Source organism: Zingiber officinale, chromosome 11A (genome assembly GCF_018446385.1).
Source record: "Zingiber officinale cultivar Zhangliang chromosome 11A, Zo_v1.1, whole genome shotgun sequence".
Classification (NCBI taxonomy): Eukaryota; Viridiplantae; Streptophyta; class Magnoliopsida; order Zingiberales; family Zingiberaceae; genus Zingiber; species Zingiber officinale.
The window spans coordinates 20274404-20346492 of NC_056006.1; the positions used below are offsets into that span (position 1 = coordinate 20274404).

At 38.0% G+C, this 72089-nt stretch overlaps 2 protein-coding genes and 1 long non-coding RNA gene across 3 annotated transcripts; 2 read left to right on the top strand and 1 right to left on the bottom strand.

Annotated features, from left to right (window-relative positions):
- Nucleotides 1-4052: 4052 nt before the first annotated feature.
- Nucleotides 4053-4521, bottom strand: LOC122031107 (transcription repressor KAN1-like). The gene is made up of 3 exons (XM_042590191.1): nucleotides 4466-4521; nucleotides 4350-4392; nucleotides 4053-4264 (listed from the first exon to the last, which is right to left on the bottom strand). The coding sequence occupies exons 1-3, from the start codon at nucleotides 4511-4513 to the stop codon at nucleotides 4068-4070; spliced, it is 288 nt and encodes a 95-aa protein (XP_042446125.1). The 5' UTR covers nucleotides 4514-4521; the 3' UTR covers nucleotides 4053-4067.
- A 513-nt stretch (nucleotides 4522-5034) lies between these two features.
- On the top strand, nucleotides 5035-5469 carry LOC122031116. The gene is made up of 3 exons (XR_006125749.1): nucleotides 5035-5106; nucleotides 5299-5355; nucleotides 5430-5469. It is a non-coding gene; the product is annotated as an uncharacterized LOC122031116 (long non-coding RNA).
- A 40807-nt stretch (nucleotides 5470-46276) lies between these two features.
- On the top strand, nucleotides 46277-46861 carry LOC122031284. The gene is made up of 2 exons (XM_042590416.1): nucleotides 46277-46424; nucleotides 46629-46861. Exons 1-2 carry the CDS (start codon nucleotides 46277-46279, stop codon nucleotides 46859-46861), a joined length of 381 nt encoding a protein of 126 aa, XP_042446350.1.
- The last annotated feature ends 25228 nt before the right edge of the window (nucleotides 46862-72089 follow it).

Genomic DNA, 72089 nt, shown 5'->3' on the forward strand with positions numbered 1-72089 from the left:
TTTACCTTCCCCAATGGTCAAGGGACTCAACTAAGGGTTTCTAGCTAATATCAGGCCTCCCAATCGATCCACGAATCGATTGGAATGGTCGGATCGATCCAGCGATCGATCCAGCCGGCTACTGTATGCGGAACATAAGTTGGATCGATCCAGTGATCGATCCAGCACGCTACTATGCTCGGCCAATATTCTGGATCGATCGGCTGATCGATCCAAACTGACCAATCGATCCAGTGATCGATCCCAGAGCCTACTGTTCGCGACTGAATTGGCTCGGTCGATCGACCGATCGATCTAGAGGCCTACTGTTCGCGAAACCAGATGCCCAGTCGATCCTTCGATCGATTGGAAACTCTCGAATCGATCAGCTGATCGATTCGAGTTTCTGATTTCGTGCCAAAAGTCTGATTTCAGCACTTGTTCGTGCCAAAAATTCCCATATCAATTCTAAACTAAATGTAAAACATTCTAACATCATACAAATAGTGTTCTAAGCTTAATAGAGTGCATAGTTACTAATTCATAGCAATTAACACACTAAGGTGCAAAACAATAAAAATGCTAAAAGGTTCTAATGCTTAAACCAAGCTTGCTAAAATTCCCTAAGATCTCTATTCCAAGTTCCATCCACACACATCTCCACCGCATTGTCCTCCAGCCTCCACTAGTCCATTTTTCCTTTACCTTTATCTGCAGTATAAGGAAAAAGTATCTGTAAGCTTGAGAGCTTAGTAAGAAACCATCTACCTCACTAAAACATGCAATCGATGCAAATCATGCTTTGAAAACATGCTACTTGAAAAGAACATACTGAATATGCTAAACATGGTATGACATACAACACATAGAAATGAAACTGATCATAGCAATAGAACTAATCATAACTATCATGTTGTATCAACAGAAAACTAAACTGATATAAAACTGAACTAAGCTAATACTAATCTGATGCTAACGCTGACTGAACTCACATGACTAATTTGTGATGTTTGAAAACTATATTCATAAGTAGATTAAAATACATAATCATGTTGCTGTTTGGGCCCGGCAACTGTACTTGTTGTGCGTGCATCCCTAACTAAACCCGGGGTTGCAAATTCCGAATCTAGTAGGGTTACTAGGTTAGCTGAACCTAGGGACGACTATGGGAGTCCAACCCAATGGATATCTAATCCTGTACAGTGCCATTGAAAAGTAAAATACTGAACATAGCTAATTATTGATTGTCTTGCTCTTTCTAGGTTATCTGAACCTAGAGCTAGGTTGTCTGAACCTAGAGGTGACTGTGGGAGCCCACCCATTAGACATCTAGTTCCATAAAAGCTATAGCAAGACCATATGAACTGTAAAAATGCTTCTATTGCATTTATCTAAGCTATTAAAATGCCTAGGATGACATTTAGCTAAGCTAAGCATTTAATCAAACGCTTGGTGTGCGCTAATTCACACCCTATTGCTAAAGACCTGCATATAATTAAACTAATGCCTAAAAATCATACGGAAGCTACTTATACTGCAGGTGAAGGGTTTCTTACCTCCTGTTCAGATTTTCTTATGATTCTAATCGCTAGATTTCCAGTGGAGAAGATCCCTTCGACGATCTCCTTACGTCTATGCGTTCCTCTCGCGGAGAGGAGCGTCCTCGTGCCTTTGACGTTGCCGGAAACCACTCCTATGGCCCTAGGGATTGAACCCTAGGCCTTCCTTGTGGTTGGCGCTGAAGGAAAAAGAAAAGGAGGAGGGGGCGGCGTGACTAGGGTGAGGGAAAGGTTTTTCTCCTTTTCGAAAAATAACAATTCCTCACTTAAATCTTTATTTATATTAAGTGGGTAATTCGGCCCAACTCAAATATAAATATAATTGATTCCCTTTCCTTTTAGCACGGCCCTGCTGGGTTCAACTGGTTACTAGAATTATCCGTAAACCATAGGTCTCGGGTTCAGTTCCCGCTTAGGCCGTTTTCGTTTTCTATTTGTTTTTACTACTTCCGCTACTCTAAAAATTTCATAAAAATATTCTAAAATTCCAGAAAAATTGTAGAATATTTCTAAAAATAGTTTTGAGAATTTTTGGGCGTTACAATCCCCCATACCTTATAAAAAGTTCGTCCTCGAACTTAGAATAATTCTGGGTACTTCTGTCTCATGCTGGCTTCTGTCTCCAAGTTGCCTCTTTTGCTGTGTGACTGTGCCAAATAACCTTGACTAATGGTACTTCCTTGTTCTCCAATTTCTTAACTGCTCGGTCTATTATCTGAATAGGCTGACTATCATAGCTGAGGTCTTCGCGGATCTGTACCGACTGGGGCTCAATCACCTGGGTGGCATCTGGGGTATGCTTCTTCAGCATAGAGACATAAAATACACACTACAACAAAAATGTTAAAAGACAACACCCCTACGACAACGGTTTTAAGAGAAAGCGTTGCGTATTTGCTTAAAAACAACGGTTTTTGCCAAAACCGTTGTCTTTGAACTCCCCATTAAATATAAAAGACAACGGTTTTGGGAAAACTGTTGTCATTGAGTGATTTCTTTTTGAATCGACAACACTTTTTACAACGGTTTTATGAATCCGTTGTCTTTAAGCGCTTTTTTAGCGTCTACGACAACGGTTTTAATAAAACCGTTGTCTTTGACTTTACTCGTTTCGTCATTTCCCCCTCGCAGTTTTGCTTTCCCTCTCTCCGCAAATCTTTTCGGCGCCTTCTTTTCCCCTTCGCGCTCTCAAACCTAAGTCATTTTTCTTTCCTCTCCTCATACAATCTCTTCACGCCATCCTGTCGATCGCTGGATCTTCCTCCACGACGAAGCGAGCACCTCCCTTGGCTCGCTTTCTTCTTCCTGTCAGAATCGAATAGTTGCATCCGACCAAACAAACCACATCCATCATAAGGTCAAGGTACAGGGTGAATCGGAAGTGATGAGGCGGAAGAAGATGGTGGTGTTGCTCCTTTCGTTCCTATTTTTCTCGGTGTTTTGTTGCGTATCTGCTGCATCCCTAGCTAGTGAGCGTGGATTTTGATGTTTGTGTGTGTGTGCGCGAGTGTGAGGGAGGGGAGAGGTTGTGGGTTTCATGGGTTCCCTGTTGAGCTTTGATCATTCTGTTTTACTTTTTTTTTAGGGCTGGTAAGCGTGTTGTTCTTCAACCTCTTTTCTGCCCTTCTGCGGCGGCTTTGGTCGGCGACGTTAGATTCGAGGATTGGTAAGACTCGAAGATTGATTTCTCTCTCTCTCTCTCTTCTTTTTGTTTAGTTGATTTGGTGTTTTGGATTAATCAGCGATCTTGAGCCCCTCGATTGTGAGGATTGAGAGTGGATCTGGCATCGAGACTATTTCCGATGGGAGTAAGGATGGAATCGAGCCGTTCTCGGTCGAAGTCACGCCGGGAGGGGAGCTTCTAGTACTGGATTCCAAGAACAGTAACATCTACAAGGTTTCTTTGCCCTTGTCTAAATGTGAGTGTGTTTATCCTCTCATAAAGATCGAAGTGTCCATTTGCATGAGATTGATACTCAAGACTCAAAAATAATCTCCAGACAAATTTTGTCAAAGACCAAATTTTACATGTTCAAATTACACTCTTCAATTCTTCTCCACATTCCTTGTTGATTAGTTTAATTATCACACAAACTTTTCTTCCAACTAAAACTTCATAAACTGGGACACTGAAAAGCTGCATTTGCCAATTTTATCTGCCTAATGTTATCTCAAGGTTAGGAGGTGCCCTCCCTCCATCAGCTGCAACAGGAAAAGGATTGATGTTTGGTTGATCTTCCATCTGCAAGGAATTGCTAAGATCAGTGAGTTTAATTTCTTCCTTAAAAATTCTTTCATTTTATTTATTTTGAGTAGAATGAAAAATTGAAATTTTTGACAGCAACAGGGACCTGGCTGTCACTGTGCAGCAAATGATCCCCTCTGAAGTAAGGATATGATAATGCATTATTTAGTCTGATTGATGGGTTCCAAGCAGTCCTCTCCAAAGATGGACGCAACCCACTGCTGACAATAAATAACAAGACAAAGTTTACTCATCATGATAATAATGCTATCTATCTATGGCACTCATTCGGTCATAATCAACCTTGAAGAGTTGGACAGTGGTGGTGGTGTTGTTGTTGGTAAGGCATAGCAATGGGTGCTGATCTGATCATATTGCCCCTGCAATAGTACTCCTCCCTCCACTTCTTCTGCTTCCACCTCTCTTCCACTCCACTGAGAAGCAGCATTATTCATCCCCATTTCAGCACCTCGACCATTCCCTGAACCAAACATTTTTCTTAAGATATCAGGCATATAGAGGAGTACTGAGGAAACAGCAGTGGTTAGATCCATCCAAATATATACCTCCTTGTCCTTCTCTGTCAGTGCTCTTCACTGTTCTATACATCTGCAGTGTAGAAACTTGATCAACTATTTTGTAGTTAGTTAATACTCCAATATATACCTGAACCATTTTGTACCTGGAGATGGCTCTTGACGTGTGCTAGGGTTAGATCCTTAACGTTCATGAGTTCAAGAACCGTTTAGTTGATACTTGTTTGATTTTGTCTGATATGAGATTGATATCTTGACAGTGGAATATTTGAGTGTTCTTAAAGTTACTGGATGTGAAGCCAAGTGATGGTCTAGAGGAGCAGCCTAAGTTGTTCTGAAAAATATCAGCAATAGTTGCTGGTTGGTGATGATGGTTTCACTGTTCTGATACCATGACGATCCAATTTTGTGATTGTCTTCCATTAGAAAGGGGCCAAAGAAGATAACTACTAATAAGTAACACGATGTGTTTGATTCCAGAATTTCTATGCTGATGTTGGCACTTTGAATATGACATTGTATTTTTAATCTTTTAATTTAGTTAATCTTTTAAGCATTTGTTCCAGATACATTCTTGAATATGATTGTTCTAAATGCGCTCTTATTGTGGTTTGTTGAATAACTAAATCTCTTTGATATTATCATTGACTTCCACTGTGAATTTTTTGGATAGACAACAGGCCTAAGCTTGTTGCTGGTTCAGCTAAAGGTTAGAGCGGTCATGTTGATGGCAAACCACGTGAAGCAAGGATGAACCATCCAACAGGGCTCACAGTCGATAGCAAGGGTAACATTTATGTTGTTGACACAAAGAACAAAGCAATTAGGAAAATCGTTGATGACCTAAGCATGTCATTTTGTAACTACAAATCTTGTAACTTTGTGAGCTCAAGTTCATCAAATTTGTTATTGTTCTATTCTGTGCAATCAAAACGGTCCTTATTTATCAATCATGTTTTAATCACTTTCTACATGCCAGGTAGCGTGTATTCTAATGTTCAAGCTTCAGCAAGATGATTTCCCAGTGGATACTCATGTGTGCTCTTTTAACTAATCTCAAATTCTAGCAAAGTATCAACTAATATATGAAGAACCATGGTACTTTTGCAGGTTTTTAGGATAATGAGGGACATTGGTTGGATCCCCATTAAAGAAAACAAAGAGCAAGCATATATCCACCTCAATAATAGAATACCTAATCATTTGAAGGTTGACCTGAATTATCTTCTTGTAACTCATGGAAGATTTTTGTCACAGGTGTTCTGTTAGAAGAGGTAATTAGAACACGGGAGATGGTCCATAGGTTTCCTGCCCTCTCACTCAGTACTGTAAGAATACAACGAAATAAGCTAATCATTTCCAGCTTGCATCTCTATAAATCTACATCACCTGCTATCTTTCCCATAATTATTATGAGTGAAGCACTGAAGCTACTGTAGTTTATCCTTATGTTGGTTGCAACTTCTGCCTTCTTTAATTGCCTGAGCTGTAACACATTGAACTCTACCTAGTCTGTACATCTGCTTGTTATAGTTGGGCCTCATTGGTCATCTCTTAGGGTGCTTGAATAGTCTTTGACCTAAATGAAAGTTACTGAAGATGAACTCATGAAACTGTACTATGATAATTAGCTATCTTGAAATATTGCTTTAAATATAGCGCTCCATGAATACATTTAACATACTGAAGTTGGTTGTCCCTTTGTGAGTTTAATATCCATGAATACATTTAACATACATTTAACAATCGAGTTTAATATTCTTGAAAATTTTCTGTTCAACTCTTATTCATTGGCTTGTCTTTGTCTATCATAGAGCTTAGCAACTAACTCATAGGCAATCCTTTGCTTTTGGTTCTAAAGAAGATATTTTCTGATATTATCAACATTGTTAATACTTGCTTACATCACTACCCACTCATTATATTCTCTTTTTTTTTCGACCAAAATTAGGTTGTGTACCTTTAAGTCACTCTCTTATCATCTGCATTTATAATATTCATACTTCTTTTCCTCTTTGATTCACACTCATGTGTGTGATTATGCAAATAGCTACATAAGTACTATTATTTCTCTAACTTTACTAGGTACGAGGCCAATCAACCTGTCGTAGTAGACCAGTACTTCAAGATGTTAAGCATGGTAAGCAAAAAACAAGTTTCTTTCCCATTTTTGTTTTATATTGAATTGGTAGGACAAAGTTGTGGAGCTACACAAATGCATCTCTAGCTTTCCACCTTTTAAGATTTCAAGTGATATGCTCTCTTATTCTCACGTTTATTTGCAAACAAAGTTGAATTTTCTGTTAAGTGGTACTAATCTTGTCCTCCTTTTGTTATTAGTATTTTTCCACTTTGTTTATTGAAACACTGAAACTTCCAAAGCATGCTATCATGTAGAAGAAAAATATAAAACAAAAGTTGCATCCACTTGGTGATGCTCTTTGTATTTTGATTTTTTTTTTCCTTTGGTTGACTCTAGCAATGCATTTGCTGTGGAGAAACATTAATTTATTGATGAGAAAAGTCATGTCAGCTTAGTATAAGGATGAGTTTTTTCCAACATTGACTCTTCATCCAATATCCCTACTGAAGAAATGGAAACTGGTGTGGCAGCACAAGGTTCTGGTTCTAGGGAGTTGAAAGCCAACTCTCTCTATCTAGACAAAGGAGAAGAGAAAAAGATTCGCTTGTGTGGCTTTGAGTTCGATCCAAATTGGGATGGGGAGAGTGGAAACAAGGAGGATGGTAATTTTTGAGTTCCAAGAATAGTTTAACAATTTTGTTACTGATTATACGTCTATTAAATGCTACTACATTTTGATATTTTCTTTCTTAAGTACTTAGAAAATGATACTATACTAATTTTGGATGAGAAGAGAAGAAACCTTCTTGTTTTCTCTGGTTACAGTTCATGCAGTTATTACAATTCTCTTTTCTGTTATATTTTAAGAGAGACTTAGATGACATCTTGATAGGTTCCTCAGGCATCAGAACTTCCCTAGCAAAAGTCTGAGTTCTCTATTTTTACTTATTAGCATTGTTCATTTTTCTCTTGCAGGTCTGCCAATTCGTGAGGCGGCTTGAGTTTTTTTTATGCAAGAAGTGAGCTTTGTTAGATGTAGCTTGCCTTGCTATTTTGTAAATTAAAATCCATATGGAGAACAGCAAAGGGAAAACATGTGATTTAGTGTATATGGAGAGTAATGGAAAACATATGTATTTTGATGAGTAACAACTCATTTTGTATATTTTTGTATATGTGGCTACAAGACGAATTATATATGGATGTTTATTTTAGATTTAATGTAGTAAATATTTAGTTTTGTATTGGTGGTTTGCTTATAGTAAAATAAGATTGGTTGTTTGGTATTAATGAACATTAAAGACAACATGTAAAAATGTTGTAAAAACTAGGTAAACCACAACGAAATTTTTTTGTAAAAAGTGATAAAAGACAACGGTTTTATCCGTTGTAAAATATATTAAAACTATTGTTAAAAAAACAAAACATGCCAAATATTATCTACCACAACAGTTTATATCTGTTGTAAAACGTATCTACCACAACGATTTATTTCTGTTGTTGAAATTATCTACCACAACGGTTTTAAAACGTTGTCGTATCCTTCGTAGCCAAATTTTGGACATATAAACAACAACGGATAAAAACCGTTGTCAAATGTCTACAAAGACAACGGATTCAAAACCGTTGTCGTAGGGCAATACATTCTACAACACCCTCAGTTACAACGGTTTTTTTACCCTACGACAACGGATAATATCCGTTGTCGTTTGCAGTTTTTGTTGTAGTGACATTGTGGACAGCTGACATTTCCTGGGGTAGCTCTGACTCATATGCTACCTTGCCCACTCTTCTGATGAGGTATGGTCCCACATATCTAGGACTTAGCTTGCCCTTCTTCCCAAAACGCATTACTCCCTTCATGGGGGCTACTCTGAGGAATACTGAATTCCCAACTGAAAACTCTAAAGGTCTGCACCGTGTATCAGCATAGCTTTTCTGGCGGCTCTGAGCTGTCTCTATCCTCTGGCGGATCTGCTGTATAGCTGTTGTGGTATCTGCCACTAGATCTGTCTGAAGTTCTAGTTCTTTCTGTTCACCACTCTCGTACCAGTAGATTGGAGATCTACACCTCCGCCCATAGAGAGCCTCATAAGGTGCCATACCAATAGTGGCCTGATAGCTGTTGTTGTATGCAAATTCTGCTAAACTCAGATATTTGCACCAACTTCCCTTGAAATTTAGGGCACATGCTCGGAGCATATCTTCGAGTACCTGATTTACTCGCTCCGTCTGTCCATCTGTCTGAGGATGGAAGGTTGTGCTAAACTTCAACTTCGTGCCCAAAGTTGACTGTACACATTCCCAGAAGTGTGATGTGAATCTGCTATCTCTGTCTGATATAATGGTTCGTGGGACTCCATGTAACCTAATTATCTCCTTGAGATACAACTGTGCTAGCTGTTCCATAGAGTAGGATATCCTGATAGCTAAGAAGTGGGCTGATTTGGTCAATCTGTCGACTATTACCCAGATGGTATCAAAACCATTCGTGGTTCTGGGTAATCCCACTATGAAATCCATGGAAATATCCTCCCACTTCCATTCTGGTATCTGTATGGGCTGCAAAACTCCCCCTGGTCTCTGATGTTCTGCCTTAACCCTCTGATAGGTTAGGCAGGTGCTGACGTATCGAGCGATGTCTCTCTTCATCCCAGGCCACCAAAAACGTTTCTTCAAGTCCTGATACATTTTGGTGGAGCCAGGATGCATCGCATAGGGAGTCTTGTGAGCCTCATCTAAAATCTTTCTTCGTAGTTCCTCCTGATCTGGAATGCATAATCTGTCACCAAAATATAATACCCCGCTGTCTGATATTCTGAACTCTCCACCTTCTGATTCTGCTAAACCTTGCTTGATTCTCTGAATTTCAGGATCCTGCTCCTGAGCTGTCTGGATGTCATCGAGCAAGGTAGACTCTAATGTCATAGTAGAGAGCTGTCCGACTATGAGATCGAGACCGAAATCTGAGATCTCCTTCTGTAGGGGCGGTGACATGGCTGCTAGAGATAATATGGTAGCGCTGGACTTTCTACTGAGGGCGTCTGCTACCCTATTCGCTTTTCCTGGGCGATAGAGGATATCTATGTCGTAGTCTTTGACCAGTTCTAGCCATCTGCGCTGTCGCATATTCAGATCCTTCTGAGTGAAGAAGTACTTCAGACTCTGATGATCTGTATACACTCTGTACTGAGCTCCATACAAGTAATGTCTCCAAATCTTGAGAGCAAACACCACTGCTGCAAGCTCAAGGTCATGAGTAGGATAGTTCTTCTCATAATCCTTAAGTTGTCTGGAGGCATAGGCGATCACCATGCCGTCTTGCATCAGCACTGCTCCTAGTCCCAACTTCGAGGCATCACTATATATGTCAAAGCTATCTGCGTTCTCTGGTAGAGTCAGAATAGGTGCACTGGTCAATCTCCTTTTCAGCTCGCTGAAACCGTTCTCACAGTCCTCTGTCCACTGAAATTTTCTGTTCTTTCTGGTAAGAGCTGTCAGTGGGGAGGCTATCCTGGAGAAGTCCTCTACGAATTTCCTGTAGTAACCTGCTAATCCCAGAAAGCTTCTGATCTCACTGGCATTCTTGGGTCTTTTCCAGTTGCTCACAGCTTCTATCTTACTGGGGTCTACCATGATACCATCCTTTGAGATGATGTGACCCAGGAAGGACACCTGATCTAGCCAAAATTCACATTTGGTGAACTTGGCGTACAGCTAATTCTGCTGAAGGGTCTGCAATACTGTTTTCAGGTGCTCTGCGTGTTCTTCCTGAGTTCTGGAATAGACAAGGATGTCATCGATAAACACAATAACAAATCTATCTAGGTAATCCCTGAATACCCTGTTCATGAGGTCCATGAAAGTAGCTGGAGAATTTGTCACGCTAAAGGGCATGATTACGAACTCGTAGTGTCCGTATCTAGTCCTGAATGCTGTCTTGGGTATGTCCCCTTCTTTAACCTTCACCTGATGATAACCTGATCTGAGGTCTATTTTAGAGAACACTGCTGCTCCCTTTAGCTGATCAAACAGGTCATCTATTCTGGGAAGAGGATACCTGTTCTTGATTGTGACTTGGTTCAGTGCCCGGTAGTCTATACACAGGCGCATGCTCCCGTCTTTCTTCTTCACGAACAATACAGGTGCTCCCCATGGTGAGTGACTAGGACGGATGAAGCCCTTGTCAAGCAGCTCCTGTAATTGCTCATGAAGTTCTTTCAGTTCTGCTGGGGCCATGCGATAAGGCGCTTTAGAGATAGGATTTGTACCGGGAATGAGCTCTATCTCGACTCAGACCTCTGCTAGCTGTCGGTCCTTGTCCTGACTGGTACTGACTACGTGTGCTAAAAATCTCGTACATCCTGAATCCATTAACTTCTGTGCCTTCAAAGCTGAGAGAAACTTCTTGGCCTTTCTCTTGGGTTCTCTGATAAACTCGAACTGTGCTTCTGCTTCAGGTTGGAATACGACTTTCTGCTTACGGCACTCGATGGAGGCACCGTATCTGATCAAGAAGTCCATTCCGAAGATGACATCGTAGTCCATCATATTTAGCAATATCAGATCACAAAAGAGTTCTCTGTCTGCTATAATGACTGGCACGGCTCTGAGCCAGTGCGTGGATGCCATAATTTCTCCTGACGGTAGCGTTGTCAGAAACTGACTACTGATTACCTCTGGGGGTATCGCTAATTTCTCAGCAAATGCCCTGGATATATATGAATGGGTTGCCCCAGTATCGAATAAGACAGTTGTACTTTGCTGTAAAATACTAATCTGACCTGTAACAACTGTCGAGGCATTTGCTGCGTCCTCTCTGGTGAGTGAGTAGATCCTCGCATTGGTCGTAGCTGGAGGGGCTTCTAATCTGCCCTGGCTGATATGTGGACCTTCTAAAGCGGCCTGCATCTGATGTAACTGAGCTGGCTGGCCTCCATACTGAATTGGCTGTGGCTGAGGAAGACTGGTCTTGTTTGGACACTGCTTGGCCATATGCCCTTCCTGTCCGCATTCAAAGCATCCTCGTGTGCCCTTACGACAAACTCCAGGATGGAATTTCCCACAAGTAGCACACTTTGGATAACTGGGCTGCTTGCTGGCTGGCCCTCCTTTTGGGTAACTCCCTGGCTTGCGCTTGTTGCTGGAGTTCCCTGCTGTTTCTGAGTGCCTGAGCCTCCTTGACCTTTAGCTTCTGAGAGGACTTGCTTCTGCTGCTTGATGTTATTCTGGTAATGCTCTGTGATTAGAGCACTGCTCACTAATTCTTCTGTGGTTTGTGGCTTATGAACGCCACCAGCCACATTCATTGCTATTTCCGGCCTCAGCATCTTGAGCATCAACCGGATTCATTCCCTTTTTGTGCTGACTAGTTCAGGGCATAGACGAGCCAACCTGTTGAATTTCTTCACGGCTTCCTCAACTGATAGGTTGCCCTGACGAAACTCAGTGAACTCGTCGTAGTGGCGGTTGGTGACCCGCATGTGAAAGAACTCCTCAAAGAATTCCTTCTCGAAGTCAGCCCATGTCATCTGGTTCACTAGGCGCTTCGCTCTGATTCTCTCCCACCACATGCGTGCATCTCCTGTCAGACAGAAGGAGGCGCACTTCACCTTCTCATGTTCTGGCCAGTCCAGAAGCTCCATCATACTTTCCAGTGTTTTGAACCATACCTGAGCATCCCATGGTTCACCGCTGCCTAAGAAATTCTCTGGCTTGACTCTCTGCCACTGGATCAGATAGGCTTCTCTCTGCGCTCCTGCTGCTGGGGCTACTGGTGCCGTAGGCTGGACTGGTGGAACCTCTAAGACCACTGGTGTCGCTAAGTTAGGCTCCGGGGTGACAGTGGGAGTGTTCTGCTGACTAGCCTTTAAGGTGGCTATTTCCTGTTGCTGTTCAGCTAGCTGCTGCTGTAACTGAGCCACTAGTGCTGTAAGATCTAGGGGAGGCACTGAACTGCCTGCCTCATTCTGGGGCTCAGTGGCTGCTGCCCTTCTAGCTGGGCGTCCTCGTGCCATTTCAAAAGACATGAAGGACATACATGACTAACTCAAGCATAATAGAGTAACTATTATTATCATGTTAACTACTATAATAAACAAGCATGCTTCAGTTATATCCAAACATGAAAACAAGAAACATAAGAAAGTGAGAGATGTTCTTACTTAGAAGCTGTAGGTACAATGCTGATGTGTGTGTAGGAAGTATGGAAACTGCTCTGATACCACTCTGTAATGACCCACCTTCTACTAACTAAGCTGTAAGGCCAATCGTTACATTATGCTGTGCTAAACTATTCCCTGACCATCACTAAAACAAGATGCGGAAGCTGTGCTAATTAAAATTTTATTCAACCACTAACATCTCTTGGTTCTATACATACTAAGTTAGGTAAACTAACTATTCATGACGTGTTTTACCTTCCCCAATGGTCAAGGGACTCAACTAAGGGTTTCTAGCTAATACCAGGCCTCCCAATCGATCCACGAATCGATTGGAATGGTCGGATCGATCTAGCCGGCTACTGTATGCGGAACATAAGTTGGATCGATCCAGTGATCAATCCAGCACGCTACTGTGCTCGGCCAATATTCTAGATCGATCGGCTGATTGATCCAGACTGACCAATCAATCCAGTGATCGATCCCAGAGCCTACTGTTCGCGACTGAATTGGCTCGGTCGATCGACCGATTGATCTAGAGGCCTACTGTTCGCGAAACCAGATGCCCATTCGATCCTTCGATCGATTGGAAACTCTCGAATCGATCAGCTGATCGATTCGAGTTTCTGATTTCGTGCCAAAAGTCTGATTTCAGCACTTGTTCGTGCCAAAACTTCCCATATCAATTCTAAACTAAATGTAAAACATTCTAACATCATACAAATAGTGTTCTAAGCTTAATAGAGTGCATGGTTACTAATTCATAGAAATTAACACACTAAGGTGCAAAACAATAAAAATGCTAAAAGGTTCTAATGCTTAAACCAAGCTTGCTGAAATTCCCTAAGATCTCTATTCCAAGTTCCATCCACACACATCTCCACCGCATTGTCCTCCAGCCTCCACTAGTCCATTTTTCCTTTACCTTTATCTGCAGTATAAGGAAAAAGTATCTGTAAGCTTGAGAGCTTAGTAAGAAACCATCTACCTCACTAAAACATGCAATCGATGCAAATCATGCTTTGAAAACATGCTACATGAAAAGAACATACTGAATATGCTAAACATGGCATGACATACAACACATAGAAATGAAAGTGATCATAGCAATAGAACTAATCATAACTATCATGTTGTATCAACAGAAAACTAAACTGATATAAAACTGAACTAAGCTAATACTAATCTGATGCTAATGCTGACTGAACTCACATGACTAATTTGTGATGTTTGAAAACTATATTCATAAGTAGATTAAAATACATAATCATGTTGTTGTTTAGGCCCGACAACTGTACTTGCTGTGCACGCATCCCTAACTAAACCCGGGGTTGCAAATTCCGAATCTAGTAGGGTTACTAGGTTAGCTGAACCTAGGGACGACTATGGGAGTCCAACCCAATGGATATCTAATCCTGTACAGTGCCACTGAAAAGTAAAATACTGAACATAGCTAATTATTGATTGTCTTGCTCTTTCTAGGTTATCTGAACCTAGAGCTAGGTTGTCTGAACCTAGAGGCGACTGTGGGAGCCCACCCATTGGACATCTAGTTCCATAAAAGCTGTAGCAAGACCATATGAACTGTAAAAATGCTTCTATTGCATTTATCTAAGCTATTAAAATGCCTAGGATGACATTTAGCTAAGCTAAGCATTTAATCAAACGCTTGGTGTGCGCTAATTCACACCCTATTGCTAAAGACCTGCATATAATTAAACTAATGCCTAAAAATCATACGGAAGCTACTTATACTGCAGGTGAGGGGTTTCTTACCTCCTGTTCGGATTTTCTTACGATTCTAATCGCTAGATTTCCGGTGGAGAAGATCCCTTCGACGATCTCCTTGCGTCTATGCGTTCCTCTCGCGGAGAGGAGCGTCCTCGTGCCTTTGACGTTGCTGGAAACCACTCCTATGGCCCTAGGGATGGAACCTTAGGCCTTCCTTGTGGTTGGCGCCGAAGGAAAAAGAAAAGGAGGAGGGGGCGGCGTGACTAGGGTGAGTGAAAGGTTTTTCTCCTTTTCGAAAAATAACAATTCCTCACTTAAATCTTTATTTATATTAAGTGGGTAATTCGGCCCAACTCAAATATAAATATAATTAATTCCCTTTCCTTTCATCACGGCCCTGCTGGGTTCAACTGGTTACTAGAATTATCCGTAAACCATAGGTCTCGGGTTCGGTTCCCGCTTAGGCCGTTTTCGTTTTCTATTTGTTTTTGCTACTTCCGCTACTCTAAAAATTCCATAAAAATATTCTAAAATTCCAAAAAAATCGTAGAATATTTCTAAAAATAGTTTTGAGAATTTTCGGGCGTTACAGCTTCAACTTTCTTGGATTACCAATCTCCTGTTGCAAACCAAGTAACCCTTTTATATCTCTTCTTTTTCAGTCTCTTATTTTTTTTATGCAAGTGTTAGACTAATAAAACTATAAAGTTCGAGAAGGGGTTTTTTATTTTCATTGTGTAGGCTATTCACCCCTCTTCTATCCAGTCACCAAGGGACCAACAAGTGGTATCAGAGTCCAACAACTTCAGGAGGACTAACCATCGAATGAAGCACAAGTGATGGCCAGACTGAGCATCAACCCACCAAAGTTCAAGGGGAAATTCGCGAGCTGGAATAAAAAGATGGAGGTATTCTTTAAGACAGATTTTGATTTACTTTTAATAATAAAATTTGATTTTGTAGCATCTGAGGGTAAAGAAGAATATCAATGGACGAAGAAGGAGCAAGCCGACTTCATGGCAAATGAAAAAAGCAAAGTTCCATCTACTAAGCATCTTACAGCCACAAGAAGTTAACCAGATCGGAGCCTACGAGTCTGCTAAGGAGTTCTGGGAGAAATTCCTGAAACTATATGAAGGAACCTCAGAGGCAAAACTCACGAGATGGGATCTGCTAAAGAACCAGATCAGCAACATCAAATTAGAAGAAGGAGAAACCGTTGTACACCTTCACTCAAGAATAAAGGAACTCATCACCGAACTCACGAATCTCGAAGAAAAGGTAAGCAACTAAGATTTGCTAAGATACTCACTTAACGTATTTCTAAATTTTCAAGAAAGATATACAACAGGGATAAAAGTTTATCCCCCTCCAGGCACGTAGAACCCTTTCAGGCACCCCAACAAGGGCTATAAATACAACCCTAGTCCCAAAAAGTCATAATAACACTTGTAATTGATTCCTCTTTAGTTTTGTTCTATAATTGAGTGCTTCAATTGCGTAAGCAGATTCTCCGCCTAAAGAAGATTGTTAAGTGAGCTTCAACTTTCTTGGATTAGCAATCCCCTGATTGCAAACCAAGTAACCCTTTTATGCCTCTCTTTTTCAGTCTCTTATTTTTTTATGCAAGTGTTAGACTAATAAAGCTATATAGTTCAAGAAGGGGTTTTTTTGTTTTTATTGTGCAGGCTATTCACCTCCCACTAGCCGATCACCAAGGGACCAACAAGTGATATCAAAGCCCAACAGCTTCAAGATGACTAACCGTTAAACGAACCATAAGAGAAGGCCGGACCAAGCATCAACACACCAAAGTTTGAGGGGGAATTCGTGAGCTAGAAGAAAAAGATGGAGGTATTCTTTAAGATAGATTTTGATTTACTTTTAATAATGAAATTTGGTTTTATAGCACCTGAGGGTAAAGAAGAATACTAATGGATAAAGAAGGAGCAAGTCGACTTCGTGGCAAACGGCAAAGCAAAGTTCCATCTACTAAGCATCTTACTATCATAAGAAGTCAACCGGATCAGATCCTACGAGTCTGCCAAGGAGCTCTCGGATGAATTCCTAGAACTTCATGAAGAAACCTCTAAAGCAAAACTTGCAATATAAGATATGCTCAAGCACCAAATCAGCAACATCAAATTAGAAGAAGGAGAAACTGTTGCACACCTTCACTCAAGAATAAAGAAACTCACCACTGAACTCACGAATCTCAGAGAAAAGGTAAGCAACTGAAATTCACTAAGGTACGCGCTTAACGCATTTCCTAGGACTATTGAATGTGCATCATTAGTAGATGCTTATTATATATCTAAGGATCTATAATTAAGTGCTTTAGAATAATTATTTTCAACATTTGAAGTCCATAAAACAAGAAGTGTAGATCTGAAGAAGGAGCCAAAGCACAACATTGCCTTAAAGGCAAAAACGGACGAACAAAATTCTGAATCTTCTCTCGATGACGACGAAACGACACTCATGGTAAGAAAATTTAAAAAGTTATTTAAAACTAAAAAATTTAATCAAGTGTAGGGTACAAGAAGAAAAAGAAAAGTAAGATGCTATCACTGCAATGAAGAAGGACACGTGAAAGATAGCTGCCCAAAATTGAAGAGCAAGGACAAGAACAAGGAAAAGAATAAGGAAAAGAACAAGAAGCTGTTAGGGATCGTATGGTCGGCTAGAAGGGGGTTGAATAGACGTTGACCCCAAGTTGATCATTTCCTATGTATTCATTAGTGCATAGTGAAAAACAAACAAATACGAATATGAAAGCTAAAGGCGAGAAAGAAATGCAAACTACTAACACGTTTCCTTTAACATGGTTCAGAGATTAGGGCTCCTACTCCATGGTTGTCCGTAAGGTGGATGATCGCTCAATCCTTAAGTGGACTAGCCCTTGGCAAACTTCGGATACTCAAGCAACTCCTTGTGGGTGGAGAAACCCCACCACAATACCAACCAAGAACACTTGGACACAAAGGAAACCTTGAGCAGCTAGTGACTACTAATTAGGCTTTAACCGAGTCTAATTTCATCACCTTGGCCAGCCATCCCAAGCTCCATTTTATAGAGCTTAGGAAGAAATATCAAGGCTATTTTACCATTACCAATCGACTGGTCCTTGCACCAGTCAACTGATGCCTGGCCAACGGCTCTCCAACAACTATTTACTAGTCGATCGATCCCTGTCGTTCAGGCACAAAACCTCTCTATGCTCACTCTTAGTCGACTGGTCCCAGTACCAGTCAACTGGCACAAGCCTAAACCTAGGGTTTCCCTTCCCGAGTACATTTCTCTCTCACTCGGAGCCTCATGACTGACTTGACTCTTCTTCACAGCTTTGACCTCTTGCCTTCAAGACTACTTCCTTTGGCTCTCATCCCTCGGATGCATTTAAGCCCGCAGATCATCCCCAATGTCATCCTTCGCGTATGCCTCAAAGTCACTTTTCTCGGCCCTTGTCCTTGCTACCTTATCCACGGTCCCTCGGATGCTCCATCCTTCACCGGACCGAAGCCATCAAGCTGAGTCATATGTGTATCCTGTAAACCTGCACACTCATATACATATATCAAATATAAGGGTAAACCTAACTTAAATCCTTTGCCCAAACATTAAAACACATGGTCACACGGACCATTGGGATTGCTCCAATAGAAGCTAGCTCAAACTGACAAATATAGAAATCTAAAGGCGACGTGGGATGAAATATCATCCAAATCAGAGATAGAAGTCCTTGTCGGACTTGCGCTAGTGGCAAGTCACCAAGAAGATGAAGACGAAGCAAGCTCATCCAAAATTAGCATCTAGAGCATTAATGAAGAGGGAGCAACATCGGTAGAGAGCACCACTTCAGGGGGAGCTTCAGATTACGAGATCGACAAGGTAAGTCAGGTACGGTCTCTTCCTCCTGACAAGTTATTTCAGCTCATAAAAATATTATTGAAAAATTGTTATAAGTTAGAAAAAGAAAATAAAGAGTTAAAATCAACCTTAGCTATATTTTGCGGATTAGAAAATCTCGACAAGATAAAAATGGAAAATAAAAAAATTAAAAATAGAAATAGAATATTTGAAAGACTGTGCATGCTCACATATTCAAAATATTAGAAGATATAATGGTTTAAATTGACATTTTAAATACCATAAGGGTCAAATTAGGAAAATATCATAGAAATATATTCCTAAGAAATTTTTTATTAATCCTGTAGGAAGGAATCTATTTTGGATTCCAAAATCATATTTAAATTAATTATTGTTTTGCTTTCAGAGATAAAATTCAATATATTACTTTCATTAAAAGACTTTGTCTAAAAGTAGTTGTTATTCTAGTAGCTAAGAAGGCCTAGTGCCTAGTCACAGCTTGGAAGCCAATTACTGAAATAAATATTTAATTACTAACTATGAAGCATTTAATTATTAACTAATGCTTTCAATTGTTTGTCAAAATTTCTGTTAGAAATTAATTAGAAGTTAATTTTTTCAAGAAAGATAACTTTATCACTTATCTGTAGGGGAAATTTTAAATTTTTCTGAATCTTAAATTTTTTTAATTATTCAGTAAAATTTATTTTTCTCTGAAAGTATATCATATTCTCTGTTACAGAATTTTTTTTTAAAAAAAATTGAACGCATTATTACTCTATGTTTTTTATACTTTTGAATTTAGAAATTGTCTCAAGAACCATTTCTCTCTATCCAATTTATTTTATACAAATTTTTTGAAGTTTTTTAAAACTTTATAGATCTTGTGTTTTTAAGCTTAAACTTTCATATTTTTCTGAAGTTTTCCCTTAGAATTTTTATTTTATACTTTCCAAGTAGCATTTTAAAGTTCCCCATTTTTAATGTGATCAAAGGGGGAGTAGTGAAGATTAAGTCTACGGGGAGGGTAGTATAATTTTTTTATAATTTTTCTACTTGCAAATATTTATAACTATTATTTATTTGTAATTCACCCTAACTTAACTTGGGGTTACTCACATTAAAAAGGGAGAGATGTAAGTACCCCGTGATAGTTTTGATATGATCAACCAAGTTAAGTTAGGTCCTATTGGTATTTACTCCTGTGTCTAAGTATGTAGGAACTTAGGAGGACAAGAAATCAAGTGAAAGATGCAGCTAGCGAGAAGGACTACACAAGAGAGAGTCAATGGGCTTGGTGCATCTGAGGGATGAGGTGTTGCAAAAGAGTACGTCGGCAGATGAGAAGGAGGAGCGCGACATTTTTGAGGGATGAGAAGCCAGAGCGGAAGACTGCTCGAAGGCCGAAAAATGGGTTCGGATGAGCCCTATTCTAGATGGCTAAAATTACCCAAGTAAACGGAGCTGGAGCGAAAAATTTGGATCCAAATGAGTGGAACCGGAGCGGATGTCCTGGACCAAAAAGTTAATAGGGTGTTGACTTTTTGTGTTCTAGCGCCTAGAATCCTTCTGGGCGCCGAAAATTGAAAATTTATCCAGAATAGACGTGGTACGTCTCATTGTGATGGGGATAAAAGTTTACCCCCTTCAGGTGATTAAAACCCTTCCAAGCACTCCGACCAGGGCTATAAATACAACTCTAGTCCCAGAAGGTCAGAATAATACTTGTAATTGATTCGTCTTTAGTTTTGTTCTGTAATTGTGTGCTTCAACTGCTGTAAGAGGCTTCTTCGTCTGAAGAAGATTGTTTAGTGAGCTTCAACTTCCATGGATTAGCAATCCCCTGATTGCAAACCAAGTAACTCTTTTGTGCATCTTCTTTTTTAGTTTCATATTTTTTTTTATACAAGTGTTAGACTAATAAAGTTGTAAAGTTTGAGAAGGGGTTTTGTTTGTTTTTATTGTATAGACTATTCACCCCCCTCTAGCAGGTCGCTAAGGGACCAACACCTTCCATGTGGTTGAAGGCACCTTCGATGAACAGTGTTAGAGGCAACTTACATCTGGTTGAAGAAGCCTTCGGATGGATGAGCTTCACAGATTATGGAAGTTATCGACTCTGATGATGTGGGGATAAGGTATATAGTTGGAGGCACCTTCCATGGGGTCGAAGTCCCCTTCATCAGTCTATAAAAGTCTTCTTCAAGAAAGAGCTTCAACACAACTCAATTTCATGATTCTTCTCTTATACGCTACTCTAAAGATGATCTAACGAAGCCATAACACTACTCCAACTACCGAAAGCAAGCCATTTAGAATTTCAAAGTCGTCGGTATAATTTTAATTATAGTAATTCAATTGTGTTGTTCTTGTACTTCATCTCTGTACTCTATTTGTAAAGATTTTCTAAAACTACAGTGATTGTCCAATGAAAGCAATCAACGATCACGAATCTTGGAGTAGGAGTCATCATAGGTTCTGAACCAAGTAGATCTTTGGTGTTTGTGTTCTTATTTCTATTTTCCACTAAGTACTCTCAAAACATTTTCCAAAAAGCGTGAAAACCACGAGCGCTATTCACTCCCTCTAGCCCAATTGAATAAACCAATATTTTATCACCTAAATATTTTTGCTTGTTACTCAAATGTAACAAATGCATTAGTCAATGATTAATGAAGAATTAATAACCTCCAGACGTTTAATATGGACGGATTAATGGGCAGTAAATGACTTAATTCGACCATTGAATACTACAAGGGTCTAAGCTACTATATAAAGAGGTTGACCAAGAGCAAAGAGAGAGCTAATAACAAAGATTTTCCTCCACCATCATTCCCCCAAATATTCTCTCCGCCATGCATTTTTTGCTTGGTGGTTTGTAAGTGTTAGCAATCAAGTACTTTCTTAGTTCGCTACAAACAACTAATGCTTGATTGTATACATGATTCTGCCATTGTATCCTAGGAAACAGACATCCATCATAACCTCAAAGCACATCCGGAGGAGGACGAATATGTTTTAAAGAAACTACTTGAAAGCAGGTCTCAACATCTTCTTTCCTACACATGGACTCAAGAGTATACACTCGAATTCAGAAGATGACACTCGACACTCAGGTTTGCACTCTAGAGTTGGGAGTCTGCACTCAGACTCGGGAGTTGGGAGTCTACACTCAAACTCGGCAGTAGGGAGTCTGCACTCAGGCATACAAAGCAGTCTAGTTTTTCAGCCAGTTCAGTTATCCTAAGTATCTCTTCCTTCGTTGCTTGGTAGTTTGAGATTTCAACTCAGGTCAATTAAACAGATAAGTCTGATTTGATCTATAATTTCAATTTGGACTATTTCCCCTCTATCTATGGCAAGATTGTCCAACACTATCAAGTATCACTTTGATATCCCATGACTCGATGATCTTTTCGACTAACTTCATAGGTTCAAGATTACTTCCAAAATTTATCTTCGAAGTGGCTATCACACAATTGCAAAAAATTAGTGATAATGCTTCTAAAGTTGAGTTACCTAGGGGTTATGGTGTTTCTACAATTTTTAATGTTACCAACCTTTCTCCTTATATTGAAACTAATTTTAATTCAATGGGGAATCTTTTTCAACCGAGGAAGAATGATAAAGAAAAGTTCTAGAAGCCATCATATTTTATGTCAACTTCAACTATTAATCTGCATTTATTGGGAACAAATTACAGGACAAGTCATATATCATTGGAAAGCCACGGATGTCTAGTTTTCAACAAAAAAAGTGCTCAAAAATAATATTTCTATAGGAAGTTTTGGTCATTTTTGACTAAGTTTGTTAGGCTATAAATCTACTCAGGAAGGATGAAGTCTTTTCAAGAAAAATTGGAAATCTACTCAAGAATTGGAAAGGATCAACCAATTTTTGGTTTTCTTGAAGATTTTCTTGGTACTTACAAGATAATAAGTCTTTAATGTCTTTGTATGTTTTGTTCATTATTAAACACACCTTTCATTTTCAATGCTCTAGGAAATATAAATCACATTTTAAAATAGTTTGACTTATCTTGAAGAGTTGTTCCAAGTCTAGCCTATAAAGGACCATCATTTGTATTATTGGAGAAGATTTGTTTTGAGATTAAATTATATTGTGAGCTTTTAAAATAATTAGAATATTTATCATGTTATTTCTTTAAACTCTTAGTGGATTTCCTAGAGTAGTGGGAATTGAGTGTGCCATGTAGAAAGCCTTAGTCCCCCTTAAAAAGCTTTAAACTTCGCTAAAATGTTTAGCTAAATATTTAGCTTTGAAAAGAATTTCTTACTTAGCTTTAAAAGAATTTTCTTGAAGAATACTTATCTAAAAAGAATCTCTTTGAAAAAATATTTAGCTAAATACTTAACTTTAAAAGCAACTCTTTGAAAAGATGCTTAGTTTTAACTCCTTTTACTCATAAGATTTTTTTAAAAGATACTTAGCTTTAGTTATACTTTTGAAAAGATCCTTACCTTTATGAAAAAATACTTAGCTTATCCTTTAAATTTTTTTTTTTAAAATACTTAATAGAACTCCTTTTACTTCTTAGTTTTTGAAACCTAAGTCCCCTTTAAAAAGCTTAACTTGGAACTTGGAAGTATTTAGGTAAAAAAAAACTACTTAACTTAATTTCTTTAACTCCCCCTTAATTAATGTAAAAAAATGGAATAAATTTTAAGTATATGCTTAAGTAATTGCCTTGTTTTAAGTGGAATGTAAGCTTTAAATTAAGTCAATGACTATGGCCCTAGAGTCCAAGTATGAAAAAATAAGTTTAAAAACATATTTAAAATAATTATCTATTTTTCTGATTTTTCATCTAACTCTGTCTAAGTTATCAAACATATTAAACTTATGAGTTTGTGTGAGATGAAGTTAATCTTAATTTTAAAGTTGATTTTAAATTTGAGAATATTATTTCTAAATTTGAAAAATATTTAAGTTTAAGGAAAAATATTTAAGTTTTAATTTCAAAATATTTAAGTTTGAATTTTAAAAAATATTTAAGTTTGAATTTTTGAATATTTAAGTTTGAATTTGAAAATATTAAAGTTTGAATTTTAGAATATTTAAGTTTAAATTTTAAAAAATATTTAAGTTTAAGTTTTAGAATATTTAAGTTTGAATTTTAAAATATTTAAGTTTAAATTTTAGAATATTTAAGTTTAACTTTTAAAAAATATTTAAGTTTAAATTTAAAAAAAAATATATTTAAGTTTGAATTTAAAAAATATTTAAGTTAGTTTTGAAATTTAATCCAAGTTTTGACTTAAGGTTGGGTTAAGTTTGATTATATTTGTTTAAGTTTGATTAGATTTGTTTAAGTTTGATTACTTTTGATTTGAGTTAGATTTAATTTGAGTTAGGTTTGACTCGAGTTAGGTTTAATTAGAGTTAGATTTGATTTGAGTTGAGTTAGACTAATTCTCAATTTTAACCCAAATCCATCTCACCCTTTTCTAGATTTTCAAATAGTGAACCTTATAGGTTTTGTGAAATGGTTAATTTTATCTTCAATTTAAATTGAAATCTATGAATTAATTTATATTTGAGTTATACTTAGATTTTAACAGTTAGTCAATTAAATATTCATTTCAATAATTGGCTTTAAGCTATGGTGATGCACGGAGCCTTCTTAAGTATTAGAGCAACAACCACTTCTAGATAAAGCCTTTTCAAGAAATTAGATATTGAATTTTCTTTCTAAAAATCCTAGGTCTAATTGGTCAAATGTCGATCAAGCCTAAGTTTTTATATATCTATCCTAATCTAAGTGGAAATAAAAAAAAGTAATAAATCAAGCATCAAACAAGTCTATCTGATAATGAAGATGATCTTTCTATTAGCTCCCTTAGATCATAGCCTCAATAAGGTCTATTAAGATAGTGGATATGATCCTTAGGGATCCAATATTGATTAAGTTTAACTTAATTAGTTAAGTTAAACTTTGAGACACATGCTTGGACTAGGTTTCTATTTAATCAATTCACTAAAGATAAGTACTATCTGAATCAATATTTAGCCTTATATCCGAGTCTAGTTTGGTTGTATACGACCCTTTATTTTCCCAGAATCAGATCAAAATTCTTAGAACTCAAAGTAAACTATTCTAATGTGTCCTTGAGTCATTAACTTGGCTTTTCAAGGTGGAATTATCTTTCTCAAGTTGTTGGACTTGATTTTAGGTTCCATCTTGAACATGGTCAGTCAAGGAACTTAGATTAGTCACTTCCTTAAGGGTTATTACCTCCTTTTGGAGTGACTTGACCCAGATATTAGATTTAACCAACTTTATTAATAAGTATGAAATTAAATTTTATAATTTATCTACTTGAGGAGAACTTACAATATTGTTTGGCCATTCAAAAATGGATATGGATCTGTGGCTTCTTTCAGACTCAGTTTCTAATTCAGATCCTATTTTAGACTCGGACTCAGTTTTGGTAATGTAAACTTATACTGGTAGAGCAAGGAAGCTCGCCTGCTCATGTTCTTCATCGAAGTCTTCTGATCCTAACAGAATCTTATGCAACTCAATCAATTTTCCAACTCGATCAAGCTTCCCAAAGCTACTTAGCAATGTTGAATTTTCCAACTCGATCAAGCTCTTCATTTGTTAGTGCACATAGGAGAGTACATGTCACTTTTGTATCTTCCTGAATCTTCCTCTTTGTTGGTGTGTCCCACTTGTCACAAGGGATGAGTACTCCATCTTCTATGGGAAATGTCAATCAGGTTTGGATTATGATCCATATTTCTACTTGCGTCTTCAAGTGGTTCTCCATCCGGCCCTTCCAGTAATCGAAGTCCTCACCGGACAAAAGGGGTGGACAAGCGGTGTTGTAGCCTTCTTGATGGGCCATTAAAAGAGAACTCTTACACACAATAAAGAAAAGAAAAGTGTACCAAAAAATGGACAAAAAAATGGACAAAAAAGTAGTGAAAAAGAATGCTCAAATGGTAGTTGTATCGATTTAGAGTGACCCCACTCTAATACCAATTGTAGGATCGAAAGCATTGGACGGAGGGTGGATAACGCTCATAGCTTTTTTCACATTTTGCAGAAATAGTCAGAGATAAACACAGGGGAAATAAAGATAAATGAATATAAGCACTAACATGTGTTGGTTTTACTTGGTTCAAAGTGTGTAACAACTCCTATTCCAAGGCCCACAGTCGTTGAGTGTTTACTTTGAGAAATTCACTATCAATCCATAAATTACAAGTACAGAGATGAAGTACAATAATATAATTAAAGTACTATAATCAAAATTATAGTAACAACTTTGGAATTCGGAGAGGCGTGCTTTTGGTCATCGGAGTCGCATCACGGAGTCACAAGATCGTTCTTGAAGTAGCGCGCAAGAGAAGGAATGTAAAAATGAGTTATGTAGAAGCATCTACTCGAGGACTTCTTTTATAGATTGTTGAAGGCGCCTTCAACACCATGGAAGGTACCTCAAGATATAGAAGTTATTCCCAAAGTCTTGGACTTAATAACTTCCCCATTCTGCAAAGTTTATCCCAAGGCACCTTCAAGGCACTCGAATGTGTCTTAAGGCCAGTCTCCAAGGAGCACTCGAAGGTGCCTTCTGTAACAACCCAATTTTTCCTATTTCAAGTTCTAAAAGTCCATAAAAATATTTGGAAATACTTTTAAAATATTCTAGAGATTTTTAGGAATTTTTAGAGTATTTTTACGTAATTTTTGGAGGTCATTTAGTAAGGTTACAAAAAGAAAGAAGTTTTGATAAAAAACATTGAAAGTGAGACTCGAACCCGAGACTCTTTGATTCGGTAAAAGGCCGACCGACCAACTGGGCTAGCGGTTGGTGTTAATTAAGGAAAGAGTGAGTAATATTTAAGGTGTAGTAATTAATAAAAATCTTAGTTATAAGAAAGGGTTTAAGTTTTCCCGAACCCTAAACGTTTCTCACCCGAACCTCTCTTCTCCTCCTTCACGCGACGACGCTCCTCTCGGGCGGAAACGCAGTGGCGGCTAGGGTTGGTTTTCCGGCGGCCGGCGAGCTCCCTTCTCCGCGGATTCTTCACAAGTTCGAGTTTCTCTTGGCAAGGAGAGCGCGCGGGCACAAAGAAGAGCCGAAACCTTCATCTCTCTGCAAACCCTAGAAGCTGCCGTCGGTCGTAAGTCAAGGAAAACCTAAGGTGAGTTGCTTCTCACCTGCAGTAGGAGTAGTTCCGAGCTTCAATTTGTTTTCTTTGCTTCCGAATTTTGTTTCTCCTTGTTTTTGAATTGTGTGGTAAAGGTTGTTGTTTGGATCTTGCTGCCGTGTACTTCAAAGAGGGGAACTAATGGTATGAATTAGGCATGTTTGTTCTTTTTGATATAGGGCAACTGATCTGGAACAGGGGAAGAGCTGTGGTTTCGGGTTGCTTGTAGTGGTTGCTGCTATGACCATTAAATCCGAAATTTGCTAGGTTGATTATGGGATCATCTTATTGTTGTCTAATTCAGATTTGGGTTTGTGCCATGCAATGGGTGTGGAAACTTTAATTTGGGAGTTCTGTTGGATTTTTAATGGCTTGGTTTCCTTGCTTCAATTTTGTACAGCATTAGGATGAATAGAAAGGTAAGAGTAGTAAGTGTTTCTTGTTGTCTTGCTTCCGGATTTCCTTCCTGAACAACATTAGGATAGCTTGGAATTAAAAGAGTAGTTTAAGGAATTATTTTGCATTGAATTATGTTTTGGTTCCTTATATGCTCTAATGTTCATGCATCAACTTTTGATAGCAGCAACATTCTTTTTAGTAGATAACAATATTAAAGCCTCAATCAGAGTTAAAAGAGGTTGATGAGATGGTGATACTGTGCTCAGAATGCTCATGTTTCCCTTTACAAGTTTTATCAGTTTTGGGTTGGTTTTAATAAGCAATGAACATAAGATAGCTTGATTAAATTTTGAGCATGTAGTTAGTTTTCTTTATTGCTGTTAGATTTAAGTTTGAACAGCCCTTATAGTTAGCATTTCAGATAGAGATTTCCTGATTTAGATTTCTTTGTTATGCTGCCATGAACCTCAATTTTAGATTTCTGTTAAGCATTAAGTGTAGATTTTTATAAGTAAGCTATAAGAAAGAGAGACCAAGGTCTTAATAGGATCCCTAAGTTTAAGAATTGGGATCAGCAGCACACCATGTGCTCAAAGAAATGCCAAGGCATCTTATTATAAGAATATTAAAAGAAAATAAGTATTTTACTTTTTAATGGCATGTACCGGACACAAGGTCCATTGGGTGGGCTCCTAGATCGCCCCTAGGCACAAGATCGCCTAGAAGTACCTTAGTAGTTTCGGGATTAGCTACCTCGACTCTTATTAAGGATGCGCGCAAATTGGTACAATGTCGGGCCCAAGAGAAGTTTATTATTATTTTGAAGTATAAAAGTATTAAAGTATAAGTATTAAGCAAGTGAAATAAGATACAGAAGGTGTTTAGAATTCAGTAAGTTAAGTTCTTTATGCTAGCATGATAGTATAGACTTGCCTTACATGTTTAGCCTTTCAGTATGCTTCTTTACTATTAGAAGAGCATGAGTTAGCTTACTGTTATTCACTATTTATGAGCATGATTAGCTATACATGTTTAGTATTTCAGTTAGTGTGATTCCTTTATTGGTTTATGAGCATGATTAGCTATACATGTTTAGTATTTCAGTTAGTATGATTCCTTTGCTATTTATGAGCATGAGTAGCTTTACATGTTAGCATTCAGTTTTAGCATGTTTCTATTTATATACATGCATATCGAGTTTTTGTGAGTTAGATAGTGCTCACTAAGCTTTATGCTTATAGACTGCATTTTCCTCCTACTGCAAATAAAGGAAAAGCTAAAGTATGAAAGGAAGGCGACAAGGTGGTGGTGATGAAGGTGTGTGATGGCTGGACTATAGGGAGATCAAGAGTTTGCTAAGGAGTTGTCAAGACCTTTCTGTTTAGTGTTCTTTTTGGTTTTCCTTAAACGCTATTATGAAGTTGGGTCCTATTGTTGGAGTGATTTAGTTGTTTGCTATTGCTTGAGTAGTTTCCTTCTTATTATTGTGTTATTATACTGCGTGGTTGTGAAAAAAGTATGTTCCAGCCGCCTGTGGCTGTGTATATAGTGTCTGTATGGTTGATTTGGTCACCGGTACAGGGGAGATTCTATCAAAATTTTTTGGTAGGACTTCCTCTGGGGCCGTGATAAATCTAAGTGTTGCTAATATTAGCATAAGTGACACTAGTAAGTAGAGTAATAGTTAGGTAACAGTCGCCCTTAGAGAGTAGTAGTAAGAAGGGTGGTCGTTACACCTTCGAGGTACTCGAAGGTGCCTTCGAGGTACTCGATGGCACCTTCAAGGAACTCGAAGGTGCCTTCATGGTACTCAAAGGTGCCTTCAAGGCACTTGAATGCGCCTTAAAGTCAGTTTCCAAGGCGCCTTCAGCCGCATGGAAGGCGCCTCCAGCACTGTTCACCCAAGGTAATCCTTTGTGCATTTCACTTCCTGCAAAGCATATTAGTCCACATACAAAAGATACCTTATAAAACAAAGTTAGCACAATAAAATATAATTAATAAATTATTTGACATTCTCCAGACTATCCAGTTCTGACTTTTGAATTCCTCGAAAACCCTAGGGTGAACCGATGTCTACTGTTCCTTCAAAGGGGAATGCGTCCTCGCCTACTCCTCTCAAAAGAGTTTACCTTTTGCCAAAACAGAGCTCCAGACCATTTGGAATTTTGCTCAGCTTCCAAGATATCAAGACTTTCCGCTGGACGTCCGCTCCCTGACCCTCCAGTCTTCCACCTAGTGTCTATGCCCCCTAGGACTTTCACTAGTGTCCTAGTCGAAGGGTCGAACAATACTATAAGTTCTCCTCGAGTAGATAAATTATAAAATCTCCTAGACCAGGACTTCATTGCCTAATCACAGCTAGGACTTTCTACCTACCTAGTGTCTACTAGGACTTTCACTTTGCCTAAGATCATTTAGGACTTTCCTGCACACTTAGTTCAACTTGTTAGAACAACAATAACACTTAACTTAGAACCCCTTGACATAATTAAAACTTAGGTTCGATCATCTGGTGTTTCCTACACCAACAGTTGAAACCCTAGATAGGATGTTCAAGTTTAAAATGCCTAGTTAGATATGTAATGATCTTTTGGTTTTTGGAAAACATAACTTTACATCTCATAAGACCATAGGATGACTTGTATGTGTATTGAGACACATTCAATGTAAGTGAGGTATTAGGAGGATGAGCAAAACTCATGATATTGATTTAGTTCATCTATTTGATTTTTAGTTTTATCAAAATACATAGATTTTGTGAAAGACAATCATCATTTAACCCATAGATCATGGTTGGAAATTAGTTTTGAAAATGATTTCAAAAATAGTTTAGAAAATATTGGTGCAGTCTATTTGTTGATAAAATCATCATTGATTAGTGATATATAAAGTTAGAGTGAAATAGTGAAGTTTTCAATAGTTTTAATTTTTTATCATTCTTTGAAAATAAGATATATTTTTATAGAAAACTATTTTTTTGTGATAGTATGTGACATAAGTAATGTCTATATGAAATTTTATGTTTTTTTTCAAAAATAGTAGAATTACTTATGAATTTATGAAATTTGATCTAAATTTGAATCTGAAAAATTAGATATAGTAAACTATTGGTATCAGTTACCAATCGATTGGTATATGCGGTAATTTATTGGAATCTATCACTAATTGATTAGCACAGGCTAGATCGATTGGTAGCTGATACCAATAGATTGGCCTCTGCTGTGTTTGACTAAAATGAGTTTATTTCAGTCGATTAAGTCATGTTTAGGTAATTTAACTATCCCTAACTCCGTGAAATACTTGGATAAGTATTTAAGGATAATTTTATTAATAAAAATGAGAAAGTGATGGTTAAATAAGAATGAATAATGTGAAATTGAGGAGGAGGTTTAGATTCAAGGTTGAATTTTTAACCTCAAAACTTAAACCTTGGAATTTCCTAAAGGTTTAGGAACTCCAAATTATTGTTGGTGAAATGATAGAGGTGTAACGCCCCAAATTTCCTCAATTAGAGTCCTAAAAGTAATTTAAAAATATTTAAAAATGCTATAGAAATATTCTAGGGATTTTTAGAAATTTTTAGAGTATTTTTATGTAATTTTTGGAGGCCGTTTGGTATTTTTACTAAACGAAGGAAGTTTTGACAAAAAAATATCCAAGCCGAGAATTGAATCCACGACCTTTGACTCGGTCAAACCCGGCTGACAAGGTGTGCAAATGGATTTTTCTATTTAGAAAAGGTAGCGAATTTATTTAAGATAGTTAATAGAATATTGGATTATAAAAGAGATAAGTTGATGTTGGATTTGACTGTTTAGAAAAGGTAGCGAATTTATTTAAGATAGTTAACAGAATATTATAAAAGGGATAAGTTGATGTTGGATTTGTCTGTTTAGAAAAGGTAGCTGTAACACCCTAAATTTCACTATTTGGAGTCCTAAAAGTCCTTATAAAAATCTAGAAATGCTTTAGAAAAATTCTAGAGATTTTTAGAAATTTTTAGAGTATTTTTATGCAATTTTTGGAGGTCGTTTGATATTTTTACCAAAAGAAAGAAGTTGTGACAAAAAAAAATGTCCAAGTCGAGGCTCGAACCGGCAACCCCTGACCCGAGCAAAACCCAGCTAACCAACTAGGCTAGCAGTTATTATTTGATCTAATAAAGGAAGAATTTTATTTAAGTAATAGAAGTTAATAGCGAGAAATAATAGGAAGAAAATAAGTTGCAATCGGGATTCGAACCCACGAGATGCGCCTTAAGCCGAACGCGGCCAACCAACTGATCCAGCGATCGTTTTTTATTAAAGAAGGAGAAAAATTCCATTTAAGCAGAAGTTGGAACATTTAAAATAAATTGGGAAAAAGGTGCGCGACTGAGGGATTCGAAACCCAGACCTGTGATTTGGTCAAAACCTGGCTGACCAACTGTTCCAGCGGATGGTTCTGTTTAGAATTGGTAGCAAAATTATTTAACAAGTTAACCGAATTACCCTAGTTATAAAAGAGAGGACTTAAGTGAAATTTCGGGAATTAACCTCTCCTTCTCCTCTCTTGCGGCGTCGACTTTCTCTCGGGCGAAACCGCAGCAGTTGGAAACTAGGGCTTCTCCGGCGGTCGGCCAAAGGGGACCTCTCTGTGGGTTCTTCACAAGTCCGAGCTCCTCTTGTCGAGGAGAATCCTTAAGCACGAGGAAGAGGGAAAGTTTGCGAGATCCTTCGCAAGCCCTAGAAGCATTGGAAGCTTTCTTCTCCGGCTGTAAGTCCAAGAAAAGCCTAAGGTAAGTCGCTACTCACCTGCAGTAGGATAGTTCCGGATTTCGATTCGTTTTGGTGTTCTTTTCCTTTGTTTCGAATTTTTTGTGAAGAATGTGGTTTAGGGCTTACTGTCGTGAGTTGTTAAGGAAGAGGGAAAGAGATTTTTGTTTGGATTAGATTCTGAACTTTGCTTTTCCTGTTTTCAAATTATTCTGTGAAAGATATGGTGATGGGTTGCTGCCGTGAACCCTAAAGAAAGAAAGATAATGATAGGTTTGGTTTAAGCATGTGGATTGGTTTCCTTTCAAGCCTTGTAGTTGGTATTTTCATATTCCAGTTTAAATCCTATCTGTTTGTTATCTTAATAGACATGTTTGGTTTATACAGAGCATGGTAAGTCTCAGATTTTGTTGCTAGGCAGTGAACCTAGAATGGGTTAGATTAGTTTTGAGCATATAGTTAGTTTTCTTCCTTACCGTTGGCTTTTGGTTGGGTGTTCTGAAATGAAGATGAACAACTTTACCTGGAATATGTGGACCTTGATTCCTTTTAGTACAGATATAGAAGATACATAAGTAGGTTACTAGTAGTCTGAAATACCAGGTGTAGATCAAAACAAAGATTTCGGTCAGGAATTTATGTGCTTATTCAGAAGAGCCATAATAGAAAAAAAAAATATCCTCTTTCCTGGATAGTTATCTTAACTAGGAAAGTGATATTATTTAAGTAGTTTGGTGCCCTATTAGTTTCTTTTAGAGGCTTATGGGTAATTGCAAGTAAAGTAAGATTAAGTTTTTCATAGGTTTTAAGCTTCAGCAGATTTTAGTTTTGTTTGTGCTATGCATTTGACATTATCAGTTAGTTTAAGAATAGTTAGGATTAGCATGGATGCAGGTTTCTGTTAAGCAAGTGCAGATTTTTATTAAGCTAGTATGCAGACTTCTGTTAAGTTAGTATGCAGATTTTTATTAAGCTAGTATGCAGATTTCTGTTAAGCAAGTGCCGATTTTGTTAAGCTAGTATGCAGATTTATGTTAAGCTATTATGTAGATTTTTATTGAGCTAGTATGCAGATTTCTGTTAAGTATTAGTGCAGATTTTTGATTACTATTGTATGTGCAGATTTCTTTTGTATTCTATGCATGATTATGTGTTACATAGTTAGTTTCATTCATAGATGCATACGAAAGATACCCTAACAGTATTTTGGGTTTGAGAAAAGTATAAGAAAGATAAAGAAAAGTATAAGAAAGATAAAGAAAAGAAAGAAAAGGCCAAGGCCTTAAGTAAATCCCAAAGTCAAGACTTTAGGGATTTTGGCACACAAGGTGCTATTAAAATGCCAAGGCATTTAAAGAAGAAGTAATTAAGATTATAAGTATTTTACTTTTAAGAAGAGGCTAGTACCCGACTTCCGAGGTTGTCGTTAAACAAATCCAGGTGTCCAATTCCGAGGTCTTGGCCCTCGTAGACCGAGGTCTGCTCTTTTAGGATTGGCGGCTCGGTACCCCAACCTATTAGGGAACGCGCATAAGATGGTATTAAGCCCGGGCCCAAGAAGAAGTTGATTATTATTTTGAAGTATTATAAGTATAAGTTTTTGAACAAGTAAAACGAGTTTTACATAAACATAAAGTATTAAAGATTAAGTTTAGAACAAATGAAATAAGATTCATATAGTTCTAAAAATCAGTAAGTTTAGTTCTTTATCCTACCATGTTTATCTAGTAGATGAGTAGTTTTCATGTTTACCTATTAGATGAGCAGCATGATTAACTATTAGAATTACATGAGTAGATTCTTTAGCTTTTCTTTGCTATTAGTTTGACATGAGCAGTTATGTTTATGCTTTATTTCTTTTTAGAGCATATAGTTTCTAGTTCTTTTCGTATACATGCACATTCGTGATTTTGTGAGTTAGATAGCGCTTACTAAGTAAATTTTGCTTATAGACTACACTTCCTCTTACTGCAGATAAAGGAAAAGAAAAGATTTAGCAAGGAAGGCGAGAAGGTGGCGCGGATGGTGTGTGATGTCAGGACTATGGAAGCCTTGGGACTTAGTTTAAGAATTTATTAAGATTGCCATTTATTAAGAATGTATTAGATGAGTCATTTAGTCTTCCGCTGTTAGTTAATTGTATGTTTTTATTTTGTTTCCGCTATTCATTACTTGCATGATTTGATTTCATTAAACTGCGCGGTGATGTTATTCCTTTTGTGTGTTTGATATGTGTTCCAGCCGCCTGTGGCTGTGTATATTATGTTATGTATTAATGATTATGGTCACCGGTACAGGGGAGATTCTGTCGAAATTTTTCGGTAGGGTTTCCATGTGATTTTTAATCATACCGGTTAAGTAGAGTTAGTAGTTAAGTAACGGTCATCCTTAGAGAGTAGTAGTAGTAAGAAGGGTGGTCGTTACAGTAGCAAATTTATTTAAGATAGTTAACAGAATATTATAAAAGGGATAAATTGATGTTGGATTTGTCTATTTAGAAAATGTAACGAATTTATTTAAGGAGTTAACAGAAATATTAAGTTATAAAAAGGGATAAGTTGATGCTCTGTTTTCCCATGACTTAAACCATTTTCTCCTTCTCTTCTGCGTACGATGGCGGAGCTTGGGCAGAAAACGAAAGGGAGTTAGGGCATCATCTCCGGCGGCCGGCGAAGGTCCTAGAATCCCTTTTTGTTCGGTTGTGAGTCCAAGAAACAAGGTAAGTGCTTCTCACATGCAGTAGGAGTAGTTTCGGACCTTTGTTCTTCTTGAATTCGAAGCATGAGGAGCGCTAATAGTGCAGATTTTTAATTAAGCTCATATGCAGATTTTTATGTAAGCTTATAGTGTAGATTTTAATTAAGCCTATAGTGCAGATTTTAATTAAGCTTATAGTGCAGATTTTAATTAAGCTTATAGGTGCAGATTTTAATTAAGCCTATAGTGCAGATTTTAATTAATTTTATAGGTGCAGATTTTTACTTAAGCTTATAGTACAGATTTTAATTAAACTTATAATGCAGATTTTAATTAAGCTTATAATGCAGATTTTAATTAAGCTCATATGCAGATTTTTATGTAAGCTTATAGTGCAGATTTTTAATTAAGCTTATAGAGCAGATTTTAATTAAGCTTATAGTGCAGATTTTAATTAAGCCTATAGTGCAAATTTTAATTAAGCTTATAGTGCAGATTTTTATTTAAGCTTATAGTGTAGATTTTAATTAATCCTATAGTGCAGATTTTAATTAAGCTTATAAGTACAGATTTTTATGTAAGCTTATAATGCAGATTTTAATTAAGCTTGTAGTGTTGATTTCTTAGAGCTTAAAATACAGATTTCTTTAGAGCTTGTAGTGCAGATTTCTTAAGAGCTTATGGTGCAGATTTCTTTAAAGTTTATAGTGCAGATTTTTAGTGGAACTTGTAGTGCAGATTTTTGGTGGAATTTATAATGCAGATTTTTGGTGGAACTTGTAGTGCAGATTTTTGGTGGAACTTATAGTGCAGTTTTTAAAGAAAAAGATTATAATGCAGTTTAGTTAAGTATTATAGTGCAGAATTTATGTTTGCATAGTATGTAGAAATAGTGTAGCATAGAATGCAGAATCTTGATTAGTATAGTATGCAGAATTTTGATTAGCATAGTATGCAGATTTTTGTTTATGCATTTCAAAGTTAGAATTTGTTTAAAACATTTCAGTTTTTAAAGAAGCATTCTTTTATTAGAGGTATTAACAAGTATAAGAAAGATAAAGAAAAGAAAGAAAAAGGCCAAGGCCTTAAGTAGATCCCAAAGTCAAGACTTTAGGGATTTTGGCACACAAGGTGCTCGTTAAAATGCCAAGACATTTAAAGAAGAAGTAATTAAGATAAATCAGCTTATAAATCAATATTTTACTTTTATCAGTGGCACTGTGCTGGACTCTTAGTTGTCCTTGGGTTGGGCTCCCATAGCCGTCCCTAGGTTTAGATAACCTAGTAAACTCTACTAGATTCGAGACTAGCTATCTCGGGTCTAGTTAGGGATGCGCGCATAGCAAGTATAGTTGTCGGGCCCAAGAATAAAGTTGATTATTATTTTGAAGTATTAAAGTATAAGTTTTTAAACAAGTAAAACAAGCTTCACATAAGTTTAAAATCCTGCAAGTTTAGTTTTCTTTTATGCTTGCGTAATTGTTTAGATTTGCTTTACACGTTTAGCATTTCATTATGTTTCTTTTGCTTGTAGATGAGCATGAGTAGTATTTCTTTCTGAGCATTCAGTTTTAGATTTCTTCCAGTTACATGCATATTCGAGTTTTGTGAGTTAGATAGCGCTTACTAAGCAATTTTGCTTATAGTTGCATTTCCTCTTACTGCAGATAAAGGAAAGGAAAAATTATAGCAAAGGAAGGCGACAAGGAAGTGCAGATGGATGTGTGATGCCTGGACTATAGAAGCCTTGGGACCTAGCATAAGAATTTATTAAGATTGTCATTTATTAAGAATGTATTAGATGAGTTATTTAGTCTTCCGCTGCTAGTTAATTGTATGTTTTGAGTTCTCCGAGAGTTCTAGGAATTACTATCAATATGTGAACAAGGATAGTTTAGTAAAGTTAGAAGTCCAGTAGCGCTCCGCCCTCACAGTCCAGTAGCGAGGAGGGTGGGGTGTTACAAGAGGTTGGAGCATATTTTGAGGATGAGGTTACCTTAAAGGCATGATTTGGGTAAGAAAGGAGAGATTTGAAGAAGGATGATGGATGTATGCTCAAGGTTGAGCATTAGAGGCAAATGGAAAGTAAGGAACCTCTATTGCAAATGATTGAAGGATAAGAGGAATGAATCCTGAGAGAAGATTTTTGATATGTGCCAAGAGGGGGAGAATGTAGGGTTTAAGTTAGGAAACCCTCATTCATACTTTGGTATGCGAAGAAGGAAATTGGGCTAATAAGTTAGCCTAACCTAAACAAATTGTCAAACATCATAAAGTGGAGATTGTTGGTACAATCATCTTGGGTCAAGGTTTACCAATTTGACTAAGCTCGGGTTAGCTCGAGCTTGGATTTTAATGTTTGATAATATGTGAAAGAGAAGTCAAGTAGGTCAAGGAGCACCCAATACTTGACTTGGGAAGTCCAATGGGAAGTTGGAAAGAGAAAAGTCTAAGTGGATCATGAAGAACTAGACACTTGGTGATCCAAAGTTCAACGGAAAGTTAGCAAGAAAAAAATCCAAGTGGATCATCGAGGACCATACACATAGAGATTGGAAGTACGACTAAAAGTTGGTAAGGAAAAAAGTCTAAGTGGGTCATAGAGAACTAGACACTTGGTAATCATAAGTCCAACTGAGAATTGGCAAGAGGAAAGTCCAATTGGGTCATGGACCAAACACTTAGTGATTGGAAGTTCAATGGAGAGTTGGTGAGAAGGAATTCCAAATGGATCATGGAATCTCAGACACTTGACACAAGATGAGAAAGTCCAAGTGGCTCAAAGGTTGACCGAACAGTTGGTGAAAAAACCCTAATAGGTCAAGGTTAACCAGATGTTAGGCAACAAAAAGTCTTAACAAATTATGAATGACAGGAAGTTGGGCAAATGAACCCTAAAATCAGAATCTGAGTTTAGGGTTGGGCAATCAATTGGGTCAAAGTAATTGATTGGTTCAATCGATTGAGGGCTTATTTTGGAAGCACAGTAGGATTCGGAATCAATTAAAGTAATTGATTAGGTTTAAGGCAATCGATTGGGCAATATGTTATCTGCTAACAAAAGCTTGCTAAATTGATTCAGCCTTATCAATTGATTTGGCTAATCAATCGGTATTGTTTTCTCCACGAAGAGAAAGCTTCTGATGTCAAATCCTAATTCATCTTGGAAATTCATTTTTGAACTTGAGCTCCTTTGATGATAAGTTTGACTAGTTGAAATTTAGGGATCTTCTTCTTCTTCCTTTAGTTCTTTGCTATTTCCAGTGGTTAGTCTGGTGAAGAGTGGTCTCTCTTTGATACTACTTGTTAGGACACATATGACCTAGAGGGGGGTGAATAGCTCGCTTCGCTTCTTTAAACTTTATTTGCAATGTAAACTTGAAGTGAAGACTCTACAATGGTAGCTTCTTCGATTTTACTTAGTATCTACCTCCTTAAGTAACTAATCCAAGGGTTTGGCTCTCTCTCATAACTTCACTATGAAAACCTCCTTCCTGGAGGCAGATAAGCCTCTTACAAACTCAAACACGAGAATACAATGAGAGAATACAATAAGACACACAAACCATATTACAACTGAAATAGAAAATGACTTTACAACAATGGACTTTTCTTTGCTTGCTCTTTTCTTACTTTGGTTAGCCTCTTGATACTTGGAAAGTGAAACAACACTTGTCACCAAAACCTCAAGAATTGGTAGCTTGTTCTCTTCATGAAACCCCCTTTTTTAGGGTTTCTTTCAAGCTGGAAAACATCTCCTAATCGATTAGTCTTACCCCTAATTGATTGTCATGTGAACTCAACCATTCAAAACCTGCATAACAGCTCTTGTTGGCCATCTAATCAATTAGTGAGTTATACCAATCGATTACCAACTTCTAATCGATTCAGAAGCTTTCTATTGTTTTACGAAAACACTCCAACTGATTGCCTAAGTCCAATCAATTGACCAATCAATTCCGGCCCTCACTGTGCTCTCACAAAACTACTTCAATCCCCAATTGATTGCCTTAATCAATTGGCCTAAGCCTAATCAATTGCCTGAATCTAAGCCCAATCGATTGGCCTAATCTCAATCGATTGATTAATCAATTCTGACTCTCACTATGCTCTCACGAAAAAGCTCCCAATTAATTAGCCTAATCGATTGACCTTGGGTTAATTAATTAAACTAATCAATTGCCCAATCCTAATCTCTAAATATGAGTTTGGAGTTCCTTTTCCCAACCATAAAGTCATTCATGATTTATTAGGAATTCCCATTGCCTTGTATCCGGTAAACCTTGACTTGCCTGACCTTCTTCACCAAGTGTTCGGCCAACCTTTGACCCACTTGGACTTTTCTCTTGTCTAGCCCTACTAGAACTTCTATTTCCTAGTTCCCAACTAAGTCTTCCACTGCCTAGCCCCGTTAGGACTTCCATTGCCTAGTTCCCAACTAGGTCTTTCATTGCATAGCCCTGCTAAGACTTTCCATTGCCTAACCTATAGTTAGGGCATTCCCTTGTCTAACTTCTAGTTAAGACTTTCTATTTCCTAACCTCCAATTAAGGATTTTTTTGATCAAATATCTGGTCCTCTCTTAACTTACATGACTTTTTTCTCACACATTATAAAACATCGAAACTCAAGCTCGGACCAACCCAAGCTTAGTCAAACTGACCAACCTTGTCCCGAGGATAATTGAACTAACATTGTTCACTATTGATGCAACATGGGTAAATCTAATAAGGCCATCACCCTATCTAGGCCCCATGAGTTGGCCGACACCTTCCATAATAACTAAGCTCTACTAGATACCGACTTCCCCTACCCGGTGGTCCTAGATAATAAGGAATTTTGACTGAGTGGGTCCGTCTTGTTAGGACCCGTGTGAGTTGAAGGAGAGGTGAATAGCTTCAATTGCTTCTCTTCGATGCTTTCTGCCTGTCGTTGAATGTGTAGTAAAAACCTTGCTTCAATCTTCACTCCATATGCACAACACCTTGGTTTACATAGTATCCACTTCCTTGAGGCCACTAATCCAAAGGTCTACCCCTCTCTTCCACTAAGAGCATTCTCCTTCTTGAATACTTTTCGGAGACAAAGAAGCCTCTTACAAACTCGTTCTTGCAAGAACACAACAAAAAATAAGAAAGCAAAGACAAATATAATTAAACATGACTTTATAATCAAAACTTTGCTTGCTTAATCTCTTGAAGCTTGGAAATGCCTCTTGTTAGTCCAGAAATGCAGCAGCACTATCCTCTAAAATCCTCCGAGAACTAGCTATAAAAAAACTCCTCAAAACCCTTCTTTTAAATCCTTTAGTTTGGGGTTGATTCCTGCCTATCAGTCAACTAATCTTACCCATCAGTCGATTAATATATCTCTGATACTATTCCTATCATTGAACGGACACTGATACTTCTAAAATATGTCTAATTTTAGCTATAATTTGAACATCAATTGACTGATGTCAACTATCATTCGACTGATTCAAATAGTCCAACTGAGCAATCGAGTCTCACTTGCTTCTATTCTTTTTAATTTAAAATTAGTCGATTGATGTCCAACATCAATCGATTGATCACATCAGTCAAACAGACTATGCGAGTCCCACTTGCTTCTATGCTCTTCACGGAGCCATCAGTTGACTGATATAACTTATTAGTTAAACTGAGCAATTGAGTTTGATATGCATCTGCCTTAACTCTCTAAATTTATCAATTGACAGAACTATAGTGCACTATAGAAGTACTGTAGCACTACTGTATGTAGGATCGTTGCACGCTAGAGGGGGGGTGTGAATAGTACTAGTGGCTAATTCGTTCATTTTAAAACAATTGAGTAAAAATGCAGCAGAATAATGAAAAGACAGAGACAAGAGAAAGCACACCAAGATTTACTTGGTTCGGATCCTGTGATGACTCCTACTCCAAGGTCCACACGTGAGAGGGCTTTCGATGGACAATAACTAATTAATCGAAGGTTACAACAAGATTTACAGTTGAAGTACAAGTAACTTTGAAATACAACAATGCTGATGACTTAGAGAGTTGAACCCTTAGCACAATCGTTGTTGGCGCAGCTTTCGAGCGTCGAGGAGACATTTTCTGAGCAGCTCGAAGAAGCAGAACTTGTTCAGAATGTTGTTATGAAGCTCCTGGCCGAAGGCTGCTTTTATAGGCTATTTTGGCACCTAGAAACACTCCAAACACCTAGACCACGTGATTCGGCCAACCAACACATGCCATAATAGCTTGCAGATATTTTTTGGGTTCCGGGTGCCCAGACTGACTCCGGGCTCTCGGACTCCTTCTAGGCACCCGGACCAGCTTTTTTCAGCCCCTTATTTTCTGCAATATAAAGTTAGTCCAGGCAAAAATAACATATATAATATGAAATTTGACAGCCTCTAGCTGTCCGATTCTGATTTTGAGTTTCGTCGAAAATCTAGGTCGAACTGACACCTACTGTTCCCTCTCGGGGAACGCATCCTCACCTACTCCTCTCAGGAGAAGTTACCTGTTTCCAAACCGACTGGACTTTTGCTCAGCGCCCGAGGCTTCCGGTCTTCATTCTGGACGTCCGCTCCATGACCCGTCCAGACTTCCACCCGATCTGCGACCACCAAGATTTCAACCTAGAGTTCCCGACCCTAGGATTTTGCTTAAAGCACTCGACCCGCCAAGACTTTCTACCTAGGGTTACCTCCCCCTAGGACCTAGGGTTACCGCCCCCTAGGGTTTTCCACTTCCCTAACCGTAGCTAGGACTTTTCATCACCTAGGGTTACCACCCCCTTGGACCTAAGGTTACCACCCCCTAGGGCTTTCCACTTGCCTAGAATCCACTAGGACTTTTACCTAAAAGCACTTAAGACTTTTCCTGTAAGCTCAATCAACCTTGTTAGATCATAAGATAACTTATCTTTGGACCCTTTGACATAATCAAAATATAGGTTCTATCTGTTGGTTAGTCCTAGGAAGATCATACCGATTCCACTATACAAAAATTTTGTACAAGTGTCGAACTTATCCTAATAACCTATTGTGTTCTTTAGAAATTAAATTCAGAATCGCAAACGGAACTTAACATTATTGATCCAAATCCACCTATGTTATAAATTTAATTAAATATTAATTTTAGAAATCGGCTTCCAGGTTAAACATGGTGAGGCACTAGGTCTTCTTGGATATGGGAGCAACCACCACTTCCTAGACAAAGCCTTTCAATGAAATCTAATATTTAATTTTCTTATATAACCCTAGGTTTAACCAAAAGGAACAATCGAATCACAAATTCAAAAAAAAAAAAAACCTAAACTCGAATCACAAATTTGAAACCTAGAATTATATGCCTCTTGTATTTAGAATTTATACAAAGAAAAACTAGTATGATGTGGAGAACAATTACTAGTTATACCTTTCTTTGTAAGCAACAACCTCTTGATCTTCTACCGTATTCCTCTTCTTATCTCGGACATTGTGTGGGAAACGATCTACCGAGATGAGAATCACCCAAACCCTTCTTCTTCCTCCTTACAAGTTTCGACCAAGCACTCCTCCTTGAGATGAAGAGTTTCGGCCACCACCACCAAGCTCCAAGGGATGCTAGAAACAAAACCTCCTTTCTCTCCTTCTTCTCCAAGCTAGAACCGGCCACCAACAAGAGCTCCAAGAGAGGGATGAAACCAGCCACTAAAGAAGAATAGAAGAGGAGAAGAGCAAGGTCTAGGGCCAGCCACCACCAAGGAAGAGAGGGACGAAAATAGAATAGAGTTCTTTTTCATGAAGGCACCCCTACCCCCTCTTTTATAATCCTTGGTCTTAGCAAATAAGGAAAATTTAAATAAATTTCCTTATTTTCTTTGCCATGAAAAGGAAAATTTAATTAATTAAAACCAATTTCCTTTTCTTAAATCCACATGGCTGGCCACCTCATAGCTCCAAACAATGAAAGTTTTAACACAAGAATTAAAACTTCCTAATTTGTTTCCGGAAATTTTTAATAAAAATTTCTCTAATAATTTTTCCCTTCATGGTTGGTTATAAAAGAAAATTTTATAAATTAAAATCTCTCTATTAAAACATGTGGATGATTTCCAAAAAGGAAAGTTTTCTCTAAAATTAAAATCATCCTTTCAATCTACAAATAAGGAAAAATATCAAATATTTTCTTAACCTTTTGTAGAAACTTATAAAAGGAAATATTTAATTTTAAAACTCTCTTTTAAATCATGAACATGGTTACAGAAAAAGAAAGTTTTATCAAAAATTAAAATCTTCCTTTTAACTACAAATAAGAAAAGATATCAAATCTTTCACTTAATCTTTTGTAGAAAGCTATAAAAGAAAAGATTTAAATTTTAAACTCTCACTTTTAAAACCATGATATCCACATAAGAAAAGATTTTAAATAAAATCCCTTTTATTTTCTAGTGGTCGGCTACCTAAGGTTGGGATCCAAGCTTTGGCCGGCCACCTTACATTGGCTCCACCCTTGGCTTTGACTGACCCTAGCTTGGGCTCCAAACTAGCTTGGCCGGCCACCTAAGGGTGGGTAAGAAGTGGGCATACGGTGGGTATAATTCTCTATATACAAGAGGCTATGATAGGGACCAAGAGGAGAAATTGATTTTGGTTTCCCGATGAAATTAAGCTTCCTGTGTTTGCCTCGAACACCAAACTTAATTTCATCAATAAAAATTCATACCACTAAAGAATTATTATTGAACTATCGCACCAATCCCAAATTACATTTTGGGCTCCTTCTTATTATGAGTGTGTTAGTCTCCCTGTGTTTAAGATGTTGAATGTCCATTAATTAAATGAGTTACTGAAAACTCTCTTTAATTAATATCTTAGTCCAAGAGTAGTACCACTCAACCTTATCGTCATGTCGGACTAAGTCCACCTGCAGGGTTTAACATGACAATCCTTATGAGCTCCTCTTGGGGACATTATCAACCTAGATTACTAGGACACAGTTTTCTTCTATAATCAACAACACACACTATAAGTAATATCATTTCCCAACTTATCGGGCTTATTGATTTATCGAGCTAAATCTCACCCTCTGATAAGTCAAAGAAATAAATACTAAATATATGTGCTTGTTATTATATTAGGATTAAGAGCACACACTTTCATAATAACTAAGGTATTGTTCTTTTATTAAGTTAGCATAAAAAGAGCTTACCTTAAATGGTCCTGCTCAATACACTCAGAGTGTACTAGTGTAATTTTATAGTTAAGATAAATTAATATCAAATTACACTATGACTATTCCAATGATTTGTTCCTTTCCATTTTAGTCATGAGCTACTGTTTATAATTTATAAGGAATTGATAACATGATATTCTGCGTATGACACCACACACCATGTTATGTACAATATAAATTAATTGAACAACTACACTTAGCATATAAATGTAGACATTTGACCAATGTGATTCTTATTTCTAAATAAATGTTTATACAAAAAACTAGGCTTTTAGTATACACTCTAACACTATCGTCTGGTGCTTCCCGCACCAAGACTGTAGTGTATGTGTGTAGTACTATAGCAAACCCTAATTTTAGATTTTGGGGGGTTTTGCATCTATTAGTTAATTGAAACACCTTATCAATTAACTAATACTTCTATTTTAGTTTTACATAAGCTAAATTTTCACTTTGCTTGGTGTCCAATTGACTCCAACCATTCAAGACTTTCTTTACTCAACATCCGATCAACCTGGACCTACTGAAACTTCTCATTGTCTAGCATCCAATGACCTACTAGGACTTCTTTATTGCCTAGTATTTGGTCAACCTTGACCTACCGGGGCTTTGTGCCTCATCGATAAGTGTCTGGTCACCCGTGATCCACTTAGACTTTTCATCTCGTACCAAGTGTCCAGTTCTCCATGACCCACTTGGACTTTCCATCTCGTACCAAGTGTTCATTCCTTCATGACTCACTTAGACTTTACATCTCGTGTCAAGTGTCCAATCCTCCATGACCCACTTGGGCTTTCCTCTTATCAACTCTCCGTTGGACTTTTGATCGCCAAGTGTTTGGTCCTCCATGACCCACTTGGACTTCCCTTTTATAAACTCTGCATTGGACTTTCGATCACCAAGTGGCTGGTCCTCTGTGACCTACTTGGACATCCCTCTTGCCAACTTCCCATTGAACTTCTGATTAGCAAGTGTCCGATCAACTTTTACTCATTTGGACTTTTCTCTTACCAAGTTTTCTATTGGATTTCTCACTTTTAATCAAGTATTTGGTCAACCTCAACCTCAGAATCTGAGTTTAAGATTGATTGATTGAGGGCTTATTTTGGGAGTATAGGAGAATTCAAAATTGATTGAAGCAATTGATTTGGCTTAAGGAAATCGATTAGGCAGTATGTTCTCCACCAACAGAAGCTTGCTGAATCGATTTAACCATATTAAAAAATTGGCAGTGTTTTCTCCTGAAGAGAAAGCTTCTAAATCAATTAAGGCAATTGATAGAAGTTGTTCTCTCCATGAAACATGTTCTTGGGAATTCTGAAGTGAAGTGTTGCTATATTTCTGAATTAACAAGAGATATTTCATAACAACAAGAGATCAAGCGAGTAAATTTTTTCTTATAAAGTCATTTTCGGTTGTATTTATGTTTGCTTTTCTCTTTTATTGTTGTGTTCTTGTAAGAATAAGATTGTAAGAGGCTTCTCCACCTCTGGAAAGTTTCTGAGGAGAGTGTTCATAGTGGACGTGATAGCTAGTATGGACCTTTGGATTAGTTACTTTAAGGAGATGGATACCAAGTAAAATCCCAGAGTTGCGCATGTGAAGTCAAAGTTGATTCAAGTTTCCGTTGTACATTTAACGACGAGCACAAAGTAATGACAAGAAACGATCAAAGTTATTCACCATTCCCCCCTCTCTAACTCCTACAAGTCCTAACAATAGAGAAGTCAAATTGAAAATTATTTACTCTTTTTAAGACTATATATAGAGAGAGAGAGACAAGAGAGAGAGAGAGCAATGATATCCTAGGCGACGCTTCGTGCGTGACCGTGAGTGACGCGCATACATGGTGTTGTCAACTCGATTTCTATACAAAAAATATTCCTTTTATTCTCTTTTCCCTTGCGCCTTCTATTCAAATCGACGATGAGAGAAATTTTTCAAATTCTAAATTTCCCTCATCGCTCTCTCTCTCCCTCGCTCTCGCCTCTTCCTTCATCTTCCGTTCTAGCATGCTCCTACTAGGAAAGCAAAACCAAAGGTGCTGCAAAATACTTGGACAACTTATAGTCACATGCTTGTTCTTGAGCTGGCTGGAAGCTCTAAAAAATGCCATCGAACACATAGTCGATGCTAGTTTGCTTATCACCCCTTTCCATTCTCAATTGTAAGACTTTCCACTCCGCTATCTATTTTTCACTATACAATATTTTTTAACTCTGATATATCCTACAACGCACAAGCTCTAGCTGCTTTCTCACCAATTTTTGCTTATATAATTTACAAGGAACTTCCCAATCATCAATTCTCACATTTCATACCCAATAGTAATTCATTTCATTTTAAGTTGTAATTCCCTACCATGATCCTAATATATATTAGAAGGAAGGATTTATGCTACAATGGACAAGGTCGACGCATGTAGGCACTTCCACAGTTAGCTGCCATATGTTGTAGCAACTACTTGGTAAGTCATTTCATTTGAAGTTGTAATTCGCTCTATTCTTAATATATATTATTTATACGTGATTCTAAATGATCTATTTAATTAAACATAGGGAAAAATATATATTATCTTTATTGGATGTATAGCTACTATAACATTGTAGTAGCTACTTGAAATATTAGATGCTCCAACGTTGTAGCAGTTACCTGTCAAAGTAGCTGCTACAATGCTATAGCAGCTACTTAGAATATTAACTGCTACAATAGTGTAGCAGCTACTTCAACGGCTAGCTACTACAACATTATAGTAGCTACTTGAAATATTAACTGCTACAACACTGTAACAGCTACTTCGACAACTAGCTACTACAACGTTGTAGCAGCTACTTAGAATGTTAACTACTACAATGTTATAGTAACTACTTCAATGGCTAGCTGCTACAATGTTGTAGTAGCTACTTGGAATGTTAACTACTACAATGCTGTAGAAGCTACTTTGACGGCTAGTTGCTACAATATTATAGCAGCCCTATGGAATGTTAACTGCTACAACACTGTAGCAGATACTTTGACAGGTAGCTGCTATAACATTGTAGTAGTTACTTGAAATGTTAACTGCTATAACACTGTAGCAGCTACTTGAAATGTTAACTATTACAATGGTGTAGCAGCAACTTTGATGGCTAGTTGCTACAATATTGTAGCAGCTACTTCAACGGTTAGCTACTACAACATTGTAGCAGCTACATAGAATATTAACTATTACAATGGTGTAGCAGCTACTTTGACGGCTAGCTGCTACAACGTTGTAACAGCTACTTGGAATATAAACTGCTACAATGGTGTAATAGTTACTTTGAATGGTAACTGCTACAATGATGCAGTAAGTACTTGGAATGTTAACTACTACAATGGTGTAGCAGCTACTTGGAATCTTAACTGCTATAATGGTGTAGTAGTAACTTCGATGGCTAGCTGCTACAACATGAGTAACAGTTACTTCAATGGATAGCTACTACAACGTTGTAGCAACTACTTGGAATATTAACTGTTATAATGGTGTAGTAGTTACTTCGACGAGTAGCTGCCACAACATTGTAGCAACTACTTTGACGGATAGCTACTACAATATCGTAGCAACTACTTGGAATGTCAGCTTCTACGATAGTATAGTAGCTACATTGACAACTAACTGTTATAATATTATAGCAGCAAATTTGACGATTAGTTGCTACATCATTGTAGCAGCTACTTCGATACCTAGCTACTACAACATTGTACCTGCTACAACATTATAGCAGCTACTTCGACACTTCAAATAATATTTTTTTACCTTTTTTTTATTCTATAATTTACAGGAAACTTGTCAAATATTACTTCCCACAAACTATTTGATGGTAAGTCTTTTACATTGAAGTTCTAATTCCCTCTAATCATGATATATATTATCATGCACCACCGGAGAAAGCAAAAATATATTGCACAATTATCGTTTTGCCCTCATCTGCCAAAGATTTTACCCTAAAATAGGGCATGCGATAAATATTTTGAATGATTTTCATTGAAAGTAAATCAGTGCCCCACGCTCTCTTCATTAATCAACCTCACCATGATGACTTGTTTCTCCTCTAAAGCTTCACCTCCATCATATGTATTTCGTAGGGCTTTAGTGTTTTGATTCTTCTCCTCTTGTGTAAGGGTTTAAATGTTTAGGATTTTGATTATTCTTTTAGTTGCGACAATGGTGTTTAATGATTATACATATTTGGATTAAAGATTTACTTTCAGGGAATAGAGGGTTTAAAAAATGGTTATAACGTTATAGCAACTACTTAATAGTAGGTGCTATAATGTAGTTAAACCCTAATGACTGATACAACTTGGTTAAATCCTACAGTCCCTATTGGCTTCTTATTATTGTAGCAGTTGCTTGACCCTAACTGCTACAACATGATAAGTAGCCATGTTGTAGCAGTTACTAATCACATTGTAGTAGGTAGGAGAAATTATAGACATTGTAATGTATCATATTATGGCTAAAAAAAAATAGTGTAATGTATCATATCATGGTTGAAAACTAACAACATTGTAATGAAGCCAAATGATTATCACTAAGATATGATGTATTTGTTTAATAGAATTAAATGGTGAGTCAGAGAACTTCTGCTTCCCATGTATATCCTAAGAAAGTGCATTGGATAAGTAATTACCTCACTTTAAGGGTTTTTTATTATCACTATACATAAACGACCGGTAGATGGAGTTGATAAATGGAAGCTTGTTTGCTTGGACCATAACCATGCCTGAAATTATAAATATCTGAAGCCTTATACAAAATATGTTTGACAATTGGTATGTTGAAGTCAAATGTTTCATCTTTCATAATAAAGCGATTAGCTTCACAAGGAAAGATGTTTCACTAATTCTAGGACCCTCAGACCAAGGCGATGAAGTAAATTTGTAGTAGCATGTAGCCATCACCCCACTATTTCTTCAACACTTCAGTAATGTGGAGTGTACACAGAGGGAACTAGAGAACAAGATAACCAACCTCAGCAAATAACCTTCATCTGCTAAATCTGATACTCTATTTTGCCAATTTTTAATATTGTATTATTTGTTTGTATTTTATTTGCTACTACTAGCAGTATATCTAGATTACCAGTACAATCACTAATTTATTATGTAGTTGATTTTGATAATTTAGGTGGGTATAATTGGTGTAAGGCTGTATATAACTATATGATCCCACAACTGGGCGCCATTGGTATGATGCTTTCACAAAGGCTGAAGCCAGAGGCCCTTGAGGGAAATCAAGCTCCCATGCTTAAAGGGTTTGCACATCTCCTCGCTATAAGATCTTAAATTTAATGATAGATTCATATATTTTATACATAAAATTTCATATTTAACTATTTTAACTATTTTATTGTATTGCAAGTGTGGATGTGTGAACATGTCAGAATAATGGATCCATACAGACAACATGCCCTTCCAAGAATATGTAGATGGAAGTGGTCAGGCTCCCGTTTGGAGATAATAAAGTCTAGGATTGCAGAACTACCTGCTACCAAAATAATTGTTGATTTCAATCCATCGGATCTAGAGATACATCTTCTCTTAAATGATTCCCTGGAAGATGTTGTAGATCATATAGATCAACAAATTGATGAGGGGTTTATACAATCAATTTTTGAGAAAATTCCTGAACAAGTTCCTGAGCAATTTCCTGAACAGACAACCAAAGATCAGGAATTTACTACAGAATGTGTTCAGGAGAAAGAGTCTTGTACAATTTACCAAGCAAAAGATGGCGAAATTAGTCATTTGGAGTCTATAGCCGAGGCCAATGTTCAGCTCATTGCTAAGATGGAGATCATAATTAGTGAATTAATTGATGAGATCAAAATATGTGCCAGTGATTAAGAAACTATAATAGCTGATAAGGATACAACAATTAATGAAAATGACAAAATTATAGCTGTAAAAGATAAAATTATAACAAAACAAGAGAGAAAAATCGAGGATCTTCAAAGTCGGTTGCTTGCCAAGGATATAGAGGCATTACCTGCTAATCGACCAATAACAAGGGCAAAGAGGAGTGCTATGAAAAGAATCACATCCCCACCTACAAAAGAGATTGAGGGAGTGCTTGTGGCCAAAAGAATTAAAAAAAGTCAATTTCCAAGATGAGCATGAGACATATGAGCATCCTGTTAAACGTCAAGAAGCCCTTGTCTCATCTGTCAATGTAGCTGCCACATCTTCATCATCTAAACTCTTGCATACGCTTTTCAAACACAAATCTAAAATCATAAAGGTATGGTTTAGGTTGGTTAAATGTTTTGTCTTTTATTCCTATATCACATATAGTTACTTATGGAGAAAACTTTTATCTATTTATTTGTTCAGCAAGTGAAGATATATTTTAAGAAAAATAAAGATGATGTGATGGCAGAGGCATTATTGAAACTGAGTTAGCCAAAGTGAGTCAAGTGTTCATTAACTCATACACTTACTATAATGTAAATATCTGATGAATTATATTAATACTTCTATAGTGAACACAAGGATAAATTACATTAGAATTATCTTCTTATTGTATAGTCAAACAAACATTTCATACTCTTGAATAAAATCAACCAAGCATATTTAGAAGTTGCTATAACACATATAATTTTTGTAACTACTCCAATTATAACAGCAATAGGGGACTAATGTTGTAAAACATAATTTATTGACATGTTTTATTTTTTGTTTATGTAGGGCTACGACAAAGGTAATATGGTCCAACGAAACGATTTCAATGAATATGAAATCTTTCCTGAGTGTTTTTTATTGGACCATAGCTAAAGATAGCGATTGTATAAATGCATTTTTTGCAATCATTGTAGAGGAAGCTAAAACCTCGGTCATACTATATTAGCCATCTATATTTTGTTCTACTGGTTTTGTTGTAAGTATAGCACCAACTACTACAACTGAGTTTTTTTCTCCATATATTTCTCTTACAATATTTGTGTGTATACACAAGATTTTTTTAAAATGTTGTCGTGTGAGGAATTTAGTCTATCAATAAACACTAACAATGATAAGGCAATTAGATATATATTTTGTCCATTAAATAATGCAGATGATCACTGACACTTACTGATCATAGACCTCCAAGAAGCTCACTATATGCATTATAACTCCCTTGGAGCCTTAAAATTGTACACTTCTAAGTTTCAAAGTTCTGTAAGTACCTACTATGTTGAAGAAATCAATATGTATTGGCTTTTAGTGTGTATTGGTTACAAACTTCATCCTAATGTGGGTGGACTTTTTTAAAAATATAAACCAATCTTACTACGATATGTGGTATACAGGGCTACATTCGTTAATGTCTAGAGACTTTAACGTATCTATAATCCTGGGTTTAACACAAGTACAATCGTAAGTATATATTTATCCATGTTTTTTATACATCTCCATATTCCTGTTTGCAATTAGATTATTAACAGTGTGAAAAAAAACACTATCTTTTAGTCTAGATTGTGCATTTTTTTATGCAATACGCTGAGAGTTTAATGTACTGAAGACCAACAAATTTTGGACAAACTAGAATGAGAGAATTTAGATTTCATGTTGCTCATAAAATTTTTACTAGCAAACACTGGATTACTAAAAAACTAGTGGTGTAATTTTATTATAAAACTCATATAAATTCAAGTTACCACATCAATTTTGGCAAAGTGGTGTAAATATTTTGTAAAATTGCTGTAAATATATGGTCAAGCTACTACACAATGTAGCAGCTACTCTCAAGTAGCTTCTACACGGTGTAGCAGCTAATATCGAGTAACTGCAATACCATGTAGCAGCTACTCCTGAGTAGCTGCTATAATATGTAGTAGCAAGTGCTAATGTTGTTGCAGCTATTATATTCATGTTGTAGCAGTTAATCGGTAGTAGCTGCTACAACGTATAGCAGCTTATTGGGACTAGCTGCTATAAGGGATAAATAGTCAACAGATTAATTGATGCTGCTGCATCATGAAACTGACGTTGTAATCGAAATGTATTCTTATTGATTTTTTTTTTTGAAGTTAGCCTAATTGTATTGTAAAACTGCTATAAAAGTTGGTCTAATCTATTGTAAACCACCTGTAAATGTATTATCAAGTTGTCTAATGCACGTTGTAGCAGCTAGTCGATAGTTGCTGCTATAACATGTAGCAGCTACTGCTGCACATTGTAGCATCTAGTCATCAGTTGTTGCTACACCATGTAGCAGCTGATGTGCGCAAATATTATGATCATTTACGCATATTTTAGCGCACATTCACGTACTTTATGCATATATATTCATTGCATGATTGCCTCTTTCATCTTGTATTCATTATATATACTATTTTGTTCGGATATATGCTCTTTGTGTGATTTTGTGTTGACAGAGACAACTTTCAGAGCAAAAACAGCGATTATCAACGCACCGGAACAAGTCGAAGAACATGGCAGTGCACCCTTGCACGGCCGTACGTCCAAGACAGAGGTGGATCAGAACACGACTGTGCATCCTTGCACGGTCGTGCCACCCCATGCCAAGACCAAGAAGTACACGGGCGTGCATCCTTGCACAGGCGTGCCCTAGTGACCGAGGCCAGACACCACACGGCCGTGCCAATTGGCATGGCCATGCAGCGCCACCAGAGAAGAGAATGAACACGGTCGTGCCATCTTGGCATGGCCATGTCGCCGCAACCGAACCCTAGTATATATAAGGGTTTTAACCCTTTTCCTCGGGGAGGGGGCGCGAGGGGGAAGCGAGCCGTCAGTTGGAGAAACATCTTGAAGCTATCCCACATCATCTTGGACCTCTGTCCAGCGATCTTCCACCACCACATCGACTCCAGAAGCAGAGAATTGGATCTGAAGGCCACTCGTCGTCATTTGGGTAAGCATATTCTTTCTTTCTTTCTCCGTGTCTGAAGATTGTATGTTTATCTATATTATGTCTTTGGGTATTTCTCCGATACTCATGGAGTAGATCCCTTGTTCTAGTATTAGGGAGTAGTTGTGGTTCAGTTTGATGTAAAACTCATATTATACTTATACTCGTTGGATGATCTTTTATGCTTTGTCTCAATTGCATGTTGCTTGATTATGTAGAACTTGTTAACCTCGTAGAAGGATTATCCCTAGATCGTGCACCCGAGGGGCCCTAGTGATAGGGGTAACCCATTCACGGACATCTAGGATACTTCCTTGAAAGGAGAGGAAAATTCTCCTCAAGGAAGCGAGAGACCAAACTTAGCTCTTAACCACTATTCTTAACTTACCAATTAGAGTTGTGTCCTCAAGATTTGCCAAGGTGCCCTAGTGACAGGGGTAAACCGTAACAGGACTTCTTAGGGTCCTTCTTTATTCTGGTACTTAAGAATAGCCGCTTTAGCTTCCGACAATTACATGTTAAAGGATAGTGAGTGTAGGATAAAACGTGACACATCAACACCACCACAACGAAACTTGTTGGTTAGTCCTAGGAAAACGTACCGGTTCCACTGTACAAAAAATTTTTGTACAAGTGTCGAACCTTTCCTTAAATAATCTATTGTGTTCTTTAGAAATTAAATTAGGAATCGCAGATGGAACTTAACATCATTGATTCTAAATTTAACTTATCTGTTCTTAATGGTTTAGATTTGAATCACAAGCGGAACTTAACACTATTGATTCAAATCCACCTATGTTATTAATTTTATTAAATATTAATTTCCAAAATTGGCTTCCAGAACTGCATGACGAGACACATGACCTTCTTGGATATGGGAGCAACCACAACCGCCTAGACAAAGACTTTTAAGGAAAGCTAATATTTAATTTACTTAAATAACTCTAGGTTAAACCAAAAAGAACAATCGAATCACAAATTCAAAAAATAAAAGAAAAGAAACACAACTTCAAAACAAATCTGAAAACTCTAGAATCATATGCCTCTTGTGTTTGGTATTTCCAAAAATAACTATACAAAGAAAACTAGTATGATGCGGAAAACAATTACTAGTTATACCTTTCTTTGTAAGAAAATAACCTCTTAATCTTCTACCGTATTCCTCTTCTTATCCCGGACGTTGTGTGGGCAACGATCTACCGAGATGAGAATCCACCTAAGCCACCTTCTTCTCCAAGCAAGATTCGGCCACCATAATTCTCCAAGAGAAATAGAGGTCCGACCACCACCACCAAGCTCCAAGGGATGCTAGAAACAAAGCCTCCTTTCTCTCCTTCTTCTCCTAGCTAGAACCGGCCATCAACAAGAGCTCCAATAGAAGATGAAACCGGCCACTAAAGAAGAAGAGAAGAGGAGAAGGAGAACCTCTAGGGCCGGCCACACCAAAGAGAAAAAAGAGGAAGAAAAGAATAGAGCCATTAACCTTGAAGGCACCTCTACCCCCTCTTTTATAATCCTTTGTAAAATACGGTGCCCAAATAATAATTAAATAATAAGGTTTAATGGATGAATAATCTTATTAGAATTTGTTAGGAATTTTTAGAAAATTTCTGGGATTTAATCGGAGTCCGTAGGACGTATTTTGAGGGGATAAAATTATAGGCCTTGGGAAAAGATCCGTTTAGAAATACTCAAAAGTAGGAGTTGATTTAGGAAAGTACATAGGGTTTGATTAAATCAAACCTAAGTTTTCTAATTATTTTATTTCCCTCTTTATTCTCCCGAGCCCTATTTCTTCTCCCGTTGTCGAATCCCTTCCCTTCTCATCATCTTGCGACGCCAACTCCTCTCTTCTCCTCAACGAGCTCGCGATCTGGTGCCCTAATCTCGCCGACTTCGCTCCTGGCCTCCCTCGCCTTCTTCGTTGAGCTCACGCCACCGAACCCTCAACCTCTCGCGGCCCCTCCTTCTCCCGCGAGCATCTGGACGCCGACGCCCTCTCCTCCTCCCGCCAGAACCCAGGACGAGCCCCAGCCGCCGACCTCCTCTCCTAGCGCTGCGCCCTAATTGATCCGGCAAGTACACGTCCTTATGCCATTGTGAGATTTGTGAGGTATGAGAATAGGAACCTAGGAGATGAGATCTGCTGATGGAATGCCTCACGATTCGATTTTTATCTTGCGATGTTCTTGAAGTAACTCACGATTTCTGTGCTTGATTAGGTGGGTGTTTCCTTTGGGGTTTTGTTTTGGATTGAAGCTGCCATTGATCTTCTTACCATATTCTAGATTTTTGGACAGATAAATGGAGTTTTGAATTGCTTTGTTTCCCTTCCGGTAAATGAAGATTTTGGTCAGATTGTGGTAGTTGTTTCAAGCCTTGTTAGAAGATGCTTTTGTTTGTCCTATCATTTTAAAAGTATTGAACAAATTAGGATAGTGTTGATTTGATCTCTGTGCGGTTTTAGTCCATTGACAGTTTTGGGTTCACGAATGTTTTCATTACCTTGTGATTGCCTATGCCTTGGCAGAAGTAGATCTGTTCCTTTGGCAAATGGAGACTTTAGTTCGATCTGTTGCAGTTCTGTAATGAATTCAAATGTTGATTGTTCCTTATGTCATGTGAGGTTGCCGGATTTGTGTGGTCATACTTTAATTCCTTATAGCTAATTTAAGTTCTGTGATTTAGTCTCTGCCTTTAGTGATTCTGGTTTCTCTTGGGATAGATTTAGATGGTGTGGATTTTAATTAAGGATTTACTGGTAGGATTAATCGAGGTAAACCGATGATTAGTGCTGATTAATAATCATCGCGATAGAGAGTTACCTTATCAGTTTTGGGAACTAGGTTTAGTTAGTTGATGTATAACATGATTAACTAAATTGTATATCACGTGATTTGCAGGACGTTGATTGAAGACGGCTGACACGATCTACATATAAAGGCGGGTATTTCTTGCTTTGTCTCTTTAGTCCTTTGAACTTGGTGCATGAGCTATTTTTGGATAAGAACTGCCTTACCTTGACTCCACTCATAATTTTTCCTATGCTTGATACTTCCACTCAAAATCTTTGAGTTACTCGTTTTTATATCCATACAGTCTCTTTTGTTATCCATGATCAGTAGCAGATACTCGATACCATGTTTGTATGCTTTGACTGTTATTGATTTATATATTATGTTGTGCATGCTGGCTTCATGTAGCATACCTGTTTCTGCTTATATATATATATGATGACTGTTGCATTGTTCGCATCATGTCATTGCATGCATGCCGCATCCTCGGCCACTCGAGAGAGTGGTAGCTGGAGTTGATGCCGCTTGTCCTGTCGTGCCACACTCGGCCATTCGTGTGAGTGGTAGCTGGAGTATGAGCAGCAGGGACCCCACCGCAGATGTAGCTAGTTAGCTACTATGCAACTGCCCCCTCGGCCATTCGTGTGAGTGGTAGCTGGAGTGGTGTACAGTCTGTCACTGACCCGGCCTCTCGACCATACAGGAGTCATGGTGCGGAGAGGTGGGCGGGAGTGACCATCCGTGCATACGCTGTTGATTATTATTTTTGCTTTGGGCTGCTGTTGTTTATATATGTTGTTATTGCTATTTACTGCTGTTGTTTACATACGCTGTTATTGCTTGTATATACCTTGCTCGTTGTTTCTGTAGTTATGAGTAGTACTGTAGCAGATTAGTACCAGTTCTGTCCTACTATACCTAGCCTAGGATATGGTTTCAGGTATGAGTGTTTATTTTGGTTCTATTGTAGTATCTGCTATTTCTTTTATGAGACTGTATACTTTTGGCTCGCTTTCTAGTTATATGTTATGTTCATGCACTATCTCTTTCCTTACCCGCTGAGTTCCAATACTCACCACCCCATAAAATGGTTTTCTTTCGCCAGGTAACAGGTAGATGAGTCATGGATGCTTGGAGAGTCCCAGCTGCCAGTCCCACGACACACTCGAGGATAGCTTCTTTTTCTGATTTTGATTGCTAACGCAATTTATGTTTTGGTTTTGTGAACTTGGTATTGTATGCTTTGATATGGATTTTGGAGTCTAGTCTGGTGGTTGTAGGTATTTTTGTTAGTGCCATTGTTAGTTTTACGTTCGTATCGTTTTATGTCTTCCGCTGCTGTGTATTTACGTTCAGTCGTGTAGGTTTTTTAAACTGCGTGGTTGTATATATTTTGTTTCAGCCGAGTGGGCTGAGTATATAAACTGCGTGGTTGTGTTTATTTCATTTTGTATATATATTCCAGCCGAGTGTGGCTGAGGTATATTTTGTATGTAGTAATGCTTCATATTGTCCGCTGTACAGGGGAGGTGTTGCCGAAATTTCTTCGGACAGGGACTCCTTTGGGGGCGTGACATCCTTGGTCTTGGCAAATAAGAAAATTTAATAAAAACTTCCTTAATTCTATTGCCATGAAAAAGAAAATTTATTTTAATTAAAAATCAATTCCCTTTTCATTATTATAATGGCCGGCCACAACCAAATCTCCAAGCAAATAAAATTTTAAACACAAATTAAAACTTCCTTATTTGCTTCCGTAAATTTTATAAAAAATTTCTCCAATAATTTTTCCCTTCATGGTGGTTTGTAAAAAGGAAATTTTTTAAATTAAAATCTTTCTTTTAAACATGTGGATAAAAAGAAAGTTATCTCTAAAAATTAAAATCTCTTTTAATTTACAAATAAGGAAAGATATCAAATCTTTTCTTAATCTTTTGTAGAAGCTTTATAAAAGAAATATTTAATTTTTAAACTTTCTTTTAAATCATGAACATGGTTAAAAAAGGAAAGTTTTCTTAAAATTAAAATCTACCTTTTAATCAAGAAATAAAGAAAGATTTCAAATCTTTTCTTAATCTTTTGTAGAAAGCTATAAAAGGAAATATTTAAATTTCAAACTCTCTTTTAAAATCATGATATCCACATAAGAAATAATTTTAATAAAAATACCTTTTTAATATGATGTGGTTGGCCACCTAAGCTTGGGCTCCAAGCTATTGGCCGGCCACCTTAAGGCTTAACCTTTAGGCTTGGCCGGCCCTAAGCTTGAGCTTCAAGCTTGGCTTGGCCGGCCCTTATAGGTTGGGTAAGAAGTGGGTATGTGGTGGGTATAAATCTCTATATACAAGAGGCTACGATAGGGACCGAGAGGAGGAATTGGTTTTGGTCTCCCGATGAAATTAAACTTCCCATGTTCGCCCCGAACACACAACTTAATTTCATCAATAATAATTCATTCCACTAAAGAATTATTATTGAACTACCGCACCAATCCCAAATTACATTTTGGGCTCCTTCTTATTATGAGTGTGTTAGTCTCCCTGTGTTTAAGATGTCAAATGACCACTAATTAAATGAGTTACTGACAACTCACTTAATTAATATCTTAATCCAAGAATAGTACCACTCAACCTTATCATCATGTCGGACTAAGTCCACCTGCAGGGTTTAACATGACAATCCTTATGAGCTCCTCTTGGGGACATTATCAACCTAGATCACTAGGACACAGTTTCCTTCTATAATCAACAACACACACTATAAGTGATATCATTTCCCAACTTATCGAGCTTATTGATTTATCAAACTAAATCTCACCCATTGATAAATTAAAGAAATAAATATCAAATATATGTGCTTGTTATTATAATAGGATTAAGAGCACACACTTCCATAATAACTGAGGTCTTTGTTCCTTTATAAAGTCAGTATAAAAAGAAACGACCTCTAATGATCCTACTCAATACACTCTAAGTGTACTAGTGTAATTATATAGTTAAGATAAACTAATACCTAATTACACTACGACCTTCCAATGGTTTGTTCCTTTCCATCTTGGTCGTGAGCTACTGTTTATAATTTATAAAGAACCGATAACACGATCTTCTGTGTGTGACACCACACACTATGTTATCTACAATATAAATTAATTGAACATCTACATTTGGTATATATAAATGTAGACACTTGACCAATGTAATTCTTATAAATGTTTATACAAAAACTAGTCTTTTAGTATACACTCCAACAAAACTGACCTCCTAGAATCCCTCATAACCAAGTGAACACTTTGACTCACCAGCACTCGATTCTTCTTCCCGACCTTTCTTCCTTAGATTATTGACAACCATTGGTAGTATAGCTAACCCTTAGTGAACAATTGCTAGTTCTTATAACCAGTCCCTGTGGTATCGATATTTTTATTACTGATGATGAATCCGTGCACTTGCGGTTCGTAATAGTAGCTACTCCCGAGTTACTGCTATAATGTGTAGTAGCTACTGCTAATGTTGTTGCAGCTACTATATTCACGTTATAACAGCTAATCGACAATAGCTGCTACAACATGTAACAGCTTATCGGGAGTAGCTATTGTTGGTACAAGGAGCACCAGACCATCAAACATATGTTTTGATAATAGCAAAGGATTCAAAAGTTATGACGTAAGTGTGTTGAGCTTGCAGGAAAGTCCTATGTGTTCTTAGGCAAAAGTCCTAGTAGATTCTAAGTAAGGGGAAAACCTAAGGGAGAGCTAACCCTAGGTCCTAGGGGGTGGTAACCCTAGGTGGAAACTCTTGGCGGGTTGAGCACTTTGGACGAAATCCTAGAGTCGGGGACTCTAGGTGAAAATCCTGGTGGTCGCGGACCAAGAGAAAGTCTGGATGGGTCATGGAGCGAACGTCCAGCAAGAAGACCTGAAGTCTCGGGCGCTGAGCAAAAGTCCAATCAGTCTGGAGGATCGGTTTGGCAATAGGTAACTTCTCCTGAGAGGAGTAGGTGAGGGTGTGTTCCCTGTTGAGGGAACAGTAGGCGTTGATTCGACCTTGGGTTTTCGAAGGAAATTCGAAAGTCAGAACCGGACAGTCCAAAGGATGTCATAAGTTATTTTCCTACATTACTCTGTTATTTCTTATTTCTCTAACTCTATTTTGCAGGAGACTAACACTTTTTACAGGATTAGATTCGGTCTTGATCGGTCGACCGAATGTCTGGATCGGATGACCAAACACTCAAACAGAAGGATCAAATTTCCAGTAAGCTGATCAGGTTCAACCAAGGGATCGGTCGACTGAACCTAGGGTTCAGTCGACCGAACAGTGGATAGGCATCGACATGGTCAAGCTCAGTTGATCAGACCAGATGAGCTGGGGATCGGTCGACTGAACGGCGAGATCGGTCAACCGAGTGAAGACCCTATCCGAGCAGAAGCATATGGATGAGAAGTTGGGCAGGTTTAGAGGGTTTGGTCGACTGAATACCTAGATCAGTCGACCGATCATAGTCGAGTCAAAGACTAATCCCGAGATCAGTGGATCTAGATCAGGTCTACCTTGGCTATAAAAGGAGGGTTGACCAGCAGCTTCAAACACAGCACTTTTTTGAGATCAAGAATGAACAACTGCGCACACTCTGGAAACGTCTAAATGCTACTCCAACGAAGATCAAGCCAGAAGATTGATTTCACCAAGTTGTATTTCAAAATTGTAAGGCTTCATACTTGTATTGTTCTTTTGTAAAGCTTTCTGAACTGATAGTGAATTGCCCAATGAAAGTGATCAATCATCGTGAGCCTTGGAGTAGGAGTTGCAAAAGGCTCCGAACCAGGTAACCAAAAGTGTTAGTGATTGTCCTCGTGTTTCTCTCTATCTTCCGCTGCTTTTACTTTGTGTTTTCTGAAACGAGTGAAAAAACCACGAGTGTTATTCACACCACTCCCCTCCCCCCCTCCGCCTAGCACGTCATCAATCCTACAAATGGTATCAGAGCTAAGTTGCTCTGAATTGGTGAAACCACCAGTTAAGCAGGGGGTCTCCTTTTAAAAGTAAAATATATATAGTTTTGATTTAAAAAATATTCTTACGCCTTTCATTTTTTTATCTCCAAATCTTTTTTGAAAAATTTATTTTCATTTTTCACCATTGATCAATGTTGATGAAATATTGCATTTGGTAAAATTTTATCATAATATTTTTATTATTATTATTATTTTAGTATTTTTGTCAAAATTTATGCAATATTACTTGAGTAATTTCTTTATCTCCCGCACTACTAATCCAAGACTAAGTCTTGGAACATGTTTTCTCATTTTCTTGTGTGCGATATTTTGTTCTGAAGGCGTTGGAATTCCGTTCTGTTTCAATTTCCTTTGAACAAAAATTATACAAGTACAGAACTTTTCCTAGTAACCTGCATTTTCGATCAAACATGTGTTTGATCAATCAAGCAAGTTCTTAACGGATCAAAGCACACCTTGATCAAAGTACAAGATCGCTGGCCTCTTGTGTTGATATTCAAAATCGATACAAAAAAACTAAACTAATTACGCAGTGGAATCAAAGAACTAGTTGTACCTTTCCTTTGAAGCTAAAACCTCTTGATCTTCTGTTGTATTCCTCTCCTCTTCTTGGACGTCGTGTGGGCGACGATCTACCAAGATAACAAACACCCTTCCCTTCATTGTTTCCAAACCGCCGACCACCAAGAGAAGCTCTAGGATAAGGCACCTTCTCCTCTTCTTCTTCTTCTTTTCCAAGCCGCCGCCCACCAAGGAAAGCAAGAGCCGCTAGCCCTAGCAAGGAGGAGGAGCCGCCGGCCTTAGCAAGGTGGAGGAACCGCCAGCCCTAGCAAGGTGGAGGTGGTGCCGGCCCTAGCAAGGGATGGGGGTGGCGTTGGCCCTAGAAGGGATGGAGGTGGCGCCGGCCCTAGGAAAGGAGGGAGGTGGCCAAAAACCACAACAACAACTCATGGATGGGTGGATGCGAGGCTTCATATATAGGCTACAACAAGGACCTAGAGGAGGAATTGGTTTAGGCCTCATGATGGGCTTGGGTTTCCTGTGTTTAGCACAAACACTCAACTCGAGTCCATCAATAATAATCCATACCACGAAAGAGTTATGATTGAACTACCGCACCAATTCCATATTATAATATGCATAGGCTCGTTCTTATCATGAGTGTGTTAATCTCCCTGTGTTTAAGATATCATATGTCCATTAATTAATTGAGTTACTGACAACCCAATTAATTAATATCTAATTCCAATAGTAGTATCACTCAACTTTATTATCATGCCGGACGAAATCCACCTGCAAAGTTTACATGATAATCTTTATGAGCTCCTCAAGGGGACATCATCAGCCTAAATAATTTATGACACAGATTCCTTCTATAATCAACAACACACCATATAAATAGTACTATTTTCCAACTCATCGGGCTTATTGATTTAACGAATAAATCTCACCCATTGATAAGTTAAAGAAATAAATACTAAGTATATGTGCTTGTTATTATATAGGGATTAAGAGGGTGCACATCCATAATAACAGAGGTTCTGTTCTTTTATGTAGTCAGTACAAATCGAACAACCTCAAACGGTCCTACTCAATACACACATTGTGTACTAATGTAATTTTATAGTCAAGACAGACTAATACCAAATTACACTACAACCGTTCCAATGGTTTGTCTCAATCCATCTTAGTTGTGAGCTACTATTTATAATTTATAAGAAATCGATAACATGATCTTCTGTGTGGCACCACACACCATATTATCTACAATATAAATTAAATGGACAACTGCATTGACATATATATAAATATAAAATGCAAACATTTGACCAAAGTGATTCTCATTTGAAAATATTTCAAAACAGATGTTCATACAAAAGCTAGGCTTATAATATACATCCCAACAATCTCCCACTTACACTAAAAGACTATGCTGCCATACATCTAATTCTCATCCCCTCAACATGCCTATCAAAAGCTCTCACCGGAAGGGTCTTAGTGAAAGGATCTGTTAGGTTATCTGCTGATGTAATCTTGGTGACAACAACCTCTCCTCGTTTTACGATGTCTCGTAACAGGTGCTACTTGCGCTCAATGTGTTTACTTGCCTTATGGGCTCGTGGTTCCTTCGAGTTTGCTACTGCACCACTATTGTCACAATAAATTGTGATAACTTTGGGTAAACCAGGAATCATATCTGAGTCCATCAAGAAGTTTCTGAGCCACACAGCTTCTTTGGCTGCCTCAGAGGCTACCACATACTCAGCTTCCAAGGGAGAGTTTGAACTGCATTTCTACTTAACACTCCTCGATATTATGGCTCCGCCTCCTAAAGTAAGCACATACCCCGATGTTGATTTACTACTGTCCCTATTTGATTGGAAGTCTGAATCCGTGTAACCCACAGGGAGCAAATCATCTACCTGATAAACCAGTATATAATCTCTATTCCTTTTCAGGTACTTTAATATATGTTTTACGGCAGTCCAATGTCCCGATCCTAGGTTACTTTGATATCTGCTAACCATGCCCACGGCAAAATAGATATCCGGTCTCGTACATAGCATCACATACATTAGGCTTCCTACAGCCGAAGCATAAGGAACTGCCTTCATCTCCTCTATCTCCTTTGGTGTCTTAGGACACATGCCTTTAGATAAAGGTACTCCATGCCGATAAGGTAGAAAACCTTTCTTGGAGTTTTGCATGCTAAAACGAGCTAGAATAATATCGATGTATGAAGCTTGAGATAAGCACAACATCCTTTTCTTGCAATTCCTTATTACTTTGATCCCAAGAATATGTCCACATTCTCCCAAGTCCTTCATATCAAACTGCTTGGACATCCATACCCTTATGTCTGACAACACTTTGACATTGTTTCCAATGAGCAAAATGTCATCTAGGTATAGTACAAGAAATACCACCACGTTTCTGTCACTTTTCTTGTATACACAAGACTCATCCGGACACTGAATGAATCAATAAGACTGGATCACTTCATCAAACTGGATGTTCCAAGATCTCGAAGCTTGCTTCAGTCCATAAATGGACCGATTGAGCATACATACAAGATGCTCTTTGCCCTTCGCAATGAATCCCTCTGGTTGTTTCATATAGATGTTTTCTTCAAGATTTCCGTTAAAGAAAGTTGTCTTCACATCCATTTGCCAAACCTCATAATCCATATGAGCAGCAATAGATAAAAGAATCCGGATAGACTTAAGCATGGCTACCAGTGAAAAAGTTTTCCTCATAATCGATTCCCTCTTTCTGAGTATACCTCTTCGCAACAAGCCTCTCTTTAAAGGTTCCCACCTTCCCATCTGTTCCTCTTTTCCTTTTATAGACTCATTTACATCCAATGGCTTTTACACCATTTGGTGGTTCTACAAGCTCCCAGACCTGATTAGAATGCATAGATTCTATTTTAGAGATCATTGCACTTTGCCAAGATGCTGTATCATTATCTTGGAGTGCTTCATCATATGTCCAGGGATCAGCTTCATGTTCACCAGGGATCAAGTCTGAAGACTCTCCCAAAAACATGAATCTATCAGGTTGTCTAATAACCCTCCCACTACGACGAGGCACTACCTGTAATTATGCATCATTTATGACACGTGTTGCAGTTACTTGTGGTATCTCATCTTGTACCATTGGTATTAAAGTAGAGGTGTCCTCTCTTATTTCCTCAAGAACAATTTTACTCATGGGCTTGTGGTTCATTACATAGTCCTCTTCTAAAAATTGGGCATTGGTGCTAATAATGACCTTATGATCTTTAGGACTATAAAACAAACCACCTTTCGTTCCTCTAGGATATCCCACGAACAAGTGAACTTCTGTACGTGATTTCAACTTATCAGCATCTCCCTTCAGCACATATGCTGGACTACCCCAAATCCGAATGTGTTTCAAACTAGGCTTACGCCCATTCCACAATTCTATGGGAGTAGAGGGTACTGACTTAGAAGGTACCAAGTTCAGAATGTACGTCGCCGTTTCTAGAGCATATCTCCAAAATGAATTTGGTAATTCTGAATAACTCATCATTGATCTAACCATTTCCATAAAAGTCCTATTCCTTCGTTCCACCACACCATTCTATTAGGGTGTACCAGGTGTAGACAATTGGGATTGAATCCCGACCTCTGATAAATAACTCCTAAACTCTCCTAAGAGGTACTCTCCACCACGATCAGACGGTAGTGTCTTGATACTTTTACCATGACGTTTCTCCACATCATCCTTGTACTCTTTGAACTTATCAAAACACTTAGACTTGCGGCGCATCAAGTATACCCATATCTCGAATAGTCGTCTATAAAAGGGATAAAATATTTGAAACCACCTCTTGCCTGGATAGTCATAGGCCCACACAAATCAGAATGAACCAATTCCAACATTTCTTTGGCTCTATACCCCTTTGCCTTAAAAGGCCTCTTGGTCATTTTTCCTTCCGAGCAAGACTCGTAGGTCGAAAAGTTTTCCACCACCAATGAAGCCAAAGGTCTATCGGCTATTAACCTTTAAATCATACTCAAGTTAATATGACCCAACCTTAGATGCCAAAGATATGTTTGGTTCATTTCTGAAGGTTGCTTTCTCTTATTAGAATTAGAAGATGTGTTATTAATTTTCATTTGTTGCATCGTGGGAGTTATTAGATTAAGAGTATACAAATTGCCAACCAACGCACTAGAACAGATAACCACCCTATTTTTCTTGACAACCACTTTGTCATCAAAAGAAACAAAATATCCATCCATAAATAATTTAGAAACTGAAATCAAGGTTTTTCTAAAACATGGTACGTAAAGATAATTTTTCAAAATCAAAGTTTTATTCTTATCAAAAGATAAATAAACATCTCCCACTGCAATAGCCGCCACTCTCGTAGCATTGCCCATATAGACGGTGATCTCACCTTTATGTAGTCGTCTGGTTTCTTGGAACCCCTGTAATGAATTGCAGACATGATCAGTGGCTCCCTTATCTACACACCAGGTATCGGTAGATAACATCGCTAAACATGTTTCAACAACTAATGAAAAAGATATACTTTTATTATTCTCCTTTCTGCGAGGACAACCCACCTTCCAATGTCAAGACTGCTTACATGTGAAGCACTTGCCTTTTGGCTTCTTCACACCTGCCTGCGGCCCAGTCCCTTGATATCGAATTACTTTCTTTGTCGAACCAACTTGTTTCTTATTCTTCTTTCTGCCTTTCGGCTTAGAGGCAGAAACGTTTTCAGTAATGTGAACTTGATAACTTTGACGAAATAGCCCTTCTGCCGATTAGAGTTCTGTCAGAAGTTCCGCCAACGAATAAACCCTTTTGTTCATGTTGTAGTTCAGGCGGAACTATTCAAAACTCTTGGGCAGCGTTTGGAGAATAATATCGACCTGGGTTTCCCCATCAATTTCATCTCCAAGGACTTCCATCTCATTCAAATGAGCCATTATCTTGAGGATATGATCCCTTACGGGTGCCCCCTCAGTCATGGTGGTTGTCATTAAGTTTCTCATGGCGTCCTGCTTGGCAGCTCGATTCTAGTGTCCAAAGAGTTCCTTGAGATTGAGCATCATGTCATAGGCAGTGGGTAGGGCCTGATGCTGATGTTGCGGCACATTTGACATAGAAGCCAAAATGTAACACCACGTCATCTCATCTATCTTGACCCATTCCCTATGTCTCTCTATCTCCTCTTCACTAGAATCCTTGTCAGGCACGCTAGGACAGACCTTAAGAAGTACGAACTTGTATTCTTCAATAGTTAAGACAATGTCCAAGTTCCGTTTCCAATCAATATAATTTGGACTAATAAGTTTGTTTTCTTTTAAAATAACAGCAAGAGGATTGAAAGCCATTTTGAAATCCTGAGAATCACAAAATAAAATATTTGGTCAAAACTTTAGAATTTAAAATAATATTAATTCCTCAAACAATATAATTACAATTCACTAACACCTCAAAACATCGTGAATTTCGTATGCCACGATAGTGTGGGCATATACTAATTCAAACATTTGTAAAAAGAAGTTTTCCCCATTAATTTTATTATCTTCTCAACCTAACTTTATGACAAATAAAATTAATTGTTGGTTCATCTTTGGTTACACAAATAATAACAATGTCTCTGATGGGGAGGATATTAAATGCGCCTAAGTATATACCATTACTTGATACTTAGTCCATTAATTAAGATTGTGCCCCTTCAGATGGAGAAGATCACACATACCTAAATAATTTCTTATAATCATTCATAGAGGAAGTTTGATCTAGTGATCCGCAAACAAACTCATCTAATATAAAGAAAGGCACTTAAAGCCAATGCGCAAGTTTGAATGCATCACTTACAAACCAGTAATGGAGACCGTGGAATTTATTTAAATAATCCCTCTCCTACTTAGTTATTTAAATTGAGGAATTTTAACATACATGCACATCACAACACATAAACACAACATCATCACAACACACAAAACAACATATAAAGGTAATAAATATGAAAATAAAATTTCCAACTATTATAGCCTCATCCATCGCTGTCCTTCAATATGCCGCCAATGGATCAAGTCATCGCATCTATCTCTCTTCCTTCTTCGCCGCGCCTCCGGTCCTCAAAATAGCACCACGCATAGCAAGGATACAAGCTGCAACAAAAAAAATAAAAATTTACATTTATTGATCCTATATTCCATAAAGGAATTTACATGTAATCTAAATCGAATATAATGTAAAAAAAATAATACGACAACCGGTCATATTTAATTATTACAATCATGCACACATAAACAACCTCGACATGCCCAAGGGTTCAACTCATACCCAAACACACAAAGAGCCATAATAGTTGGATCTAGGACGTCTGCAACCACAGAGCTAATCTTTCTTGCACATCCTACTTTTATCCGACCTAAACTTATGTACAAATAGTGCATAATTTAACCGAAAACCAATCACACAGAACCAAAAAACTTGCTCTGATACCACTTGAAGGGCGCTGGAATTCCGTTCTATTTAAATTTTCCTGTACAAAAATTGTACAAGAACAGAACTTTTCCTAGTAACCCGCATTTTCGATCAGACATGTGTTTGATCAATCAAGCAAGTTCTTGATGGATCAAAGCATACCTTGATCGAAGTACAAGATCGCTGGCCTCTTGTGTTAGTTTTCAAGATCAATACAAAGAAAACTAAACTAATTGTGCAACGGAATTAAAGAACTAGTTGTACCGTTCTTCTTAGCTAAAGACCTCTTGATCTTCTGCCATATTCCTCTCCTCTTCTTGGACGTCGTGTGGGAGACGATCTACCAAGACAAAACCACCCTTCTTCTCTTCTCTTCTAAACCGTCGGCCACCAAGGAATCGCTAGGATGGGGTGCCTACTCCTTTTCTTCCTTTTCTTCCTTTTCTTCCTCTTCTTCAAGCCGCCGCCCACCAAGGGAGAAGGGGGCACCGGCCCTAAGCAAGGAGGTGGGGGGCGCCGGCCCTAAGCAAGGAGGAGGGGAGGGGTGCCGGCCACAAGGAGGGAGGAGGTGAGGGTGTCGGCCACAAGGAGGGGAAAGGGGCGCCGACCCTAGATGGAGGAAGAGGTTGTGGAAAATTAGGTTTTAGGGGGCACCACCTACTCCTTTTATAACCTTTGCCGTCAGTTACAAAGAAAGAAAAATAATAGAATTCTGTTTAGAAAAAATCTCCCTTTCTATATAACCTTGCCACCGGCCCTAGGAGAATGGAGAAAACCAAACCAAAACCAAGTTAAACCAAACCAAGTTAATCCAAACCAAGTTAAACCAAACCAAGTTAAGTCAAACCAAGTCAAACCAAACCAAGTTAAGCCAAACCAAGTTAAAACAAACCAAGTTATGGATGGGTGGATATGAGGCTTTATATAGAGGCTACAACAGGGACCTAGAAGAGGAATTGGTTTAGGCCTCCTGATGGCCTTGGGCTTCCTGTGTTCAGCCCGAACACCCAATCCAAGTCCATCAATAATAACTCATACCACTAAAGGGTGATTATTGAATTATCGCACCAATCCCATATTACAATATGGGCTCCTTCTTATTATGAGTGCGTTAAACTCCCTATGTTTAAGATATCGTATGTCCGTTAATTAAATAAGTTACTGACAACTCAATTAATTAACATCTAATTCCAAGAGTAGTACCACTCAACTTTATTATTCTACCAGACTAAGTCCACCTGTAGGGTTTACATGATAATTCTTATAAGCTCCTCAAGAGGGCATCATCAACCTAAATAATTAGGACACAGTTTCCTTCTATAATCAACAACACACCATATAAATAGTATTATTTCCCAACTCATTGGGCCTATTGATTTAACGAATAAATCTCACTCATTGATAAGTTAAAAAAATAAATACTAAGTATATGTGCTTGTTATTATACAGGGATTAAGAGGATGCACATCCATAATAACATAGGTTCTGTTCTCTTATGTAGTCAGTACAAATCGAACAACCTCAAACGGACCTGCTCAATACACACATAGTGTACTAGTATAATTTTATAGTCAAGAAAGACTACTATCAAATTACACTACAACCATTCCAATGGTTTGTTCCAATCCATCATGATTGTGAGCTACTATTTATAATTTATTAGGAACCGATAACATGATCTTCTGTGTGACACCACACACCATGTTATCTATAATTTAAATTAAATGGACAACTGCATTGATATATATATAAATATAAAATGTAAACATTTGACCAAAGTGATTCTCATTTCAAAATATTTCAAGACAGATGTTCATACAAAAGCTAGGCCATGAACATCCGAATCGGTCGATCGAACACTCAAATAGAAGGATCAGATTTCCAGCGAGCTGATCGGGTTAGACCAAGGGATTGGTCGACCGAACTTGGGGTTCAGTCGATCGAACAGTGGATAGGCATCGACATGGTCAAGTTGAGTTGATCGGACTAAATGAGCAGGGGATTGATTGACCAAACGAAGACCCTTATCTTAGCAGAAGCATGTGGATGAGAAGCTGGGCAAGTTCAGAGGGTTCGGTCGACCGAACACCTAGATCAGTCGATCAATCATAGTCGAGTCAAAGACTAATCCCAAGATTAGTGGATCTGGATCAGGTCTACCTTGACTATAAAAGGAGGGTCAATCTGCAGCTTCGAACATAACACTTTTTTGAGATCAAGAACAAACAACTGCACAAATTCCCAAAACGTCTAAACACTGCTCCAACGACGATCAAGCCAGAAGATTGATTTCACCAAGTCGTCGGTAACAAGTTATATTTCAGAATTGTAAAGCTTCATACTTGTATTGTTCTTTTGTAAAGGTTTTCCAAACTGATAGTGAATTTTCCAACGAAATCGATCAACGATTGCGGGCCTTAGAGTAGGAGTCGCTAAAGGCTCCAAACCAAGTAATCAAAAGTTTTAGCGATTGTCCTCGTGTTTCTCTCTATCTTCCGCTCCTTTTACTTTGTATTTTCCGAAACAAATGAAAAAGCCACAAGTATTATTCACCCTCTTGCTAGTACGTCATCAATCCTACAGCTACTACAAGGGATATATAGTCTACAGATTAACAGATGATGCTACATCATGAAACTAATGTTGTAATAGAAATGTATTCTTATTGAAATTTTTTTTGTTAAAGTTGGTCTAAATGTATTGTAAAATTGCTATAAAACCTGGTTTAATCTATTGTAAACTACCTACAAATGTATTGCCAAGCTATCTAATGCACATTGTAGCAGCTAGTCGGCAATTGCTGCTACAACATGTAGCAACTACTGCTACACATTGTAGCAACTAGTTAGCAATTGCAGATACTGTTAGGACCGAAAATAGCTAGAGGGGGGGGGGGGTGAATAGCTCGTCGCGTTCGCTCGGTGCTCGGCGTTGCTTGTTCCTTCAAAGATGTGCAGCGGAAATACAAAGAAACAAATCACACAACGCTAACAAGGTTGGTTTACTTGGTATCCACCTCACAAGAGGTGACTAGTCCAAGGATCCACACCTACGCACGCACCCTCCACTAATAAAACTCTCCTTTATGGTAACTATCAAGGGCGGAGAAGCCCTACAAGACTCAGAACAAGAAGAGAGGGAAAGGATACAAGAAATACAAGCTTACAAGCTTACAATGAGTACAAACCCTAACCCTAGCTTCTCTTCTTGACTTTGATCCGCCTCTTGACTTGGAAACCTTCCAAGATCCTTCAAGAACTGGCGATCTGAGCTTTGCAAGTGCTGTGGAGAAGCTGGCGAGAGATCTGGAGTGAATCGGTGAAGAGATTCCGAAGGAATCGCACGCCAACAGCTATAAACGACGCCAACTGTCGAATCCCAATCGATTGGATTGCTCCCAATCGATCGGGGAGACTTTGGATCGATCCACGGATCGATCCAGAGCGCCTCTGTGCTCTAGAAACATGCCTGGATCGATCCACGGATCGATCCAGCGCTTATCGCGCGAAGCAGCAGCGTCCCAATCGATCCACTGATCGATTGGGACCTCTGGATCGATCCACGGATCGATCCAGAGAGGTTCTGTTCGCGGGGACTCACCGGATCGATCGGCGGATTGATCCAAATCTTCTGGATCGATCCACTGATCGATCCAGATCTGCTGGATCGATCCACGGATCGATCCAAACCTTGGTTTTTGCCCAAAACCAAGTCCAAAGCCCCCTAAACCAACATCTAGTCAACCATGACTTGTTGGTACATAAGACCTAGCATCCGGTCACCCTTGACCGGCTAGGACTCTCTCACCAAGTGTCTGGTCAATCCCTTTGACCCACTTGGACTTTTCTCTTCTTGCCAAGTATCCGGTCAGTCCCTCTGACCTACTTGGACTTTTCTTTCTCGTGCCAAGTATCCGGTCAATCCCTTTGACCTACTTGGAATCTCACCAGATGTCTGGTCAACCTTGACCCATCTGGATTTCTCTTGCCTGGCTTCACTCACCAGGACTTTCCCAATTGCCTAGCTTCACTCACTAGGTCTTTCACCTGGCTTCACTCACCAGGACTTTCCCAATTGCCTAGCTTCACTCACCAGGACTTTCCCAATTGCCTAGCTTCACTCACTAGGTCTTTCACCTGGCTTCACTCACCAGGATTTTTCTCCTGCCTAGCTTCACTCACTAGGTCTTTCACCTGGCTTCACTCACCAGGACTTTCCCAGTCAAGTATCCGGTCATCCTTGACCTACTTGACTCTTCTTCAATCAACTTTGCATTGTCAAACATCGAAACCCAAACCAAGACTCAAGCTTGGTCAACCAGGTCAACCTTGACCTAAGGGATGTTGCACCAACAATCTCCCCCTTTTTGATGTTTGACAATACCAACACTATCACTTACAATACCACATGTAAGTTAGGCTAATCCCATAGCCTAAACCTTCTTCATGCCACTAGGTAATGAATACATAAGTTAAGCCCTTCATTCTCCCCCTAAGAGGGCAAACTCCCTCTAGGTAATGAAAGCCTAACTTACTCCCTTTCATTCTCCCCCTATTGGCACACATCAAACCATCTTTAAGCACACATCAACCCGTGCCTCAATTTTGGGCACTCTTCAACAAATGCCCCATTGTTGAAAACTCTCCCCCTGAAGAGTTGCTCATCGTTGTTCACAACTTCACTCGTTGTGACCAACACGATAATGAAGGTCCCATACCCTTCATTAACCTTAACCCTACATTCTCCCCCAATGTAGGCAAATGCCCATCCTTGAGCATTATCCACTTGAAGACACTTTAACAATGAGGATATCCACTCCCCATTAAAGTTCAAATGCTCAACCTTGAGCATGTTCTTAACGGAAGGTTGACCACCTTCCAAGGTTCATGAAAAATAATTTTCATGTCTTTAAAGAGTCCCTCCCCCTAAAGACATGGTGGTAACTTCTGTCATTGCACCAACAATGACTTGGAATTCCTAAACCTTTAGGAAACCCAAATTTAGAAGTTTTGAGGTT

Coding starts and splice junctions, on each gene's coding strand:
- LOC122031107 (XM_042590191.1), bottom strand. CDS start 4,513: ATGAACGTTAAGGATCTAACCCTAGCACACGTCAAGAGCCATCTCCAG. Junction 4,393..4,465: donor ACGTCAAGAGCCATCTCCAG/GTACAAAATGGT, acceptor TCTACACTGCAG/ATGTATAGAACAGTGAAGAG. Junction 4,265..4,349: donor TGACAGAGAAGGACAAGGAG/GTATATATTTGG, acceptor TGTTTGGTTCAG/GGAATGGTCGAGGTGCTGAA.
- LOC122031284 (XM_042590416.1), top strand. CDS start 46,277: ATGGCTAGCTGCTACAATGTTGTAGTAGCTACTTGGAATGTTAACTAC. Junction 46,425..46,628: donor TGTAGCAGATACTTTGACAG/GTAGCTGCTATA, acceptor ATGGTGTAGCAG/CTACTTTGACGGCTAGCTGC.